This window comes from Topomyia yanbarensis, chromosome 3, assembly GCF_030247195.1.
Source record: "Topomyia yanbarensis strain Yona2022 chromosome 3, ASM3024719v1, whole genome shotgun sequence".
Taxonomy (NCBI): Eukaryota; Metazoa; Arthropoda; class Insecta; order Diptera; family Culicidae; genus Topomyia; species Topomyia yanbarensis.
Window position 1 is genome coordinate 290,922,443 of NC_080672.1, and position 72,089 is coordinate 290,994,531.

The following is a 72,089-nucleotide window of genomic DNA, read 5'->3' on the forward strand; positions in this document are numbered from 1 at the left end:
TTCACCCCCCTCGTTGTCCCCGTAAAAAATTAAAAAAAAATCAAAAGCGATGTTAGTTAGATGAAACTGGTAAGATTGTCGTGACATCAGGTCAACCCCTATTCCCCTTTAAAAAAGCTACGTAGCATGACATGACTCCCTACCCCCTGTCGTCACACATCATCACAAAATACAAAACTCCCCCCTCCCCCATATAATGCTACGTCATTTATGGATGGTCCCTAATTTTAGTTTTGGAATGGCGGGTAAAACCGCAAATCATATTTTTCCAGAGACGTTCTACAAAAAGCTTCATCACCGAGTCATTTGTCAATATTTTTGCATAGAAAAATTACAGCATGTTATTGGAATGATATACTATAATGTACCAAATTTCTGATCAATTCACTTCACGCAAAGCTCTAAAAAATCGCCTAAGAATGAGTTTTTTTTTCACGCTGAAACCCTTACCACTCCCCCTTAATACTGTTTTATCGCAGGTATCAAGTGTTACAAAAAATGTAAATTTTCACATGAATTTTTCTGGATAATTCAATGAAATTTTGTACACTTTTAGATTGATGTTTACACTATTTAATACATGTATATTAACGATCTATTTGTTTTAATAAGAAAGGTTAAAAATATAAAAAGGTGAACCATAAGCCAAACAAATCCAATTTTTTAGCCGAAGCCTTCATAGATGGTTTTGGCGCTCGATTACTAACAGTGAAAACCAGATTAAATTCCGAATTCGACGCAGTCATAGATAAAACTACAAGGGGCAGCCCTATGTGGTTGCACGCACTGTAGACGTAGGACTATACTACTTAATGAAAAATATTTATTTTCTTAGCACATTTAGAGTAATAATAAATCAAATATATTTCTTACGAATAGTTTAAGCACAACCAATTAACATCGAATGTTACATATTGAACCAAACCTTCTTGGTTATCAAGTTATTTCATTTGTAGTAGGCGATCGAATCCAATTAAACTTATTTGAGAAGATCTGAAGAAAGATGACAGAAAACCGTGACCGAACTAATATCTGAAACTTAATCTTTATAGCACAAGATCATCTTTAAAAAATTGTAAAAACTTTTCGATTGTGTGTGGTAATATACCCGGACCGGTGAAGAAAAATCAAATTTTAGACAATATAATGATATTTCATGTATACACCAAGTTTTCTAGTTTTTTTGCCATTATTTTAACTTTCCTAAAGTTCGTATATAAATGTAGCGAATGCAGTGGTCTTAATCATATATCCGTGCTTTCCATCGATCCGCGTATATTTGTTACTAAGAAAGTTTTCGTCTTTGCGCAATGAAAGCACAGATTGCTATCATGCAGGTTACGCATGCATCCGTTATAAAACAGGGGTGCCACATTGAAATCTGTGTTTTGGTCAAAAATATCATTTTACCATCTATGATAACTGAAACAGGAAAAAAATCTGTGATAAATTTCCGAAAAATCTGAAAAATCACAATATTTCCAAAAATCTATCAAATTTTCATCAAAATGCCAAAAAGCTACCATCTGTGAAAAAGAATCTGATAAAAAATTGTGAAAAACATCTCTGACATTATAGAAAATCTGTGAATATAGTAACCCTGCCAACAAATGATATACCTACATTCGCCTCAAACATCGAACCCAAGCGAACAAAGCAAAATGAGTCAATGCTTATAATGATGGGTAGAGCGAAAGAGACAACTAGTACCACGACACTATGTTAACCATGTACGCAGATGGAGCTCGAATGTACAAGCGATGTTGTGTTGGAATAACTGTGTTCGAGATTGTACATAAAAGTGTGCTGGAAACGAGCACAACACAAAAGAAAGCATAGAACTGCATAGCGTACCTCTACAAGCAGTGTAACGGACTTCTCACTCAGCTACACTGGCTGTGAAAACACACAGCGCAGTGATCTGCTCCGCCTGCCATTCAACAGGCAACCAGGGATGCCACATTGAAATCTGTGTTTCGGTCAAAAAAATCTTTTTACCATCTGTTCTGACTGAAATAGGAAAAAAATCTGTGAAAATCTGTGATAAATTTCCCAAAAATCTGTGAAAAATCACAATATCTCCAAACATCTGGAAATCTGTGAAATTTTCATCAAAATGCCAAAAATCTGTCATCTGTGAAAAAGAATCTGTGATAAAAAATTGCGCAAAAAATCTGTGACATTACAGAAAAATCTGTGAATATGGTAACCCTGCAGACAACTGAGCTTGTCCGGCCAAATCCATTCTTTAAATAGTCGATGATGACGTCATTCATAGAAGCGTAGCGCGCTAGATACACAAATCTGTCGTACCGGGCTTGGGAAGCGCTATCTTCTGTGTGTAAATGCGCGATATTTTCACAAGGTTATACATTATTTAAAATTTAAATGCCATATCAAAAATCTTTGGGTTTATCTATTGGAATGTATTCTTAGAAGTATTTCGGGGTGATTTATGCAAAAAATTTGAAAAATTTATCGTGAGATGGCTGAATTATATGCTAAACGCAATAAAATTGGACCACTTTTCGTTACATACCATTTTTGTAGAATTTGCAAAGTGCACCCCCATATCGAAAACAAAGACGTAGTCCTACGTCAAAATAAATTTCAAAATTTCTGAGACTTTTGTTTACACTCATTTTAATTACTGTATATAATATATTAATTACTGTTCATAATAATATAATATTATGTCGACTTCTTGATTAATGCCCAGGCTCTCACTAGAAAAAGAATGAGTTCAATGATCTTTGGTTAGGAATTTCAGTATTCAGAAGAAACCGGAAAGACTTCTTACCGCAAAATTTTAATTTTATTGGAAACTTAACTTCAGTGGCAGATCCAGAGGATGGGTCCTGGCGGTCCGGACCTCTCTCCCGAAATATTCTCCCTTGTTGAGGATTTTTAAACTGGTTTCAATTTTATACTAGTTTCAAACTCAAATGCTTTCAAACCCAAATTTGATCCTCCAAAACTGATTTTAATTAAATAAGGTTACTACGTATTACGAATTGCACAATTTTCATTTCAAAATCGAAATTTCTGATTCCCGCCCCCCAATCGTTTTCTAGATTCACCCTTGCTTGACTTAAGTCTGGTACAAAGCGTACCTAGGGATTCCGCCATAAATCTATATAAGGACGTAGTTATCAGTTTGGAATCCAATTGCCACTACACAAGATTTAGCCCTCTCACTGACAAGTGTTCAATCCTCTCAGGAATCAAACACACACACACACATATGCAAAGGAAAGCAAAATACGCTATTGTCTTGATTGGATTAGATAAAACCGCCTACCCCTCACAAACTGAACGAACTGACTCTAACAATTTGATTCCTTGACACCATTCAACCCAGGACGGACTGCTGCTACCTATTTTATGATCAACAAATTTATAAATTAGATAAAATTAAAAAATCGGAAGATCGTACTCACATGTAACAAATTGTTAGAGCTATTCCCCTTTTACATGGATCCAATCAATTCAACCGGGCTAGGAATAGTATGTTGCGCAGTGTCAATAAAAATGTCTGAAGAAACATCTGATATCATGGCATCACCGGCTGACAATGCCATACTATTGAAAGTTGACGAGATTTCTCTTCTTCAATCTATTCTACACAGCGAATGATGGAGGAATATAACTATGACGCAGAATATTTGTACCCCGATGACGTACAGGAAAACATATTAAACTCAGAATATTTGAACCACTATAACATTAATGAAAACACATTGAATTCAGATAACGATGCTGAATTTGAAAACACATTGAACACAACGAGAATACTAAAAAAGAGAAAGCATGTCAGTACTATAAAACTAGAAACCGAACAGTTGTTAAATTTTTACCGTTTATTTACATTTCCAGATTTGTTTTTCTATTCATATGTTCTTTGAAAATCTATATTCCCACGCGTTTCCGACTCTAAACCTTAACAGTCCATAATGTTTTACAAAAACTAGTGTTTACGAAAAAGTTGCATACGTACGTTGTCTACTGGAACACAATGGTTGAATATGTGTGAGAGGCGTCCCACCGTAGTGGAATGCTCAGCAAGGTCACTACATTAGATATGGAAGAATCCGACACTAACTTAGTTAACGGACTAAGCTAATGCCGGATTGACGCTAACTCCAAAAAACGGAGACACACTTTTGGGATTTTCGATTTATTGACACCGGTGTAGTGGATTGCACTGGTTTTGCACTTTCTAGCAGAAGTGTCAATGGTACATACCCAGTTTTGTGCACTTTTGCTAGAAAGTGCAAAAACGGTGCAGTTTCAGTGCACTCCACTACACCGGTGTCAATCAATCGAAAACCCCATTTGTGTTCCTGAGCAAACCCCTAGTCAAGCGTGATGTCCCGCAAGAGAAAAGGCACTTTTTAAGCTGATGAGAACTAATGAAATCGAATCATTTGGTTTGGCTTAGCACGCCAGTGCAAGATGCACTAAGCTATATTTCTCCTTAGTGGAGAAGAATTTTGGTAAAAACTATTTTGTCTCCATTAAGGAGAAAATTGTTTAAACCCACCTTCGCGTGTGAAGAGGTAAGTTACTAAGACCAATAGCTCAACTAAAATCCCAAAACTCAAAAAAATCCATTGGTATCTGAGTATTCCTCGTACCTTAACGGTTATTTGAATGAATAATATTTTTTCCTGAATTCGTTTTTCCTAAACAATCCATGTTTTGAGCTCTATAAATTTTATTAAAAAATTCTCATTCACAAAAAATTTTTTGCATGAAAAAGGAATCATTAAGAAACGAGAAAAATTTATTACGATCAATTGAAAAAAATTTGAATAAAATCGGTTGAATGGTTTTTCGGGAATCGCGATCACGGAAAAACCATTTTTGGAAAAACGACATTTTGAGATAATCGAGTTTAATATTTCAAGTTACCACTGCTCTTTGTAGACGAAGCGCACTCGGAAGCGCTGTAACTTTCGATCTATTCCTCGGATCTCTAAAAAATGAGAAAATATTTTCAAAGAGTCCTTCTTTCAGATAAAGTAATAAAAAAGCCTAACCCCTTAATGGAGAGAGGATAGTTTTTACCGAAATTGTTCTCCACTAAGGAGTAATATAGCAAAGCTCATTATGATAGCCGATAGCTTGGTGTCGATTGATTGCATACGGCACGGCTTGATTCTATCAGGAGGGGAAAAAATGATCGCATGGTTGTTCGCTCTAGAATACCTATCCGTCTTTCAATTTCATTGCTTTCGTTTCTCTTAGTCTTAAATTTGCCGAAAATAGCCTACAAAGTCGATACAGTACATATATCTAAATTTATTTAATAAAATGAAAATAAAACAAATGTTTTATGAATAACGCTTGTCCATTTTTGTCTCATATTCATTGGTCTATTTACTAAAAGTTAGGAATTTTTGGAAAACAGTGCATTAAACGGTGATGTTTGAAATCTACTATTCCCCCACTCATAGTTACCTGTTCTACAATTCTGACTGAATTATTTTTAAACACTTTGAGGGGTTTTCTTACTTCACATATCTATGATTGATAACCAAATCAAACCCAAAAGCGTCATTTCCATAACTCTTTATAATCTTTCAATCTACAAAAGAGTTTATGCTGGATTATGTATAAGACTGGTAAACAAGGTCATGTACTCCTACGCCGCGTTTGCAGGTCTGAATTAATTCAAACATATAAGTCGGTAAAATCGGAAATGACCGCTTTCACCTAGATTACACTCGGAGAACAGGTTGCTCGTAAAGCGACTCAAAAACACATACCCACATTATACACTTATAAGCAGAATGAAAAGGGCGAAAAAGTGAAAAACTCGTTTACCAGAAATTGCAAACCATAACAGGAAAAGTATAGTTCTAGGACCACTTTTTTCACTCTCACACCTGCCGTTGTTAAAAAGTCGGCGACTTGCTTGGTACTTTTTCCACGTTCCGTTTCCCTTCTAGCAGAGCCTGGCCGTGGTTCGTTTTTATGGACAAAGTTTATAATTTGCTTAAATCCTGTGTTGTCATTGCATTTAATCTGGTGGGAGATGCAGGTTTCAAGACCGGCAGTCCTTCGCGCGTTCTTATGTCGAGGTGTGTGAGTGCCGGAAGTTTTCCCAGGGTGAGTGTGAAGCAAGCATGAATGCATGTAATTTTCTTTTCACATTTTCATATTCACGCTTTGTAATGTCTCCACGTTTCGGAGGAAAATCGGCTGGCTGGTAAAAGGCAGCCAAGCTACGCGGAAATGGGGATGGGGAATTTCCTACAGTTAGTTGGATCATGGTTGTTGCATCGCGCGTGGAATAATGGAAAATAAAGGGGACAACGATAATGCTCATTTTTTTTTTCTTTTCTTCGACCTCGGTGGAGATGTGCGGAGGAGACTAACGTGATTTTAACGATCGCATCCCGGTCCTTCATTTCACTGGATCCTGGACCAATGTTTCCGGTGTATATGCATGGTACGATTGCAGCAGACGAAATTACACGATGCAGATGTCTTTTGGTTTATTTTGTATGTTCCCTTTATATACAAGTGCTGCGTAACTAATTTTACACCAATGCGGGATAACTTTTATCGGATAGACTAATTTCGCTGCCGTTACAAATAATTTGATAGTAGATTGGCTAGCGTACTCTATATATTTGGAATTCTTGCGAGGATAATTAATACCAGAAGATAGGCCACATCCTTTATAGATACTATGTTAGTCTGACAAAAATTCTACATTTAACCGTATGTAGGTGTAAAAATAATTCTTGGGAACCAGATGAATTCATGCGATTCACTTTCACGAGTTCTAAGATTCCGTATCATTTGGCAGCTTGGAAAACCAAATTGAATTTCAAAGATTGAAATCTGAAAAGATGCCTGGAAACACTGTCGGACACATAACGACTAACTAAAGGGTGCATGGAACCAAATTGTATCACAAGAAAAGGTCCGTCGAATTCACTTGCTCAACCGATCGTTTTTAAACTTTCAGGCAATAAATATAACATATTACTGAACTTTTTCCGATATGAGGTTCCGTAGTCGGATTCACAAAGATCACTTGAAAATAACTCAGCGCGCTGAATAGTTGTGATAGGGGACTTGTGGGTAAAATGAACAGGTAGCCAAACCAAAGAAATGTTAGTTAAATTTAGAACAAACTTCACAGAAACGTGACCTGCCAAGTATTCAAAGGATATTGAAATAATTTCTTTTGATAAAAAGCTGTCGAATGTGAAATAAATATGATGAAAACCAAAATCGGCATTCATGTTTGTCGCTGATGTTAAATTCGGCATGTAGAATATAAGGTCTTCTGTGGTGAAATTTTAATTTTAGTGTGAAAATGGTGTTACATGACAGTAGTTGAACCTCTTGCAGATATTTCACAGCAATAAGTAGGGATCAGGATAAATCGGCTCAATCGGAATGGCTGTTAGAAAATAAAATGTCTTAGGGGGTAAAATGAACAGGTTGTAGTGGGGGTAATATGAACCATCTTGCTGCTCCAAGTACCAAGCCTCAAAATTAATTGCTAAGTTCAAGTTGCTATATCTTCACTGTTCACCAACAGATCCTTAAATTTTAAACACCTATGGATAACCCCAAGTATGTAGATGTGTTTCCATGTCACAGAATTGTAAATTGGTTAGTATTACATGAAAATTTAATTTTTCCGTGACAAGTTTTTTTGCCTACAAAATGCCCTGTGTGTATGCAATGCTCATGAGCCGCTGGGACATCAGCATTGCTCGGAAATTGCTTTTCAACGCTAAGCATTGCATACATACAGAACATTTTGCAGGTCACTAGAAGGTGTTCATTTTACCACCAGCACATGTTCATTTTACCCACACGCTATAAACATGTCTCTTTTTTGGACATGTTTTGAAATCAAGATGTAGTATTTCAATCACTTATTAGTTAGAAAATAATGACTTTGCTTAAGGTTCATTTTACCACCAGTTCCCCTAATTGAGTTTGCAGAGACCTTGGGTAAGCCTTGGTCAGCATGCCGCAGTGGTGTTCGAAAAATGTAGTTGGTTTTCCTAAATCACAAGGCGGTTTCTATAGAAACGCTTTTGTTTGGCGACACGTTTGTGGATTTCTCCAATAATGGCGGTGTTCGGACGAAGCCTAGGACCGATTTTCTTCTCTTATCCAACTTGTAGAAATTAACAGGGCGTGCTCGGGGTCATCAACTGCACCTACCCTGATCAATTGGTCAGCCTACTCATATACTGATATACTGGAATATCCGGGCACTCAGACAAGGTAGATTGTGTTGATAATGATAATGTTAACTAAGGACCTTGATTGTAGCCTGACTATCGGAGTAAAAGTTTATAACTTTGCCAGACAAACTCAGTTGAAGGTCTGATTGTACCCCGCACATAATCGCAAAGATTTCTGCTTGGAATGCAGTACAGTATCTACCTAGCGAGTAAGATTGTTCCATTTTCATTTCACGACAGTAGACACCAGCACTAGCACGTCCCTCCATCAGAGAGCCGTCAGTGGAGAAATCAACTTGAATTTATTGTTGTCTTTCCAGATAGCCCGACAACCACTCATCTCGAGAAGGAATCTTCACATGTAATGTACTGTAAGGAAAGCTACATGCGTTGTTATATGGCTGGGAGCACGAACAACTAGTTCCCATGTAACCATGTTAAATGCGGACATCGACATTTGACGTCTACTCGTCCCATTTCTAAAATATCCACATTGATTGGGTTTTAGAGAATTTCGCTAAACATGGAATTTTACATGGCGACCAGTGGCATTTGATCGTCAAGTACATTTAAAAAAAAAATACCCGTGTTGTTGAAGTGCGGGCTGCAAGAGAATCTTCCAAGTCATTTCGTAGAATCATGTGATTTGCTAAATATGTCCAAAAATGCATTAATTGTGAAGATAGTGTAAGAAGAAGCCGTGAAACTTCACACGTGGAATTTCACACGTGGAATTTCGCAGTGGAATTACGCGCGTGGAATTTGGCACTTGGAATTTCGCTCGTGGAATTTTTCATACAGAATTTCGCACGTAGAATTTTGCACTTGAAATTTTGCAGGTTGATTTCGGCAAGTTGAATTTCGCACGTGGAATTTTGCACGTGGAGTTTCACACTTGCAACTAAGCATGAGAAATTTCGCACGGAATCTCGCCCGGAATTTCGAATGGAATTTCGCAGTGAAATTCCGCACGGGAAGCTTCGCGCGCGGAATTTTGCACGTGGAATTTCGCTCGTGGAATTTCGCGCCTGGTGAAAATTTGCACGTGGATTGTCGCTTGTGGAATTTTGCGCGCGGAAATTCGATCGCTGAGCTTTGTACGTGAAATTTCGCACGTGGAATTCCGCTCGAGGAATTTCGCACGTGGAATTTCGCTAGTGGAATTTCGCACCTGGTAAAAATTTGCACGTGGATTGTCGCTTGTGGAATTTCGTGCGTGGAAATTCGATCGTGGAGCTTTGCACGAGAAATTTCACACGGGGGATTTTGCACATAGAATTCGGCTCGTGGAATTTTTCACACGGAAAAAAAGCTATACTCCGACCCAACGCCGCGGTTGTTTACTTTAAATTTTGTACAATACGACCGAGTTTTTGTGAAGTTCAAATTTCGCACTTGGACTTTTGCACGGAGTTTCGCGATGAATTTTGCGCGGAATTTTGCGCAGAATTTCGCAAGGAATTTAGCACAGTCTACTTTTTACCTCTGCCGCAGTCAGACCAACAATTTCGCACGCGTGATTTTGCACGTGGAATTTCGTACGGAATTTTGCGCGGAATTTAGCTCGCGGGATAGTGCAAGTGGAATCTTGCGCGGCGAATTTTGCACGTGGAATTTCGTAAGTGGATCTTCGCGTTGCACGTAAAATTATGCACAAAGAAATTCGCACGTAGAATTTTGCACGTGCAGTTTTGCACCTGGAATTTCGCACGCGCAATTTTGCAACTGGAATTCTGCACGTAGAAATTCTCTCGCGATACCGCGAAATTCCGCGTGCTGTATTCTATGTGCGAAAATCCACGTGCGAAATTCCGCGCTCAAAATTTTACGTGCGATATTCCACGAGCAAAATTCCGCTCGCAAAGATCCATGTGCGAAATTCCTTGTGTAAGATTTCACGTGTGAAATTCCACTGGCACTATCCCACGTGCGAAATTCTACGAGCTAAATTCCGCGAGATATTCCGTACGAAATTCCACGTGCCAAAATACAAGTGCGAAATTCCACACCTACCCAGTTAATCTCAGCCGGAAATGAACTGGAATTCTGGCTGGTTCCAGTTCGTATTCCGGCTCCAATGACATAACTGATTCTAGTTAGAACCGGTTGTGTCACTGGAGCCCGTGTACGAACTGGAACCAGCCAGAATTCTAGTTCATTTCCGGCTGAACTTTACTGAGTAATTTTTAGGAATTCCACAAAGATCCGCCTGAAAATAATTAAAATCCTAATCGACCATTTTGGATTCCTATGAAACTTTACACATTTTGTCGGCATGGAAGACTAATCGTTTTCCACAATCAGTAAGATTATTTTGACTCAAGAGAATTTTTTTAAAAGGGCGTAAACATTTCTACGTGAATTAATTTCAATTTTTTTTGTTCGATTACTGTATATTATACAGCAAAACTTTCTGAGGACGAGCTTGAGAGAATGAATATTTAGGTGCGAAAAAAATATACACTGAAAAAAATTTGTGTCAGTTTTCACAAAAACAAAAATTTGTGATTAAAATTTAAATTGTAAAAAACCCATTTTTTCAAATTTTTTTATATTTTGTCAATCAAGAGAAAAGAAACATTTTGAATATGATTGTATGGTGGAGAACTTATCGGTAAAAAAGTTTTTCTAACAATAACTTTATACATGTTTTTAAATTTCATGCTCATTGACATACAAAACTGTAATTTTATTACAGAATATAATTCTAACTCTCATTTTAAATAAAAATGCATTTAACAAAAATCTTCCAAAATGCGATAGTTTTCGAGGGGTGTACCCCATTAGGCATAAATAAGTTAGGCATACGGACGTTTGGCATAATGGACGTTAGGCATAATATACCTTAGGCATAATGGACGTTTGGCATAACGGACGATTGGCATAATGGACGTTAGGCATAAATCATCATGTTGAAGTATCCTTTACGAAAATAACTTTTTGGTGGTGACAGCATCGGGTGGTAAGAGCGCAAATGTTTTTGATGTTGTAGACTTACTCTAGAAGCTGATAGAACTCGATCAACATTTTATTCTATTGTAAATACCTAAAAAAAGCTTAACTCAAATAAAAGATGTAGAACGAATGCACATCGAATGAACGAATAAACAAATTGCATATCTCTAAAATAGACTAATACTCTTGTTTAAAATCGGTCTATTTTGTATTATGGTATGAGTAACGCACATCGACTCCTTCATGCCCATGATTTTTGTAAACAATATTTTTAAAATGCCAAAACTTTTGATTTAGGCAGTATTTACTCAAAAAACAAAGAAGACCAGTAACTGATACTATTAGAACTTAGAACTGAAGTTATTTCTATTAGTCTGATATAACTCTGCTGAAGCAGTACTACCAGAGATATTTACAGTTAGCGTTGATAAATAAAATTTTGATATATCTTAATTTTTTTCCATTATTGTTGAAAACTGATAAAACGCATCAGTTTGGACCGTCTTCGACTATCTTTTCCTAGCACATAGAATATTGAAAATAGGAGAATTGTGTTGAGCACCGGAAGGTAAATATTGAGCAGCTTCCAGCACTGCGAAAGCAGCATCTTTCAATACGGGGTTTTCGTGTTTCTTGAACTCTATGAACACTACAAAAAATTGGGCATGTAAGGGTTAATTTAGATTAGTTCTTCATGCATGCAAGATGAAATTGTCCAAGAAGAAAATATATAACCTTGAAGAACAGCTCATGAAAGAAAGAATGGTGCATTTTATTATTCATTCAACGAATATACGAATATTTCTGGTTCTATATTGATTGTCTCTCATATTCTTAAGCACAATGATCGTATTCTCGAGGCCATCACAAACAGAACTACGGAATACGAAATCTCTTTGATATGAGAGAAAGTTTAATCCTGTACTGCGACGAGTTGCTGAAAAGAAAAATCACAAACGTAGAATCCGTTGCCTTATGTTGATCCTGTACATGACACTGCCAGCTTCCATAGGATCCAAAACTTAATGTCTGTTCATTATTTTTTTATAAATATTTGGATGCAACTTTATTAGTAATAAATCTAAGAGGCTTGAAATGTGCTTGTACCAAAACTGTTCACTTAAATGAAGGGATATTTTCTTCATCTCGTCTATAGAAAAAATAGAAAAAAACTACACTAGCAAGGGTTAAATATCTCGCATGGTATTTTTCATTTTGGAGTCTCTCGCTAAAGTTATGCGAAGGTATGGAGCAAAGCGTCCTTTTTTTCTACTCTGAAAAAAACAAGCGAAATCTCTATAGAAACGAAAGCCTTGCGATTATGTTTATATTTTTGTGAATTATGCCAATCATCCATTATGCCTAACGCCCATTATGCCTAACGTCCATTATGCCTAACGTACTTATGCCTAACGTATGTATGCCAAACGTCGCGCACCCGTTTTCGAGATATTTGGAATTTCGTTCCAACAAAAACAGTTAATTCGTGTGATTGCACTTTTTAAAAGTTATTCGCGTTACCCAATTATAAAATGTCAAACATCTATTGTTTATCGCTTTAATGTTGTAAAAGAAACTTTTTCAGAGTATTTGGATCATGGAGAAGCTTACAATATAAAAATTTTCCTAACAACTTTTGACATATTTATATAATTCTTACTATTTGCAGTCAAAAATAAATTTTCTTTTTGAATATGATTCTAAACACTATTTTAAATCAAAATGCTAATAACAAAAATTTTCTGAAATGTAGTAGTTCTCGAGATTCAGGCATTGCATTTATCGCTCATATGAGTAAATGCGTCCGGATAATTTGCTACTGCGACAATAAAAACTCACATTTTCACACGAAAAGTTATTGGCACTCACACAACTTCTCCGGTTAAATACAACGTGTTATTTCTCCGGATAAAGAAAACCACTGGAGAAAGTTACAGGAAATGTTATGGGCCGTTTGAAAAACTTATTATTGTTAATGGAGAAACGCGAATACTTCTGAAAAGGTCGTAAGAAAACAAAACAGTTGTGTTGCTAAAACGAAATTTGAAATAAATAGCATTTTGATTTAAAATAGCGTTTAAAATCATATTAAAAAAGAAAATTGTATTTTTTAATGCAAATAGTATCAATTCAAAAAAATATGTCAAAACTTGTTGTTAGGGAAACTTTTTTATTGAAAGCTTCTTCATGATCCAAATACACTGAAAAAGTTTCTTTTACGTCTTTAAAACGATAAACATTAGATTTTTGACATTTTATGATCGGGTAACGCGAATAATATTTAAAAAGGGCATAATCACACGAAACTGTTTTGTTGGAACAAAATTCCAAATATCTCGATAACTATCGCATTTTGGAAGATTTTTGTTGAATACATTTTTATTTAAAATAAGACTAAGAATTATATTCTGTAATAAAATTACAGTTTTGTCAATTAGTATGAAATTTATAAACATGTATAAAGTTATTGTTAGAAAAACTTTTTTACTGATAAGCTCTCCATCATACAATCACATTCAAAATATTTCTTTTCTCTTTATGTTTTCGTTTCTAAAATATAAATAATTAGAAAAAATGGGTTTTTTGCAATTTATATTTTTGACACAACTTTTAGTTTTTGTGAAAAATGACACAAATTTTTTTCAGTGTATATTTTTTTCGCACATAAATGTTCATTCCCTGAAACTCGTTCTCAGAAAGTTTTTCTGTATAAAATACAGTAATCGAACAACAAAAATTGAAATTAATGCACGTACAAATGCTTACGCCCTTTTGAAAAATTGCTCTTGTATCAAAATATTGCAATTGTCAGAGAAAATATTGGAGATTCATAAACCGAACGCAACTTCAAAGTTTCTTTCGAATCGACGATGGTCATATTTTGTGGTCGGCCGGTTTCTCATGGAATCCCTCTCTTCAAAGTATTTTTCGGCAATGCAGTCACAAACTAATTGCTTTGATTGTTTGTTATCTTCGCCAACGTTTCGACCCATGGGTTGGGTCTTCTTCAGGGCCTATTTTATTAAGTGACATTGATAAAACGGCATATAAACATAACAACACGAAAATCCTACTCACTCGACAAAAATTAACAGTCACATAACGTTTGGTGTACGGGTACCTGTCAGTTTTAGGAGGGTAAACATCTGATATTTTGGCTACGGGAAATAAAATTATGTGGATGTATAATGTGGCACGGGTGGTAGGTTTATCGAAAAAATACTACTGGTCGCGATCTACACTTACTGTATCTACTCATCGAGTTCGTACGAAATTACTTTGAGATAGGGGTTTATCACTCGATCAGTGTGTTTTGCGAACGTACACTAAGTATGACACAGCATGTAACGGTTTGTCCGGAATTTCATTTCAAAGAGAATTTTGACAGTTGGCTTTTAAGCCGTAATTATATGTTTGTCGAGAAATATTCACTTTTATTTATATCTTTGGCTTCATTTGGTCTATAAACAATCGATGAGATGCATTTTTAAGGAAATGAGAAGGGTAATCTAGAAAAAGTAGTTATTTTTGGTAACAGTGTTGCCAAATATGCTATGTTTCCAGTGTGAAATTTAAACGGTATTTTTCTCACAATTCGTGTATTTTTGTTTTGAAAATGATTAAGCCATTGTGTTTTTCAGATAGCTTTACACGTAGAAACAACTTATACATCAAGATAACTTGAACCAATCCCCAAACACAGAAATTTGAAGCACATTTCTCACTGTATCTCAGTAACCAAGCAGAATATCAAATTTCTGAAAAAACGCCTCTTTGTAGAGATGTTTTAAACAAGTGATGTGGCAAATCTAGCTCAATTTACCCCAAAATGGCGTTTGTCATAAAATACCACAACAGCGACGACATGGCATAGCTTCGATACAGTCCAACCTTAATCATTCTACCCATTTTATGAATAACTTTCTTTCGACGTTTTTTGATTCATAATTATTTTAATTTTATTTGTTTTATTATTTTTTTCTTTTTTTGTGTTTTTAACGATATTCAATTATCAAGGGACTGGAAAATGAAGTATATTTTTCAATATTAAGAGCCATGGTACTCTAGGGAGAGCAAGGAGTTGAAGAAAGAAAGTTTTAGAAAAGTGTGGAAAGGGTCATATGAGCAAGCTTAGAGTTTACCGGCGACTTAACCCTTTGTCTGCTACCTTTCTATAATTTATTCAGTTTATTCGAAGTGTTATTCATGCAGGACTCGAAACTGTGTTTATCTCACATCTTGTTGCTTGCCAACTTCGCGTGAGCTCGACAAACTAATGAATGATACAACCGTGATATGTGAAAAAAATTGTATCATCTCACTGATAGGTGGATTAAATCGGTTTTTTAAGTTATACGTTTAACATATAAGATGTGCTGCAGATAATTGTTTTGATTTGTTAGAGGTATAATTAAGTCCAAAGAATTGTAATGTCATCGAATGTAATGTGAAATATTGTTTAATATGTACATTCGAAAAGATAATGAGGTTTCTACGCGCATTTCGAAGGTGTTTTAACACGAATTTCAAAATGCACTTTTCCCCATTCTGTTTCATGTAGACCATGTCGGTCAGATGAAAATAATAATAATTATATTGGACCACAGAGTAACTGCCCTTGGAATGGTACAGCAGTGATTCTCAACTTGGGGTCCGCGGACCCATAGGGAGCCGTGAAGTCGTTTCTGGGGTTCCGCGAAGAATTTTTTTTCCGAGAGGATATTGAAATTTTAAGCTTTGTTCCCTAACAGACTGAAAATAATATATTAATAGCTTACAAAATCGATGTTCAACCGTGGGGAAACCCCGCAATAACCCAGGGTGATTTATAAGAAGTCCGTGATATGAAAAAGGTTGAGAACCGATGATTTACAGCTTTAGCTAAAGCAAGTTTGCATCAAAAACCTCTTTTATCTTTTCACCAGAGATTTCAATTCGTTCAATTCATTTTCTTCCCGCAAGAAACAATTTTTCAAGTCGTTTGCTGTTCAACAGAAGTTCAAGGAAAATCCCTTTTGTCGCTGCATGCATGCACGTAAAATAATATTTAGTCAATTGCCAGCATCTGGGGGGCAACCTCTTTGAGCACCTAGAGAATGAAAAAGTTGACAAAAAGATAAAATGGTAAAAAATAAAACGGCGCGTGACACATGCAAAAAACAGGTCGTAAAAAAAGATTTTCCAACTTGGCCCGTGGGGAGATAAGCCTTGCCAGAATTGCTGCAGTGTCAGCGTTCCACACTATGTCTGTGGCAAATAAAATCTACGTAGTGTGTGCATAGTTTTTTTTTAAAGGTTCGAGATTGTGATCTAAAACTGCTTTGCAGTTACATATATATCGGTCATCGTTGCGAATTATTCTAAAATTCTGCTACTGCTTTGGATTTCGATTCCGACTGGGTGGAGCTGAATTGAACATTTGTGCATCATTGTTTTCGCCCTGTAGGATAGAATAAAACGCCCCAATAAAACGAACAGAGCATAAATAAAAATAACAAGTTGCAGAGTGCCATAAAATTTGATAAGATGATTTAGCACGGCCATAAAAGGAGAGTGATTCGGATGATGGACGTTTGAAGGCGTGAAGAGTTCCGGGATCGGGCTCAGCTGCAGTGTCTTCTCGGTCTAGGTAGTATGTCGCCGTTGTGTGTTAAGGATGTTTTAGCAGCAGCGCCCATCAGTCGCCACATTTCGTGCCTATTGGCCTGTGAAACGGTGTCCTGCTCAAAATTGTGATAAAACTCAGAAACTTGAGCAAGATTTCGCCAGATTATCGAACAGAGTCTATTACATTGCTATGCAGGCCTCCGTCATAATATTCCAGTTCTGGCTCTAGATATCTGCATATTTTCTATACACCTGACATTTGGAGGAAAGTGAAATGCCATACGGCGAGAATAGTTTTTATAGTTAAAAATTACAAATGTTTACGATTTGTCTACCTCACTGGACAAAAATGACTAAAAATCGTATTTTTATAGCGATTGTCTCTTCGGAATCGAAGAATAAGCAAATCGTATTAAAAAACTCGTATTGATATAAAGAATTGATTCAAAATGGAGTTCCAGAAGCGAGTTGAATTCTAGTTCATTTGCACCATATGTATGTGTTAGCCTTTCTCTCATAGAATGGTTATGAAATTGCTCAAATGACCAACTTTCCAACCATAGCCCGGAGCGCCAGGTCTCATATTCCATTCGACTTAGTTCGCCGAGATCGAAAAATGTCAAATGTGTGTATGTTTGTACGCATGTACGTATGTGAGCGTAAGTATGTATATGTCAACAAATTGTCCACATCGGTTTCTTCGAGATGACTGAACCGATTTTTACAAACTACGATCTAAATGAAAGGTACAATGTTTCCATCAACTGCTATTGATTTTTATTTTGATGTGACTCCTGGTTCCGGAGTTACGAGTTGAGGAGCACGGTCACATAAAAATCTAGTTATAAACTGTCTAAATCGATTTCTCGGAATTTCCTGAACCGATTTTCGCAAACTTCGTCTTAAATGAAAGGTATCTGCAGTTATTTCATTTATGTGAATACGATTAACATTTCCTTAAGGGGTTGTATACAAAGAACTCAAAAAAACCAAAAAAAAATTGTAGAATATTTTAAAAGTACATACTTTTGAAATTATCTGTGAGAAATTTTATCCAGATCGGAGCACAAGATTTCAAATTACAGCTGTTTGCAGCACGCTGGATCTTCCACGAATGAAGTTGACACAAAAATTTAAACACAATTATCTCGGAATGAAGTTTTTTGAAAAGTACCGTTGCGGTGAACGTGATGTATTAAGAACTATTCATCCGATTTTCATTTTTTTTGTTGAATTTTTTGTATTTATATTTTCGTGGACTTGAACGGTTTCTTTTTCATAAAAAAAATCGATTCTTTGCAATGAATTTTTGTTTAAAACATTGAGCACCACAAAACTCAATTTTTTGGTCAACATGTTTTTCTTGTAACAAGAATTTTTTTTTTTGGGAAACTGATTCGTTCAAATACACCACAATACATTTTTCTTCAATAATCTGTTTAGGTTTTCAATTTCGGTTGAGCGGTTCGGCTTGGAGAGCGTTCACCGAAAAAACACGATTCGGGGGATGGGCCATAACTCCGACAAGCTTGAATATTTTGTTTAATTCAATTTGTTTCTATCTATCTTCGATAGTGCTACCAACGAACTGTCTTTCACTTTTTCAAATAAAATTTGCATAAAGCACTTTTAAAAAATCACGAACTTAACTCACTTTTTCGCCACAACTTTATATATAAGCCCTTAATTACATGTTGATAAGTAGGATCACGCAGAAAATCGCGATTTGAACGGAACCTGCAATGAATGTAAAAAGATGAAAATTGTCAAAGGTCAATCGTGAGCTCAATAGACGTTTCTTGTCAAAAAATTTTATTTGCTGAAATGCTTCCTTTTTTATTCTTGAGTCGAAATTTCATATTGCCGCGAGTTTTAAGTGCCTCTAACTATTGAAAAAATAAAAAAATCTGCGTACTGCTCATTTCACCCCATATTCTGATGATCTATCTTGCCTCATTACCCCATTTTTTACACCATTTGGATGAATTTCAAGTGGGGAATGAAAAAAAGATGCCAGATCTCCAAATTTATCAGCAAATCTGCAGATTTTTCAATTACACTGCAGATTTTTTGCGGACTTCAGATATTTCGTAATACAAGGCCTTTATTATTAAATTTCATCAATAGTCCTCCCTCAAGTATCTTGCAGAAGTTTGCAAACATTTCAGATTTATACTGCATGCTATTGCATAAATCGATCTGGCAACCGCGATACCATCAATAATTCATTCAAAAAAAGGTGAAAATTGTTCTTTATCGTGAGCCCAATTGCTTGTATTTGTAAATCTAGATCACTTTTAACCACATTGTCTATTAGGGTGATCTGAGAAGAGATTCCGCACATTTTTAAAAGTCGATCCTGCTTCAAAATAAACCAATCAATATTCGATGAAATCATTTTTATTAATTGCAACAAATTTCTAAAATACTGTGGTTTTTGTCATGAAAAAAAATCATCGCTATTTTTTTGGAAAATTCTTTCACGAAGTCTTTACTTTATAATCCGAAACAGACCCCGAATGCGACTACTTTTTATTTATACCTGAATTTTCAAATGACTTTTCCGTCCACGAACTATCTGAATACGAAATTACCACAGCACTAAAAAACTTAGACGCATAAAAATGACCAGGACCGGACGGAATAGCACCAATATTTTTTAAAAATCTAGCAGAAGAATTCACTCTACCATTACTACATATTTTCAACAAGTCACTGAAAAATGGAACATACCCAGAGATATGGAAATCATTCCTTTTAGTGCCAATTTTTGAATCAGGCGCTAAATCGGACATCCGAAACCATCGTGGGATTGCCATTATCTCATGCATTCCAAAATTATTCGAAGAACTAGTAAACGACAAACTATTTCAGCAAACGAAACATCAAATAACAAGCAAGAAGCATGACTTTTATAAAGACCGCTCAACAACATCAAACCTTGTAGAATTTGTAACATTTACTATAAATGCAATGGACAATGGCAACCATGTGGAAATGCTCTACACAGACTTTAGTAAAGCATTCGACCGTATTGACATACCTTTATTACTCTTCAAACTGCAAAAATATGGCATGCAAATGAACTCTTGAAATGGCTCGAATCATATTTAACGAAACGCGAACAAACAGTTCGCTTTCAGAATTTACTCTAGGAACCAATACCTGTCACCCCAGGGTTCCCATTTAAGCCCTCTTCTTTTTATTTTATACGTAATTGACATTACCTTTATACTCAAACATCTTAAAGTGCTTATATTGGCAGACGACATGGAACTTTTCATGGAAATAAGAAATGTCTGACATCGAAATATTTCAAAACGAAATCAATCTATTCCACACGTGTGTAGCAAAAGTCTACTTCAACTTAACGTAAAGAAATGCTACTCAATAACCTTCAGCAGAAAAACTTCAAATGTTCCCATAGACATGCACTTAGGCAACCAACTTGTAGAAAAATTCAAAATTGTACGAGATTTAGGCGTAATCTTAGACTCCAAGCTCACATTTGTGGAACATTACAATACAATAATAAATAAAGTAAATGTACGAAGAACGTATCGAATCAGTCCAAAAACAATTTCTTTTGTACGCACTTCGTAAACTAAACTGGACGATATTTCCTCTTCTATAGTATAAAGCACATTGCATGTATATTAACATACAAACATTCAAAGAACGCCGCGAATTTGCCATGCTTTGCTTTATCAACCACTTTGTTGCTCAACGTGTATTATTACTTTCACAAATAAAATTTTATGTACCTAGCCGTCAACTAAGAACTCGTAATTTATTCCAAGAACAGTCTTTTAGGACAAACTATGCTAAAATAGTCCCGCCAATAGAATGATGCGTCATTATAATGAAAATTGTGAAATAATTGACCTTTCCATGTCTAGAAAACAAATTAAATTTGATCTTAACCGTAGCAATTATGTAAATTATGTAAATATTGTAATACCATTCTATGTCGTCTGCATATGATTGACAAAACACGAATAAATAAATTTAAAAAAAATACGATTCGCCTCCGGCTTAGTACGATCGAAAAACTTTCTTTTGAAAAACGCAGCAATGTACGTAGTTTAGAGTGATTCCAGGCCATATTGACAAGCGCAAGAGAGGTATCAAGCACCCAAAACCAACAGAAAGCAACATCTGCGAGGATGTTGATAACAATGACGACGGGTACCAAGACAGTTTTAATGATGATGACCTTGACATGAAAGACACAAGAGAGTTGAATGGCCTCCGTGACGCAGTAGATAAGCAGACAAACATTTCCCAACCGCGAATGTAGCTCTCCGCGCGCAATAGAAAGTTGCGTGTAGGATAGTCAGGCCCGATGAGAGGGGGGGCAGTTAGTGCAATTACCCTGGGGCCGGGTCGTAGTTGGGGGCCCGCGTTTTTACACGAAAGATAGGCGAACACGTCCGGTATTCATAGAAGAGCAATAAAAATTGCAATAGTAATTTCTTTGTAATTATTAACCTTAATAAATAGTTATATGATGAAAGCGTAAAAAATGAAAATTTTGTTTGATAGTTGACATTTATTAAAACAAACGTTCTCACTGGTACTTTATGTACAAGTTTATAAAACGAGTTTTATTGCTTGAACCGACGGAATTCACTGCAAAATATTGAGAAGCAAATGCAAAGTATTTTCGAAGGAAGCGTCAAACAGAAATGCGAGGGCACGGACAAACGCATCCATCCTCTTCTACGTTCGCTTCTTTGTCGATGTGCCGGTTTTTGGCTTGGAGACACTGGACGTGATTGCTGCTGAGTAGGGTGTCCCAAAATGACATCATGTTAAAAAAGTCATCGGGCTCACTTCTTAAATGAAAGGTTAGGGTATTGGGACCACTTTCTTCTTCGGAGTGAGTTTGCTAAAACGCTTCCTACTGGTGGCGACTTTAGATTTTTTGAAAAATGGGCCGATTTTGGATAAAATTTCAAATTTATGCCTGTTGAAGTGGTCCTGAACTGTCTTAGATTTTTTTTCAGCATTTTTTATTTTTCTGGAGATCCAAACGGAGAAGTTTGGTTAGTTAGTTTGTACAAATTTGGAATTATAAGAGCGGCAGGGCCATTAAAACTTAATAAAAAGTGAAATTTTTGGTGTTTTTTAGTATTTTTTCTTCAAAACTGGGTATCTACAAAATTTTAAAAGTACAGAAAACACTGGGGGCCAATGGGGTATAAGTTATTTACGTTTTTGTTAAATAACCTTTTGACATTTTATGATATTCATCAAAAATAACACTGTTCTACAAAATAAAACAACTTAAGTGGGCTTAGTCCGCATATTATTTTTCGGAAAACAGAAGGAAAATGATGAAAAATGATGTTTTTCGCTTGTCTCTAGTACATCAGTATCGGTTTTTATGAGAATATGACGATTTTTTTAAAAAATATTTTCTATACTAATAGCCACCTAGCGGGTTTGAAAATCACTAAAATTAAATAAATATGACGTGTTAATGGCAAGTTATGGCGTATATTTGAAGGCTGAATTGATTAACGTACTTACATTTTGTATATAAAGTCTTATTTTCATGTTAGGAACTTTGAAGTGGAGAAAAATGCAGAAGAGTGAGGTGAGTGTTGAAAAACTGATATTTACTGTTTAGATCACATAATTCCGAAATAGTCAAATTTGAGGCAAATATCCTCGAAAAAGTTTTACAACAGAATACAGCGCATCTTCTGACACAATCGTTTTGTTGAAGATGCCTCCTAGAAGTAATTATGGAGAATTAACTCTTCAAAAAATAATAAGAGACTTGGCGTCATTAGCAAAGTTATTATTTTTATAATTTAAGTTACAAAAAAATCATCAGATGCTCATTAAACCTCGTCCTGACATACTAAAGATGTACAGAAAACGTCATGTTTCATGATTTTCCTTCTATTTTTCGAAAAACAATGTGTGGTTAAAGCACATTTGAACTGATTTACTTTTTGGAACAGCATTATTTTTGATAAATTGCTAAAAATGTCAAAAGGTTATTAGCCATAGCTATACACTTTCTTCAGCAAAATTACGCCCCTGAATTTGGCTCAACTATATAAAGTGTTTTCTGTACTTTTAAAATTTTGTAGATACCCAGTTTTGAAGAAAAAATACTGAAAAGGACCAAAAATTTCACTTTTTACTAAGTTTTAATGGCCCTGCCGCTCTTATAATTCCAAATTTGTACAAACTAACTAACCAAACTTCTCCGTTTGGATCTTCAGAAAAATAAAAAATGCTGAAAAAAAATCTAAGACAGTTCAGGACCACTTCAACAGGCATAAATTTGAAATTTTATCCAAAATCGGCCCATTTTTCAAAAAATCTAAAGTCGCCACCAGTAGGAAGCGTTTTAGCAAACTCACTCCGAAGAAGAAAGTGGTCCCAATACCCTAACCTTTCATTTAAGAAGTGAGCCGGATGACTTTTTTAACATGATGTCATTTTGGGACACCCTACTGCTGAGTGAATATTTGTTCCTGTCAGATCTGTAGATATTGATTTTGAAGCCGTTTGTGGTTTGGTATAAGATAACGGTATGCTGTTTACGGTTATAGTAGGTGGGCTTTTCTAAGCTGATTTTGCACAAAGTTTTTCATTGTGCAGTGTCTTTTTGTAGAATTCACGCATAGGAATCTACCATGGTTGCATAACCAGTATTGTCTGATGAAACGTCTCATTTTCGGTTGATCCGCATAAAATGGTTGCGTATGAAAAAGTTGGTTTGTATGAAAGCATTATCACCACAATAACAACGTTAGGGACACCCGGAAAAAATGCGAAGTTACAGCTCTTATGGACGCCACTTCTCCGTATCTTGATATACATTTGTTAATCACGATGTCAGGGGCGTGTGGAGAAAATTCTTGTAAGCACATCTCTCTACAGCCCTGCGGAGATGATGTTGTTAACGTGGCAGCCTTCGTTGGTGTTCTGCACGTTGTTCCGCGAAACAAACGACTGTGCTTCTTAATGTTTGTTATGGTGCATTTGCAGGGCGTTAACTTCTCCCAGATTGAGCACAATCTGCACATTTCGTAATTGTTTCACTTCCCGAGTAGCTAGTCTTACAGGACATTTCCAAAAACCAATAGCAACACAATTCGTCTGCATCCGTTTTTTGCCGTGTGTCTATAGCGGAACGATTTTTAGTTTCTACTCTGGACGAGATGAGAAGGTAGACTGACCTTAATTAACCGGTGATTAAAATGAATATATTTTGTATTTTTGTAGTTCTATAGCACGTTCAAGGAATTTTTCTTCTAAAAGTGCATTGTGTTGAGATAGAACGGTGATTTTGGGCCTCGCCAAAGACGCGTGTCTATAAGAACCTAATTATAATGTGTGAAATAAAGAAATCAAATCAGTTCAGTTCATCCAACAGCAGCAATACTCGGTTGCCCACTGTGCTCGCAGTTGTTTAAGTTGTTGCGACTTATTATAGCGTTCTGTGTCTATATTGCTGTCGGGTCCTACATATTCTCACAGTATCTCAAAACCAGCTCCTACGTTAGACATATCACATTGTTTATTAAATAAACCTGTATCAAATCTACGATTAGAAACGAATTTTTTGGATTCAATATGAGATAATCTTATGTAAAATGAAAACCTTTTTGATTTCATAATTTTAAACGAGAATTTCGAACAGCATCTGCTAGCTTCTCATTTTGCTTACAACAAAAGCTAAAAACTGCTCCATTGCTACCAGCAAATAAATCAATCTGTGTGTCGCTTTGTCTGCACAGTAGAAGCAAAATGTAGGGTTCCAACCCACTATGTCGAAAAAAATGAGTGACGATTACAAGCAGAAAGTGGCCTATTGTAGTCAAACTGTATTCCTGTTTACTTTTCGAGACGTTCCTTAAGATTGTTAGACTTATCGTGCTGATTATGTTCCAGACCATCAATCAATCAGAAAACGGAATATATCCGCTCACTGTTAAAATAAAAATTTTAAAACCTTCCGGGGGTTGAAAGTATTATTCCAGCTATTGTATCACCTGCAGATCGTTCAGCATCCTTCCGGGGTGCAGAATGCTCTGTTGAAAAAAAATCCAATGACCTCGTCTGGGATTGAACCCAGGCCTACTAGAAGGAGTGGCGGTCACGCTTATCACTCAATCACCGGCGCCGTCCAAATATACGTATGCGTTCTAATAGTTACCGAAACTCGTATGCCTTCATTTAATAAATGATGATGCAATAAACTTAAAATTAAAATGCCAATTCTGCACGATTTTTCGAAAAAATGCAATTGCAAATATAATCCACAATAGACGTTTGCGTAATTTGAACCAAACATTTAGGTAGAGTTTGGAATAAACCAAGTATACATGGAAATCTTCTCACAGATCAGCGATCAAACGCGTATACCAAATTGAGACAAGGTTTTCGACTGCGGATCGAATCCCATTTCTATAGGCACTAGATCGTCAATTTAAACAGTCAGCATGTCGAACGAAAGAAGAGAGGAAGGGTGAGTACGTTATTGAAAGTTATTTTTTTTCTTTTGCTGTGTCGATAAAGAAGGGAAGAGTTTTTTAAAAAAACACGGCTCTATGTTAACATTGCTGACAGCCATTAAGGTGCTTCTGAACTAGATCTATTCTGGCACACTGATTCGCCTTTTTCATCAGTAAGTGCTCTTTAATGATCCCTATAGAACTATGAAGCCGGAAAGAATATGTTTAGTATGTGAGTGTAGAACATGTCTAAAGCCATTAAACAATGCTTCGTCGTCTCTTGGGTATATTCCTTACCCCTAACCTTACAACTTCTCCAATCCTTCCCATCAGAGAAATCACGAAAAGACGATTCATGGCAAGGCACAAATCTCCGATCAACATGGGGAATGTACCATTTGAGCTAGATGCTACTGATTCCTGATTCCTGGGCACCCACAAATTGAAAAACTCGTAGCTATGGCAATTTTATCCGATTTGGATACAACGGAATAAGAAGCTATCGAAATTCACATGTCTGGCACGCTATCTGTGGACGTGGAAATATGTGTCAACCGGGGACCAGTAGAAATCATGGACTCACTTACTGAACTAGAGGGCTTAGGTTTGAAACGGTCCGGCAGTAATGCAAGCCTTGGGGCCCGATGACGCTCTCGACGGCCCTGAGGATAATCAATAAATCCTTAAATAGGCCTGGTTGCGCTGAGATATGATATTGCTCTCGTAATCCTAAGATGAACTCTTATCTCAGATGAAACTACTTCAAAAACAATACCTACGCAAAAGGTTTGAACCGATTTGAGCGAAACGCGGTACTAGGGTAGTGTGGATAGAGGTCTTAAAATGGCTTGGTCGATCTGGTAATAATTTATAACTTCGTATATTTCACAATTCATTCGCCTTGCGTTAACTAGTCATAATAATACATCAAAACCCTATGCTATATTTCTCAACACAGGTAAAAAATTTAGTGAAAACTAGTTTTTCTCCACTAATGAGAAAATTGTTTAAAATAGCATTTGCTCGTTAAGGGCACAAACCTACAATAAAATAAGGTATGGGATTTGCGTTTCGGCCTCGTCTCATCAGAATCCGACACTAACTTAGTGACAGGACTAAACTAGCGCCTGATTTCGCGTAGAGTGACAGAATAAAAGTGGCCCAATTGCAACATTTAGTGCATTAGAACACATTTTGATATGTTTAAAATAATTGGTTACTTGTTTCAACACACTTTTATCCCTTTTTCAACTTACCTCGGTGGAAGAAGAGTTGAAAAAAGTGAACACTGTTACAAAAATCAATATATTGATGCTTTATTATAGATTTTTACGGAAAATCCAACCGTGGGCGCTGGGATCAATCACTCTATTAGCACAGATTCGGGTAATAAATCTTGCCTGAACCGCACACTTCACAGCTTCGTTCAAGCATTTCCCCTACAAACGTGGGTACTTCATAATCCGCTTTAACGCCCGGACGGCAATAAAAATCGATCACCATCCACTTTCTGAACATCGCCATATGAGTCCTGAAGCTTGCCGAGTATCAACGGCAACCCGTATACAATAAAAATCGAGACACAACGCGCGCGTTCCATCGATAAGCACGTGCTGGTCAGTGTTCCCCTTCACCGTTGATCGAATCCAATATCCACTTGTTTGAATGCTACCGAAGCATTTAGGCAGTATTTGCTGATGGTAGCAGAATGCGACTTTCCTTTGGCTTACAAACGATGGTTCCGGCTTGCCCGACAAGCGCAGTACAGGAGTGAAAATCTGCTGACCATCGATGGATTCTTACATTGCCAGCAGAGGGCGTACGGATCTGAGCAATAAGTGCATAAAAACGGTCTTTACCGTCCGGCTGTGGCGGCCGTCCAGTGCTTCCAGCTACTTTCACCATGATCCCTTGCCTGGTGCGACCGGATCAGATTAGATGATGGAACCCTTGCCCGGCGGTGAAGATGTATCCTGGGATATATCGAATAAAAATCGTGGCAGGAAATAAGCACATGTAATTTATGGTCATAAACAAACTCGACCCACAGGATGCGGGTTGTATGCCGAAACGAAACTCACTTCGTAAGCTGCTGCGGCATTCTCTGGAGGAGATGAAAAATTGCCCATTTGCAAAGTGAAGCGATTAAATCGTTGTATGTGGGGATGTGTTTCTGCGTGACTTTAGTAAGGGGTGGTGTAGATGCCAAAGGTCGGTACTGGTCGAAAGCTATAAGTAATGGAATAATGGACGCAAAAAGATTCGACATTCTCCAGTCTCCCCTTTTTCGTCGTTCTTTTGAACTGTCGTTATCCTGCATTGAATGATAAATCATTTTTATCTCGTATTATTTCATTACTTCCACATACACGCTCACGAGCGGACATTTCCTGCGGCGTGATTTTTGCGATCCTGTAGTAATCAAGCGAAAGAAGCGAACAAATCTAACCAAAAAAACTACTTTCCTGACAGTCAGCACAAAAGTAGAAACCAGCTGTGCACTTTTATGCCCTGGGAGCAGATAACTACGCACTATTGTTGTTCGATTATAGTATATAAGCTAGACGCATAACTAACGAGTTTTGTAAAGTCGAGCAATCAATAGAATATAGGAAGTTCATCAGTGTTTGAAATTAAGTATTGAGTTAAGAATAAAATTTTAAAAGTTCTGTTTGATTGCATTGTAATTTTTTAATTTCCAAGAAATAGCACTATGAGAAATACGTTTAGGGGAATGATAGCTTCCCATTAGGGCACCGCAATTTTTTTTTATTCTCGAAGGCCCCCCCCTCTCATATTGTGACAAATGTCAAAGTAAGCTCAGATGCCAACTTTCACATCATTTGGACAATTCTAGGCCCCCGCCCACTTCGCTTGAAATTTTTTGAAAAAAATATCGAGGAAATATATATTAAATGCTATAATGTAGCAATAAGTAGCAATCAGAAAATTACAATTCATACCTCTTTGAAAAGGAAATAATCTTAGTATTTGAATATCCTTGTTTCTAGAGAAATACGGGAAAGTTGGGTACTTGGTCATTTTGGCCCACAAATCCCCTATTTTTAATGATTTTTTTGCTCCGTGATGCAAATCATGCATATTTTATAGTTTTTCTAATGTGAAAAAATCTCAGAAATCGGTCGGAGCCTTTTTGACCTTTATCCAAATACAAGAAGTTGGGGTTATAGGGCCTTTTGTCATTCATATTAAATTTAATCATTTCCTCGTGCATATATCTCTATTATTCTTCACTCAATTTTAATAAACTATTCCTTGTTGAATAGAACAGCAATTTCAATTTCGCAACGATTTTCTAAATCATAAAAAATTACGTTTTCTAACTTTGAAAGAAACGAGCCCGTCGATAGAAATTAATGTTGCCGATTCATTCGTTCTACGGCTTTCGTAGCGTTCGGTTGTTACGAATGTTCCATTTACCGGTGAAAATTTAAAAGTTTTGCCTAGTTTCCATTGTCGATCCAATACATTAGCGCGTGTGAATGCATTGATAGCAACGACAAAAGATAAGTATCTAACAATTGTATAGTCCCCATATTCCAACTAGCCCGTTTTATTACACCCTAATTGGCTTTTGTTGTTTCCGCATGGTGCATTGAACCCACGTGGGGTTGTCCTAAATGGGACAACTGGATCATCCTCCTGGAACCGCCATGAATGGTGATTTTAGCAAGATAGCCCCCACTGTTAAAATTAAACCTACCCGTGTAAAAGTTTACCCTCCCAATTCGACGGGACCATTCTCAGTCTTTTTACGACCCAAAGCAAAACCTCGAAATATTCTTCGCATTTCTCGGGACCTGACGGCCAATTATTCGGCAGTGTCCGAAATCCGAAAAGTCCGACATAGCCGATTGCGCGTCGCAGTCAGTAGCTTGAAACAAGTAAACGCGATTGTCTCGGACCCGCTTTTCACGCTTGAATATTTTGTGTATATTTCTTCTAGAAATGTGGACACAGACGGCGTGGTGAACGTAGCGGGACTCGCTTGCTACGATATTTTGAAGGACGGGGTTAGTTGCCTTAATAATCTGTTAAAATTTTGGATTGCGAACAGTTGGGCTCAGTCGTTAACAAAGATGGCAAGAAGGTTTACACCAAGACGGACTCGTTTCATGTAACCTTCGCCGGGTCTGCTCTCCCAAGTCACGTCATGCTGGCGAACCTTCGTCTACCTGTCCGCCTGTTTGTACCGCGTGTCATGCACTGCCTTAAATGAAAACAGCTCGGCTATGCACTATCACATTGTAGCAATAAGGCAAGGTGCGCTCAGGAGTGCTCAAAGCGCACTTTTGCAGAAATGTTAAAGAGTGCACCGCCACCAATCCTTTCAGAAAACCCTTATGCTCGCTTGTTTCTTGTCGAGGCAGATCCTGATGACCCACACGAAGGAACATCCTTTGTCGTTCCGGAGGAGTCAAGGAAGGGGAGAAATCTTTCCTCCGCTAGACTGTCTCGTAAGGGATCCAAGATGTCCTCAACAGCAGTTGCGCAATCTTCAGCAAATCAAATCAATGAAAGTGCTTTTTTAAAACCGAAGCAAGTAGCTCCTAGACTGGAAATTTGAATTCCTATAAGGAGTATCGGGCGCTTTCAGGGACACCAAATACCCCAAGTGTCCCCTTTTTGCAAACAAATACTCAGCACAGTATTGGACTGATAAAATTCTCTGAAATCGTGGACTTGATTTTTACAACTTTCAACGTCACTGATCCTCTTAAAAGCATTCTGATAACCTTTCTCCCTGTAGTGAGAACATTTTTAAAGCAGTTGGTTGCTAAATGGATCCTTCTTGCAGCGATCGTATCCCTCGATGGCTAAGTCATCGAACGAGGTCCCGGATCTGATCACTGTTCTACAGTGGCATTGTAGAAGTATTCTCCCGAAAATCGATTCATTCAAAATTCTAATAAATAACCTGAAATGGGAAACATTTCTATTAAGTGAAACATGGCTTACCTCAGAAATAGACCTCAACTTCCACAACTTTAATATCATTCACTTGGATCGAAAAGAGTACAAGTTTTTGGCTGGCTTGATTCTGGATACCGCGATTCAAGTATAGACGAAATGAGTACCGAGGGCGAACACCCAAAGTCATTCTCCCAACCCGTGGTAGGACAAAGACTGCTCAGACGCATACGCGGAGAAGGCCGCCGCGTATAAGGCCTTCCGTGACGACGGGCTACCCGCTAGTTATCGACAATACGCGACGTTGGCAACGTGAATGAAAAGTTTGATGAAAGTCAAGAAACGCGGTTACTGGCGCCGCTTCGTTGATGGATTAACGCGAGAAAATCAATGAGCACTCTTTGGGGCACAGCCCGACGTATGCGAAACCAAAACAGCACCAACGAGAGCGTGGAATATTCAAACCGTTGGATATCCGATATCCAAGAAGGTTTGTCCGGACTCCGCACTGTCACAGAAGATCTACCGCGCCTCGTCCCCTCATGATAACACGAACGAAATACCGTTTTCGATGGTGGAGCTCTCACTTGCTCTCTTATCATGTAACAATAAAGCCACAGGGCCAGACAGAATCAAATTTAACCTGTTAAAGAATCTGCCAGACTATGCATGACTCTGCCAAAAGACGCTTGTTGAACTTATTTTATAAGTATCTTATTGTCCCACATGATTGGAGACAAGTGAGGGTCATCGCCATCCAAAAACCAGGAAAACCAGCCTCCGATCACAACTCGTATCGTATTGCTATCCTGTATCCGGAAGTTATTTGAGAAAATGATCTTGTTTCGTCTCAACAATTGGGTCGAAGAAAAAGGCCTACTGTCAGATACACAATTTGGCTTCCGCAAAGGCAAAGGGACGAACGATTGCCTTGCGTTGCTATCAACAGAAATTCAAATGGCCTATGCTAGCAAAGAGCAAATGGCATCAGTTTTCTTGGATATTAAGGGGGCTTTTGATTCAGTTTCTATCAACATTCTCTCTGAGAAGCTGCACCAGCATGGTCTTTCGCCGATTTTAAACAACTTTTTGCTAAACCTGTCATCTGAAAAGCACATGCACTTTTCGCATGGCGATTTAACAACATTGCGATTTAACTACATGGGTCTTCCCCAGGACTCATGTCTAAGTCCCCTACTCTACAATTTTTACGTGAATGACATTGACGATTGTCTTGCCAATTCAACACGCTAAGGCAATTTGCAGACGACGGGGTGGTCTCTGTGCTACCGATTTGAAAGATGCTTTGACCAGTTTGTCTGCTTGGGCTCTCCAGCTGGGTATCGAGTTTTCCAAGGAGATAACTGAGCTAGTTGTTTTTTTTAGGAAACGTGAGCCGGCGCAACTTCAGCTTCTATTAATGGGTGCAACGATCAATCAGGTCTTCACATTCAAATATCTCGGGGTCTGGTTCGACTCTAAAGGTACCTGGGGATGCCACATTAGGTATCTGAAACAGAAATACTAACAAAGGATCACTTTTCTCCGGACAATAACTGGAACATGGTGGGGTTCTCCTTCCAGGAGACCTGATCAGGTTATACCAAACAACGATATTGCCGGTGATGGAGTACGGGTGTATCTAGTTCCGCACCGATGCGAACGTATACTTCATCAAACTGGAGAGAATCAAATATCGTTGTTTGCGTATTACTTTGGGTTGCATGGACTCGACTCATACGATGAGTTTAGAAGTGCTGTCGAGTGTCCTTCCGCTGAAAACTCGGTTCTGGGAGCTCTCCTATCGATTGCTCATTCGATGTGACATTTTGAACCCGTTGGTAGTTGAAAATTTCAAAAGGCTTGTTGAGCTTCATTCTCAGACCCGATTTGTGTCCTTGTACTTCGACTACATGGCACAGAACATTAATCTTCGTACAATCTCAACCGTATCCACCTCCTTGATACTTCTGATTTAACTGTATTCTTCGACACATCCATGAAAGAAGAAATTTGTGAAGTCCCGGACCACATACGCAAGCAAGTGATCTTGAAATTATTTTATAATAAATTCCGAGAAGTCACCTGTTGCAAAATGTTCTACACTGACGGATCAAGTCTTGATGGGTCGACTGGCTTCGGTATCTTCAATGAAAATATTACCGTTTCCTTCAAGCTCAATGATCCAGCTTCATGTGGGTCGAGATTTCATTCGTGTGATGCCTCGGCTCATGTCTAACCACTACAGGCTAGATGCGCATCTGCGGCATATTGGGCTTGTGGAGAGTAGTCTGTGCGCTTGTGGCGAGGTCATGTGCTGAGTATTGTGACGCCAGATCGCAGTTGAAAGATTTGCTTCGGGTCCGAGGGAGACCACCCAACAGTGTTCCGAAATTTCAAAATCAGTTACCTATTTCTGCTTGCATTTACCGAAACCGACATTCAAATTCAACGCCTCCCGCATTCATTCACTTTCCAACCGACTGAAGTTTCATGCAGAATCGAACGCTTGAGTGCAGAGGAAATATAAATTTATTCACCAACCAAAGCATTCATTTACTATTATGTGGACAATTTGATGGCAGAAGTTAGCATCTTCTACATTTTCAAGCATAAGTGAACTGCGTCATCTATATCTGAGGCACGTTTGCTCAACAATTCCTCTCAGAGCTGGCATAGAAACAAAATTCAGTTTGCTTCTTAAACCGAACATGTCCGTACTTGAATGCGCTGCGTCGGGAGAACGAATGACGAGGGAAACGAACCAAACATTTCATTCGTCACAGCGGGTATGAAGTGAATTTCGTTTTTTCAAGTTCACGCAGGGATATCAATTTTTTTAAGCTCTGCCACCCAATATTCCAATCCGGGATATACAAATTTAGCTCCCTTATTTTTTTCTCGTTCTCAGATGCCCCGTAAATTGCCTTGCGGTTCTGACCCATACCAGAATACCAATAAGTGCCGTATTTATCCTCACCACAGTGTCAAACGTCACCTGCATTAGAAACGAGAGCGACCTGACCCGCGGATCTGAGGATGACAATTTGCCCACCCTGTTCATTATGTTTTGGCAGTCCAAAACGGTAATTGATGTCACCGATCTTCCGTCTGTAACAAAGCCACAAGTTTTCAAGGTACAATGATACCCTCTAACAAAATCATCGAAATTAAAAACAAACCATATTCTAAACATATTTAGTAGGTATCTATCGGCAATGATTATTTCGTCGTTTAATGTACCCTTTGTAAACATAAATTTAAATTGAAAATGACACAACTCTCCTGCTTCGTTTTAATCTGCTCAAACAATCCCTCGTATACTAATGATTTTAATCAACTTCAACTGAAGTAATCAGTTTTTTGGAAATCGTGAATATTTTTGTCCAATAATTTCTTTAAAAGTGCGAGAGTTTTGTTGTTAGCTATTTAATTTTGACAGTTTTCCTGGAAAAGTTCCATAAAAGTCAGCTACAATTATGTTTTCCTTCGAGACGTCACAATATCGGGCCATAAAATTACCTGCAAATATGGAATTTACACAATTTTTCGAACGTTATTTCTCATTTCGATACAGGGTGAAGTGCCTATTTTCACCATACTAAGGAGGGCGCCTCACTGATTCATTAATTACTCGGCCTACAAACAATGGAATGCGTACAAATTGGCATCAACAGCTTTGTTTCGTTGTTAAGTACCAATATAATAACATACATGCGCTGAAAACAGTGAAATTCTCGTGTTTGAGCGCAACGAAAACACGAATCGAGTGCCCCTATTGTTGCGCTACCATTTGACTCAATGCGTTAAACAAAGATGGCAGACACTGCTCTAACCAACGGCTTCGAATGGGTAGCGTAATAATAGAAACATAGCGATAATGGGCTCATCACCCCATGTATTTTGGTGATCAAAGTTACCCTCAAAACAACGAATGAAAATTTATATCAATGTAATTTTATTTTTATAGTAAAACGAAATAACATACCCAACAATTTCAACATTTCGAATCTATGGGTGCCAGTACTTGTTTTAAAAACGCAAACTGTTACGTTTACTTGAGATGATCAATGTTCCCCCATTTTACAGTACCTCTACACAAGACGCCCCTCTTAAAAGCACTAGAAAAATTCCTGTTTTTAATTTTAGATAAATAAAAAATAAAAAAAACCTTATGACCTCTAATCAAACCATCTCTCTCGGCCCTGTCTACAGCACATAACTCTAGTCCCTGTTTATTTTCTAAACAGATCTAAGGTTGGCTCTTCGAGGACCCTGTACTGCTTTGATCGAGATCCGAAATTTAATAAATGGAAGCGAATGATTGAACCAAACGTCAATTTTTATTTCATTTTTTTCACCGTATTCAAACAAAATATCATAAAACTATGACAAACGTTTGTATCTCCCGATGGGGCTCACTAGGTCGAAAGAGCTGCACTCCGTTCCCATCTCTGTAATCTGAGTAGGCAAGCCTTCCGATACATTTCATTCCAACTCGTTCGGCAATCCTCGCCGAAAAGAAACTCGAGCAATCCGCACTTGCCAGGGGATATCCGAGGGATTTCGCTCGTTTGAATTGTTCCTCGAACAGCTTGGTTCCTATTGCATGTCCCCTGTAATCCGGATGAACGGCAACAATCTCGATGTCGTAGCATTTTGGGACGTTGAACCGCTTCAAAATGTTCACGGATTGCTGCAGGTGAGCTAGAAGCTTCAAGCTATCACGCCATTTTTGGGTTCTTGCCTGGTCAGCCGCTTGCAATAAGTCTTCGACGTAGCCGGGATAGGTTGGGTTGGCAATGGAGACACCTACCAGACGGTTTGCCTGGTGACGATCTACAGCTTTCACCGCCATCCCCTGGAGCAGGAATGAAACGGAGAATTCCACATCATCTTCTGCTGGGCTGCTGTCGTAGATGTACGAATTGTTCATCGGCTCATCGTGGTAGTAGAACTTTAGGACAAACTCCAACACTGAGTTGTAATCGTCTGGGTTTGCGACATGAAACTCAATAAAATCGCTTTGGATAGATTTTGCCATCCGCAGCAGTACGGTTTCGTACAAATGTGTACGCGGTGTAGTCTTAAACTGGTCTGATAGCTTACCGCGAAGCGACAATCACACAATAACAATCAACATCGAATGCTTTATCTTGCAATGGTGGAAATTATATTTTTACCTTTTATTATTCAGTTGTTGGGCCAGACGAGTGTCAATATCTGCATCGACGCTACTCACCCACATCAATCATCGATGAGGAGCGTGATCAGTGAAGCAGCATAGTGGACGTAAACCAGTTTATATCCTCTTGAAGTACGATTTCAATCCAGTATGAATTTCATCTGCTGGTTTGAAAATACGCTCTCCCTTCTCAGTTCGGTAGTCGGCAAAATCAATCTCATGAACACACTCGAATCCAAGTTTCTCCATTATTTTAGCCGTGTAAATGCTTGAGCAATCCACGTAAACTCCTTCAAAACCACGTTCCTTTGCAATCTGGATCTGGCTTCTGATCAGGCCAGTGGCAATGGACTTACCGCGGAAATCCGTGTGCACCGCTACCAGTTGAATCTCATAAACAGCATTTATTCCATACCTTTCCCGAATGTTGGAACCATTCTGCACAAAAGCCAAAAACCTCATAATATCAGAAAATTTTCGGTCGCTTGAGCGATCAGCTGTTTCACGCAATGCCACCGCGTCATCCTCGTCACCGATGTAGCCCAGCGATAATCCCACCATCTGTCCATCATCGGTAACTGCTTTAACACCGAGACCGACATCCAAAAATTTGATGCTAAAATCGACATCCTCAGTGGCGGGTTCCTTACCGTAAATGTAGGCCAGGTTGGTGGGTTCGAAAGCGTAGAAGTAGTTCAGCATAAATTCGCGAACTTCTGCGGAATTCTCCGGCGTAGCGGGTTCAAAAACAATACCGGTCATGTTCGAACGGCTTGCGAAAACTAATGGCGTATGTTTATTCCTCAAACGTACGGAAAGGTGTGAATACACTGAAGTCTTTTTTTATGCGGTTTTTTTTTATGCGGATTTTTTTTATGCGACTTTTTTTATGCGGATTTTCAAAGTTGTGCGGTTTTTTTTTATGCGGATTTTCAAAGTTATGCGGTTTTTTTTTTATGCGGATTCTCAAAGTTATGCGGTTTTTTTTATGCGGATTTTCAAAGTTATGCGGTTTTTTTTATGCGGATTTTTTTTATGCGGTACGTATCCCCCGCATAAAAAAAAACTTCAGTGTATAATCAGTGCCGAGAAATATGAACTTATATTTATCTTATCGTTGTGCGCATGTGCGTTCTAAGACATTGATGCCCTTGGAGCTAACGCTTGTGATCTAGAGTGTAACATTGCGAAATAGTTCGAATGGAAAATACGGGTGTGTATCAGGAAACAGAACGTAATGGCTCAGATGGCATGCTCTTAACGTTTTTCGAGGCGCATGCCTTGCTTTACAATGTTGCTAGTGGGAAGCGAAGTAGGAAGAGTTTAGTTTAGAATTGTGGTTAGTAACGGCACAAAAACAAAAGAATAACAGAAGCACCTTCGCTCCTGAAAGAAGGATAGAGAGCCACTCACTATTTCATTAATTGCTCGGCCTGCAATCGATGGAATGCTTATACATTGGGATCAGAATCTTTGCTTCGTTCTTAAGAACCAACACAATAACACAAATCTAAACCAACATGTGAAAAAGGCGTAAGTGCAAATGAGAGTCTCTTTGTTTACTTTCTCTTCCGTCATTAGTCGGCCGCTTTACCCTTGCTGTTTAGCTGTTAGCATAATACGCTAGGCGAAATCAAATTCTTTTGTTATATACTGAAAAAATGTTGGGAAGTTTTATGATTAAGCCATAATAATCGAACGAGAAAGTATCAACAGTCAACCTTCGTTCGAACCGGTCATAAATCTTGAGAACTCCTGGTTTACCTAGAGTTTTTCAACAGCAACAGTCTTTCTCAAGGCTACCTGTATTTTCGCTCGATCAGTCTTTCTCAAGACTACCTATATTTTTTCGACGATTAGTCTCTCTCTCTCTCTCTCTCTCTCTCTCTCTCTCTCTCTCTCTCTCTCAAGACTACCTACTTTTTCTACTCAATCAGTCTTTTTCAAGACTAAAACATTTTCAAGAACAATTCAGCCTAAAGAAATATTTAATTCTTCCAACATGCCTGGGTCCTCCCAGAAAGGCCGTGTGCCAAAAATTAAAGCTAAACGGAACAGGGTATCTTCTCCACCCGAAAATTCAATTGACTGCAGCAACTCATTCGATGTTTTATCCGAATGTGAAGCTGATGAAATTTCCAAATTTCCTCGCATTGCGCATAATGCCAATGAGAAGAAAACGCAAACACCTCTGCCTATAACAGTGATGATCTCCGACTTCAAAGCCTTTCCAACTGAGCTTTCGACGTTCCTTCCGGACGTGAAAGTCTCTTTTCAGATTGGCCGAAGAGGAGAATGTCGAGTTACAGCGGAAGAATTGATTGGCCACAAACGACTACTCCAGTATCTTACGGAGAAGTTATACAAATTTTATTCATATGATTTCAAGACAGATAGACCATTCAATGCTGTCTTGAAAGGGCTACCACAAGGTCAAAGTTTGGATGAAATATCCAACGAATTGAAAATTTTACTTGGCTTTTCTCCTTCGCAAGTTATTCTTATGAAGAGAAAGGCTAGCGGCGATAACACGCCAGTACGCTCTGGAACTATCCAGGAGCTTTATTTAATTCATTTTAATCGTAATCAGATTAGTAATTTTAAAGTATTTGAAAAAGCACGTTTTATGTTCCACGTGTGAATAAAGTGGTAACATTATAGACGACATGGGGGCAGAATTCAAAATCTGACCTAGTGTCATAGATGTCAAGGCTTTGGGCACGGTACAAAAAATTGTCATTTGGATTCCAAATGTATGATCTGTGGTGATAAATCGCACACGAAAGATACTTGTCCGGTGAAAAAACCCACAAAAAGTTTCAAATGCGCTAATTGTAGCGAAAATCATAAATCTAATTTCTGGGGTTGTCCTGTTCGAGAAAAAATTACAAATTCTCGTTTTAGGCAACAAAAACAACAAATAAAAATGTACCTACTTCTTCAGGTACACTTCAAGAAAACACGTCCAAACGTGTTAATCCGATTCAAAATAGATTAACAACTTCTTCTACCTCCGTCGGTTAATCGCAGGATCAAATATTCACCAAGGTGGGTATCGAAGTTGAAACTGATCTTGGTATCATTTTTGTTGCTGCAGCCTATTTACCTTTTCAGTGCACTGACGAGCAAATTAATTTCTTGAAAGGAGACTTAGAAAAACTTACAAGAAATCGGTCGAAATTCTTCATAATCGGTGATTTTAACGCCAAACTAAAAACTTTCTAAGGTTCTTAAGAAACCTCAAAAACCAATTCCAGCTTTGAAGGAAGGTGACCACATACTTCTTACAAACGAAGAAAAAGCTCAACAACTTGCTCAGCAGTTTGAAAGCGTCCATAATTTTAATCTCAACGTTGTGAGTCCTATTGAAACCGAAGTTTTACAAAAATATGAAAACGTTTCAAACTATGATGAAATCAAATCCATCATGAAAAAGTTAAAAAATATGAAAGCTCCAGGTTATGATGGAATTTTCAACATTCTTCTTAAAAACCTTCCCGAAATCACCATGAGATACTTGGTCAAAATATTCAACAAATGTTTTGAATTAGTATACTTCCCTGAAAGATGGAAAAATGCCAAGGTTATTCCTATTTTGAGGCCAGACAAAAACCCAGCAGAAGCATCTAGCTATCGACCAATTAGTTTAATCTCTTCTATTAGTAAATTATTTGAAAAAATCATCGTAACTATGATGTCACATATCAATGGGAATTCTATTTTTCTTCCTGAGCAGTTTGGATTTCGTATTGGACATTCAACTACTCATTAACTTGTGAGAGTAACTAACATGATAAAGGCAAATATCTCAGAGGGCTATTCCACTGGAGTTGCTCTTCTAGACATCGAAAAAGGTTTTGACAGTGTTTGGCACAATTAATTGCCAAAATGTGCTATTTCAATTTTCCAATTTACATAATAAAGATAATTAAAAATTATCTTACTAACCGTACCCTACAGGTTTCTTGTCAGAATGGTGAATCTAATAAGCTACCCGTTAAAGCAGGCATCCCTCAAGGATCAAGCGTCGCACCAATCCTATACAATATTTTTAACTCTGATCTTCCAAATCTAACTACAGGCTGTAAAAAGTCACTTTTCTGTGATGGTACTACCATCTCAGCCACTGGTAGGAGTCTTCGTATTATCTGCAGTCGACTGCAACGAAGCTTGAATATTTTCAATGATTACCTGAAAAAAAGGAAAATTTCCACTAATGCGGCAAAAACACAATTGATTGTGTTTCCGCATAAGCCAAGAGCTGCTTCTCTTAAACCAACTAATAACCATGTTATTAAATTTAATGGTTTGAATTTAACGTGGTCAGATCAAGTTAAATACTTGGGTTTGATTTACAATAGAAACTCACTTTTAAGGATCACATTGAAGGAATCCAATCAAAATGCAACAAATATATATACTAAATTAGAAATGTAATGCGAACAAAACAATATAATCAAATAGAAAGTAATATACATAAAACAGAGCAGTGTCTGCCATCTTAGCCCAACGCATTGAGTCAAATGGTAGTGCAATAATAGGGGCATTCGATTTGAGCTTTTGTTGCGCTCAAACACGAGAATTTCACTGTTTTCAGCACATTTCGCTGTTGTGCTATCTTATGACAAGCGCCATTTTGCACATTTCGAGAAAAACGATTTTAAAGTTTGAGATTGAATATCATGAAACTTATAAATGGTAGAAACAATTCAGAGAAGACAATTTATGCTTCTTCCTATTCTGCGCCTCTCTCAAATATTACGAAGATCGATTGACTATGTTGCGAGTTTTCACTAAAAATATAAACAAAAGTCGCACTCACACTTGTCATAGGTGTGATTGATGAAAAAAATTGTATGACGTGTCGTAATCGTGCATGGAAAATTTTCCAAATAGAAAAATCACCAATTATGAACTTTTATTCTTATCTTTGGCTTCATTTGGTCTATAAACAATCGGTTAGATGCATTTTGAAGGAAATTAGTCAGGGAATCTAGAAAAAATTGTTATTTTTAGTTACAGTTTTGCCAAATAGGCAATATTTCCAGTTTAAAGCTAAAACAGCGTTTTTCGCCCAATACATGTATTTTTGTATTGAAAATTATTATGCCATTGTGTTCCTCGACATTTTTACACATAAAAGCAACTAAAATTTTATTATAACTTGAGCCAATCCCAAGATATAATGATTTGAAGCAAAAAACTCAGAATTTCTAATCACTTTTTTCGCTATATTTTAGTAACCAAGCAAAATTTCAAAATTCTGGAAACACCATCTTGTAGAGATTTGTTAGACGAGTAATGTGGCATATCTAACTCAGTTTACCCCAAAATGGCGTTTGTCATAAGTCATAAGATAGCACAACAGCGACGATTTGTGTTATTATATTGGCTCTTAACAACGAAGCAAAGCTGTTGTCAATTTTTAGGCATTTCATTGATTGTAGGCCGAGAAATTATTGAATTAGGAAGGCACCCTGCTTAGTATGGTGAAAATAGGCACTTTACTCTAAGATTTGTAATTGCAAGTATGTTCGTGTCTCAAAAGCAGTCCAGTGACACTTTCAATGGCCACTGGCTTTTCGATAAATTTAAACACTTATTCTGGTAGTTTGACTAATTCCTTTGTCATGTTATTGTTTTGTGTAGTACTCATAAACCCATATCTCCAGAACGAGAATACCGAACGAAACAATTCGCAAGTGATAAGGATTGGTGGAAAGAGACTGCATTGTAATCGACTGAATGTACCGCTTCTGTTCCATCGACAATAATATAATTGCCAACATAACCTTCACACATGACATTCTCTTCTCTATATACTTCAATGCAAATGTATACTATTTACAGGTGGCCTTATACCTTTATATGCTTTCGAAATTATCTCAGAGCTCCAGACCAAAGTTAATTAATTTACCAGCTGCTTGGATGTTCCAGATTTTCCGGAGAGTCATTAAGGGGCCAATTTTCCAGTTATAACTACGAATTTATGCCAATGCAACAGATATTCTCGAAAAAACTTCAGAGCTCTAGAACTAGATTTATGAATTGACCAATTATACTGATGTTCCGGATTTCCGAATGTTTTTCACGTGGAATCTAGGGTCAATAGTTGATTCACAAAGCTAATATCATTTTAGATGAGATTTTATATAAACTTTCATGCTTATTACAAATTTTTGGGATCAGTTTCATTGATTGACCACATTGCCACTTGTTCAACATTATGAGATATACAATTATTTCGACGGAATCAGCATTGGAATCGTAATCCGGAACGTCCAAGATCGGTTGTATCATGTACGGATTTGGTATATATATTCTTATTTTTGTTTGGTTTGTGTTTATTATTAGTAGTTTGCCATTAAACCTTTGATTTATCATGACTGTTCTGCATACATCTACAATCTTAGGAAAAATGAAAATTGCATTTGACGTAAACAACGTAGCGACGCATTTTTCTGCCTGATAATAGGATTTTACATGTTCTAATATGTAAAATTAAATATTGTAACTCTTGTGGTGTAAAATTCAGACTGAATGACCTAGAAAAAGCCGAACAACTCACATTTTTACACGTAATTAAATGTAAATTTATGTGAATAGGGACGCTCCCTTTATGTGCATCTGGCAAGACGTAAAGTTACAAGACTTTTTTTGCTGTGTATGTATGCCAAAGATGACCCCATTCGGCACCGATTCCCACTAGCCAACCTAATCAAAACAGTAATATTTACCATGAACTGAAAATTGAACTCTCCTGAACATGCTCTAACACTTTATTCGTTACAAAAAGTTAACACCTAAAGAAGGTTAATGTATATGTGAGATATGACTCACGGCAATTATATTGTTCTGATCGAAATTGAAGAAATATTCTTGAAGCAGACGTTTTACGCACAGATGGATGAATATCTTCGTAAAGGTTACGCCTACAAAGCCACGGCAAAAGAGTTGGCTGAAACAGAGTTACGGCGGGTAGGCTTGTCAGGAGATCCGGGCCTTTTAATAAAACTGAATTTAGGAATACGCCTTGAACAGAAGCGGCTGCATCCCATACAAAACGTACCTTGCCCGGCTTTTTTGCGTTCAACACCATATTTAAGGGCAGATACCATACCTTTCCTTCCTCTGTTTCAGCCAACTCTTTTGCCGTGGCTTTGTGGGCGTAACCTTTACGAAGATATTCATCCATCTGTTTGCGGACAACCTGCTGCAGCTCCAGATCTTTCGAAAGCTTCTTTTCCAAGTTCTGCATACGTTTAACTGCCATCGGAAAGCTGTTCGGTAGTTGCGGGTAGTTGGCTCTCCACAAAAGCCCAGTTTCAAATCGATTACCAATTCGTACGGTGGTTTGCTCCAGCAGTTCCCGGGCTCTTCGATCTTCTGCCGACTCAGGAAGAACCGTAACACTTACTCCCGATTCGTCTAGCGTATAATGTGTTCGAAGCAGATCGTGCAGGTTTTGATCCGACATAGGTTTAGCGACATGATGACCAGCGAATCCTACAGAAGTCTCACTATCATCTTGCGGCCCATATACTGTCCAACCCAGCTGGGTCCTTACTGCGATTGGTTCACCAGGCTGACCGATGCGCGATTCTATCGGGGCATATACATGAAGATGTTTCAATCCGATAAGAATTCTTGGAGCACCGTGCAAATAGTCAGCCACTGGTAATCCGTTTAGATGCTTGTAACGCGCGGCAACGTCCGCAAAGCACATCTTCTGTTCTGGTAACTGCAGTTGTTCAACGGTGTGTACATTTCGCAAAACAAACTGATCGACGGACTCTCTTGCAGAAATCGCGACGTGAATTAAAGCCTAGATTCACGTTCTAAACGTGACATACCTGCTGTCCATTTAACGAGGATCGGCTGTACTGTGCCACTAAGCCCAATTTGATCCGCAATTTGTTCTTCCATTAAAGAGTATGATGACCCTTCATCGAGGAAGGCGATTACATCTATACGCATCTTTCCGTTGTGCAGTGTTACAGGAACCATTCGAAAAATAACAGGTTGTTTGGTTTGCATGTCGTGAACATTACAGTCCGCCAATCTTAACGTAGTAGCAGTTCTTGTAGGATGAAGCAACTGATGATGACGTTCCCGACAACCACCTACACCACAGTGACCCTTGAAACGGCATCGTGTTTGACCATGTTCGTTTAAACATAACTGACATAGCTTCCGTTTTTCCACCTCGCGCATCCTACCATCCCACGACATTTTTCGAAATTCATCACAGAACCGAATTCGATGGTCGGCTCGATCGCATATTCGGCATGGTTTACGATTTGTACCTTCCTCTCTGCAAGTCAGATGTTCGTTATGCTGTCCATGCTGAATTTGAGGCTGATCAACAACACCAACGTGCGAGTGCAAGTATGCTTCTTGTTCTTTCAGCTTCCCTCTCTTATCCTTTCGCTCTCTTCCGCATCTGTCTTGTTGCTCTCTAGGTGGTTCTACGAATAGCGTAACCTCGCTTGCTTCAGAGACGATTTCCGAAAGAAAGTTTGAAAACGTCGCTAAGTCTACCACCTGCTGCTGTCTTTTAAAGCGTACCCATTCTAGCTTTGTACTTGATGGTAGCTTATCCACCAGTTCTTGCACCAGCATAGGGTTGATGAGGTGATCTCGAAGTTCCGCTGCGATCAAATGATCGCAGAGCTGTTGCACTGCCATGCCGAATGAGATGAATGTAGATAACCGATCAATTCGTGGTGACTCAGCTTTTCTTGCTTTCAGCAACAACGAGTGAAGAAGCTGCTCCGGCCTGCCATGGTTGTCTCAATGTTTCAATGACTTGCGGAACCGTTTCGGGAAGTAACAGTCGACTTCTAACAGCCTCTAGCGCTGGGCCCTTCAAGCATTCTTGTAATCTGCCGAGATTGTCGAGGTTCGAGTAGTTGCAGGCCCTATTGCCGTTGTGAAAGCTGCTCAAAAACAAAGGCCACTCTTCAGGTTTCCCCGTGAATACAGGAAGTTTTTGAAAAGGCCCTTTCCGTGCAGCTAATTGTGCCTTTGACAAGTCTCGTTCTGGTTGCTGCATGTGCATCCGGTATTCGTCGTAGTCTGAATCACCGGACTGCTCGGACTCCTGGTGTCGAGATGAATTTTGGTGGCTTCCCGAAGTACGAATAATTGATTTTCCTACTGAATGGTTTTGAATACGATTTCTCTCGTCAACTTGTCGCTGGTGTACCTTTTCTGTGGTGCCCTGCTGCTCAGTAGCTTTGGGTGTGGAGCTTTTGGGAAATGCACCCCGGCGATCCGCAGAATCCCTTCTGTCCTGCTTTTGGTCACTGGTGATTTGAGCTTGACCCTTCCACTTGTCTATGCGTACCTCGCTTTGCATTTGGCCCTTATCGATACTTGTTCCACCAACTGCACCTTCCTCTGAATCATCTTCATATTCCTTCAACATTAGACTTCGCTTCTCTCGAAATTCCTCTTCAACCACTTTCCTCATTTCCAACATTTCTCGTTCCAACTCCAGCTGTATCTTGCGCTTTTCACGTTCCATGTCCAACTGGGACCGGAGAATCCGTCGTTGTTCTTCCCGGAACCTCTCTAGCTCCTGCTTATGGGACAATTTCCCCTGATCCGGTTTCGAAATAATTGGCGTAGGCTCGTTGTCCCTGGATTCCGACTGAGTACAGTCTCCACAACTCCAGGACCGGTCTTTTATCTCCTCGGTTACTCCTGCACACTTAAAGTGGTACCAGCGCTTACACATCTCGCAGAACACCATTCCCTCGTCATCGTGATCCGGCTTATCACAAGCGGCACAATTGTAACCTGTCCTTTCGAGGTTATGTTCTTCATCACCGGCACGCATTATTAAATTTTTGAGTTTTGTTCTGATCAAAATTGAAGAAATATTCTTGAAGCAGACGTTTTACGCACAGCTCAAAACTGTAATTTATTTTACGCCCAAGAATACGCAGAGCAATACCCGGATGCAGCGAAGGCCATAATTGACAAACACTATGTCGATGATTATTACGATAGTGTGGATACGGTTCAGGAGGCGGTGAAAAGAGCTGAAGAAGTGAGATTCATTCATTCCAAAGCCGGATTTCAAATTAGGAATTGGGTCTCAAATAGCGTAGAATTCCTAGAGCGTATCGGTGAGCAATGCGATACCCATGTGGTTCATTTCAACTGCGGCAAATCTGGTGGTATAGAGCAAGTTCTGGGGATTTCCTGGGACCCCGTCGAAGATGTGTTTGTGTTCAGCTCCAAATTACGAGACAATCTACAGCCATTCTTTTTAGGATTGCGTCGTCCAACGAAACGCGAAGTTTTAAGTTGCGTAATGAGCTTTTTCGACCCTCTCGGCATGCTCGCTCCGTACACTATTCACGGGAAGATGATCATCCAAGATCTGTGGCGACAAGGTTGTTCGTGGGATGAAAAAATAGACGATGCGTGTGCAGACAAATGGCAACGATGGACTGCGGTGATGGAAGAAGTGGCGATGATCAAAATTCCTCGCTGCTATTTTTCAGAGACTACGAACGAAGATTTTGAATCTCTTCAGCTTCATGTATTCACGGATGCGAGTGAAAATGCGTATGGGTGCGTTGCCTATTTTCGGATAGTAGTTCAAGGCATACCGCGGTGTGCACTAGTAGCAGCTAAATCAAAAGTAGCGCCGTTGAAGCATCTCTCCATCCCTCGATTGGAACTTCAAGCTGCGGTGCTGGGTTCTAGGCTGGCGAACACCGTACTAGAAACGCATTCTCTACCAGTAAAGCGACGGTTTATATGGACGGATTCTCAGATCGTGCTTTCTTGGATCCGTTCCGACCATAAAAGGTACTCTCAGTTCGTAGCATTTCGTATTGGAGAAATTCTCAGCCAAACAGCACTAAGAGAATGGCGTTGGGTGCTAACGAGAAGCAACATCGCCGATGTGTTAACCAAGTGGGGTAGTGGACCTCCTTCGCCTTGTAGTGGAGAATGGGTTGTCGGACCAGATTTGCTGCATACACGGGAGGAAAATTGGCCAAAAACTGAGCTCCCGCCAACGAATGTGCCGGAAGAACTGAAAGCTATCCATTTATTCCACGAAATTAGTTTCCAGGAACCGCTAATTGACACAAGTCGGTTTTCTCGATGGAACATACTGGTGCGTTGTATAGCATGCGTCTATCGCTTTCTGTCGAACTGCCAAAGAAAGATCAAAGGACTTCCAATAGAAACGGTTCCCGCATCAGACAAATTAGAGAAACTGTCAAAAATTCGTGTATCATATATCGTAATACCACTGAAACTCGAAGAGTATCGTCGAGCGGAAAATTACTTGTGGCGAATTGCACAACGTGAAGGGTTCGGAGATGAAGTTAAAATTTTACTCAAAAATCGCGGACTTCCACGTGAAAAATGGCATCCTATCGACCAAGGTAGTTCCCTCTACAAGCGATCACCACTACTGGATGAAGATGGGGTGATACGGATGGAAGGAAGAGCGGCTTATGCTGATTTCATACCCTTCGAGCTACGTTTTCCAGTCGTGCTGCCGAAGGCACATAACATTACTACAAAATTGCTACAACATTACCATCAGAAATTTGGTCATGCGAACCGAGAGACTGTTGTGAATGAAGTTCGTCAGCGGTTTTTCATTCCGAAGCTAAGGGCTGCCGTGTGGCATGCAGAGAAGGAGTGCTATTGGTGCAAAGTTCGAAAGTGTCGCCCTTCTATCCCTAGAATGGCACCTTTACCCGAGCAGCGTTTAACGCCACACCGGAGACCGTTCAGCCATGTTGGTCTGGACTACTTTGGACCGCTTGTCGTTACAGTAGGACGTAGATCGGAAAAACGTTGGGTGGCTTTGTTTACTTGCCTGGTGACGAGGGCTATACACTTGGAAGTCGCTCACAGCCTCACCAGCCAAGCGTGTATGATGGCAATACGACGATTTATCTGTCGCAGAGGTGCGCCACTGGAAGTGTTTTCGGACAATGGCACTAAATTTCAAGCTGCTAATAAAGAGCTCAAAATGGAAGCTAAGCGTATCGACGTGGAATGTGGAAACGCCTTTACGGATGCTAGAACACGCTGGAATTTTAATCCACCAGCGGCACCCCACATGGGTGGCAGTTGGGAGCGCATGGTTAGATCTGCAAAGAATGCTCTCAAGGCAATTCACGATGGACGGAAATTAAACGACGAGATCTTGCTGACGGTACTGGCGGAAGCGGAGGACATGGTGAATTCCCGACCGTTGACGTATCTTCCCCAGGAATCGGCCGAGAACGAATCTTTGACGCCAAACCACTTCCTGCGAGGCTTTCCATCGGGCGAGCGTGAAGAAGCTAACATCCTGACGGATTCGGCGGAAGCGTTAAGGGATGATTACAAGAGATCGCAAAGGCTAGCTGATATGCTGTGGCAGAGGTGGCTAAAGGAGTATGTTCCGCTGATTAATCATCGTACTAAGTGGTTCGAGGATAAGGAACCCATTAACGAAGGGGAGCTTGTGTTCATCGTTGACGGCGACAACAGACGGACCTGGGTTCGAGGTATTGTGGAGCGTATCATCCGTGGCCAAGATGGAAGAGTTCGCCAAGCGATGGTTAGAACTTCTAGGGGCATCTTTAGACGACCAGTTGCCAAGCTGGCTGTGATGGAGATTAAAGGTAAATCTGGTGAAGGCTATGGCCGTGGACCAGAGTTACGGTCGGGGGAATTGTTAGCACCACTGGGCATATCGATGGCCCCTGGCGGAAAGTGAACCTACGGGAAAAACTGATGGTACATATGAATGGCAACACGGTATACTAAGTGTCAGTGAAGAAGAGGGAAAAACAAAATAAAATTAAAACGAGGGGGATTGATCTACATGTGCCGTAGGAAAAAGTTTAATTAAAACTAATTTAATCATTTTCGGATTATTATATTGGATTATCGAGTCGTGAGTAGAAATTAACTGTTTAATTATAAACATTTGATGATGTGGTACATTTAGGTGAAGGATACTTGGGAAATATATTGTTCGGATCGGACATTGGAAAGGAAGAAAATTATTAAATGTAGGAGAGGTAAATTATATATATTAATTGAACTAAATCTAATTAAAAAATAAATTACAGTTTTGAGCTGTGCGTAAAACGTCTGCTTCAAGAATATTTCTTCAATTTCGATCAGAACAATATGTTTTGCCTATGCGATTATTAGCGCAACAAACAAACGTTTCGTGGAATTTTTTATTGCAAATATTTTCAAAAATCTACATCACAACTTTTCAGTTTTGCCCGCCAGGATGACAACCAAATTGCGCGCCCATTCAATTTTCATCCGTGCGAGTGGGAAATGTTTTGACGTTTATTTCTTTCTTTTTTATTTTCATTATTGAGGCTTTAATCTTAGGGTCATTCGTCTCTTTTCGGGTTAGAGCAGTCTTTTTTTTTGGAAAAATCTCTAACCCTACGTGCGGGTTGGTAATCGAACCCAGGTGAACTGCGTACAAGGCAATCGATTTACCAACTACGCTCTGCCCATCCCCTTGACGTTTATTTCGTTCTTACCTGATACGGGACTTGCCGATAGATGATTTATTCTTCTTTTTTTCTGTTCATTCTATCGTTCGTCTCGTATAGCCTCTCTTTTTGACTCACATAGTTTAAATGGACTGGCTGAATTGACAGTACCTCCTGGTTGCATTTGACGTTCGATTTTTTGCTATCTGCATGTCCCGTCTCAGGCTCTTACTCGAGTGTTTATAGCGTCCCTAACACGTTCAATATTTTTGTCAATACTAGAGGGAATTGACAGAAGTATTGTACGTGTACTGGAAAAATAATATATTGACGATGTGCATTTCAAATGGGATTGACGTATTGAAGCAATTTCGTCAATACTGTGTTTTGACAAAATATTGAACGTGTAAGGGCCGCTTAACATTCCATTCATAAATTACATAACACTTTTAGGGGGGTACGACAAACTGTGATCTGTTGTGTCATAAGGGAGAGGATGAATAAGCAAAAACGTTACATAACATGTTTTTACAGAAGAAATTTTTTTAAGGCATTTGTTACGTAATAAGAGATGGGGGATAGAGAAATTTGTGACAATTTGTTACAAGGGTGAAGTGAGAAGTCAAGTTTTGCGTTACGTAATTTATGAATGCTCCTCTGATTGCAGTTGAAAACTGTAAAATCCGACCATCGACAATCGTATTTTCTTGTTCTAAACAAAATAATCACGTCTGGGGAAGTGCGCATTATTTATACAATGATGCGCTATAATGTGCACTATTTCCGACATGTTGGATTAGCACTGAACAAGAGAAAAAACGATTGTGGTTGGCTGAATTTTCCAATTTTCAACTAAAACGATAATAGCAACAACTCGACGAAATGCTAGCTTTTCTCAAAATATACATTGTGGTGCACAGAACGCACACAAGATAAGACTTTACTGTATTCCACTTTCCGGCCTAGTCCATAACACGTTTTCGAGCAGTGCTGTACTTATTTGAGACAGCTCAACAGCTGATAGTTATTTACGCATGGTGCAGGTAGAATGAGAGGTTACGCGAAACGAAAGATGATATGAACAGGAAAAATAGGTCTCAGGTGCGTACCGTCCAAAGCAACAATGAACAGTATTGAGCTTCGCGTGGCCCGGGCCGACGAATTGGACCGGGTAAGAGAAATTCTGCGGACAATCTACTATCCGGAGGAAGGCATCACCATCTCGTACGTCCATGGGAAAGAACCCACGTTGGATGACGAGCGGTTTTCGCTTTCGTTTGTGCAACAAGGATCGGTTGTTCTGGCGGAGGACAAAACATCTGGCACTGTGGTCGGTATATCGGTAGCTGGCCCGATTGAACCAGATGATCCGGATTCGATGATACAGGAAGCTGCTACTACTGACACGAAGAAGTGGTCGGATATCTTGAAGTTGTTGGCTCTTCTGGAACGAACGGCGAATGTATGTGGACGGTTCGGCTTACCCAAGGCTTACCATGTGCACATTTTGGGTGTTAATCCAGCCTACAGAGGTCAAGCCATTGGGACCAGATTGATGCAGTTTCAGGTAGATCTCGCCACAAAAAAAGGTTTCGGCGCCATTAGTGCTGACTTTACAAGTGTTTATTCAGCTAGAATTGCCGATCAGCTGGGGATGGAGTTCATTAGTCAGGTGTCATTGGACGATTATCGTGACGAAAATGGTGAGAAGCCATTCGAACCAAAAGATATTCATCGATTGATAAAGACGTATGCCAAAGTGCTCTGATAGATCTTATTGCTTTGATAATAGACCAGTCAGTAATTGTTGCCATGCTAAGCAGAAGTGAGGCCTATTATTTTGTTCATAGATAAGACTACAATGAAAATTATCTCTGTAACCAAGCAAAAATTGTGCTCTTCCTAAAATTTTATATCACATTCCTTCCTGCTACAATATTTAGATAGCGATAACATATTGTATCTGCAATGCCGGTTGTGCATCGTTTGAACAATCCCCTTTAATCACCAACGATTCTGTGTATATACATTTTTCCGGATTACCATCATACTAAGAAGGAAGCCTAATTGAAAATTAGCTAATCCCGTTTCAACGCGGTGATATTATGCCCACAGATGTAAAACGGCGGGCAGCGATTTGTACGATCCACTTTTACGCATTACATTATGTTCGAAACATATGGTTTTGCTCGGGAAATAGTCGACATTCAAAAGCAACAGCAACATAACCACCGACAGAAGGATAAAGTGGCAAACCGAGTCGCATGGAAATAGCAATTTTGTGATCCCTTTACGGTAATAACATTCATCCGTGTGCGAATGAACTTGCACGTGTGTATCTGTGTGAGTCGGTTAGTAAGTGGTTACCATGAATGCAGAACGAAGAGTTTTGGGACGGCGCGAGGATGAGACGACATGCTATGAAATAAGATATGAGATTATTGTCTTGTTATCTGCTATTGTGACTGCTCTGGAATTGTAGTTATTGTTAGTCACCGGGGAAGCTTTTTTTCGTAAGCGCTGGGTTCAAAATGAAGTATTTTAAGAGCACTACCGTTTTCAACAATCCTCCAAAACAGAACGGCAGCGGGATGATCAGAAGGAAAGTGAGGCATTTGAGGGGAACGTCACTTCTGAATAATTCAGAATAGTTCAGTTTTACCTTTCGTATTTTTTCCAGTATTTTTTTAGAAAATTTAGACAATTTTCTAACAAATCGAGTATCGCTAACAAATTCGAAGAAATTACAACAAGTCTATCCAATATCAATCAAATTTTGCTTGAATTCGGATCGATTTGATGTATCTGGCAGCTGCCGCATTTGGAATTTTTCCATAATTCTGGTTACAAAATTTGAATTTTTTTTTGATTTGTTCCTGCAGTTATGCTGCTCGAATTTTTTTTTTGATTCCATCGAGCACTTGTGATCGAGCAATTATTTTTTTTCATGACTCACGCACATTTCAAACCATCCTCGGTCATTCCAAACCATTCTCAAGCAATGTTTGAAATATGAATCCATTCCGAATTAACCCTCGGTGTACTTCTCGACCGATCACTCAACTTTAAAGCGCACTGCAAAATGACAAAGAGAGCTTGCAAATTCTGTAGATGACCGGAGGAGGTTGAGAACTTGTTTCAAAACCGTCCAATCAAGCTATGCTGGATTCCGCGTCACGCTCGCATTCGCGGTAACGAAGAAGCGGACCGCCTCGTAGGAGAACGCAGGGAAAATGTTCCGTTGGGAATATTACATTACATTACATTACATTACATTACATTACATTACATTACATTACATTACATTACATTACATTACATTACATTACATTACATTACATTACATTACATTACATTACATTACATTACATTACATTACATTACATTACATTACATTACATTACATTACATTACATTACATTACATTACATTACATTACATTACATTACATTACATTACATTACATTACATTACATTACATTACATTACATTACATTACATTACATTACATTACATTACATTACATTACATTACATTACATTACATTACATTACATTACATTACATTACATTACATTACATTACATTACATTACATTACATTACATTACATTACATTACATTACATTACATTACATTACATTACATTACATTACATTACATTACATTACATTACATTACATTACATTACATTACATTACATTACATTACATTACATTACATTACATTACATTACATTACATTACATTACATTACATTACATTACATTACATTACATTACATTACATTACATTACATTACATTACATTACATTACATTACATTACATTACATTACATTACATTACATTACATTACATTACATTACATTACATTACATTACATTACATTACATTACATTACATTACATTACATTACATTACATTACATTACATTACATTACATTACATTACATTACATTACATTACATTACATTACGTTACATTACATTACATTACGTTACATTACATTACATTACATTACATTACATTACATTACATTACATTACATTACAATACATTACATTACATTACATTACATTCCTCATAACTCGTATTATATATGTTCTACAATTCTTCTGAACATACGATTGGGCTAAATCTATCCATTATTTCACAAAAATGTGTAGTTCGAAGAAATCGAGTACTGATACACAATCATCCACTGCTAGGCCCCATGCAAAACTGACTCAGACATCACTTCGTTAAAGGTTAAATAACTTCTTTTAAGCGGAGCGTCTGGTGTAAAGTAGAAAAACTGTAGTAAGAGAACAGCGGAGAAAAACAGCATTTTTGGCAACGTATGCCCCGGCATTGTATGGCAACACGTCCAATGTTATAAGGATAGGCAATGTTCGATTGGATTCGTTTTTTGACAGCTAAACGCGAATCCAATCGATCCAAAATGGAGTCTCCGCAGTTCTCTTTCTAGAGTTTTTCTAGTGTAAAGTGCTCAAACCGAAGGTTATTTTTGTTTACGATTTTGAATGCAAGGTAACAATGGATCTTTTTGTGTAATGTTCAGATTTTTTTTAATACATTCATTGTTTACGAAAAATATAATATTTTCAGTCACGCAGAGCGTTTCAAGAGTTGACGTCCAATAAAGTTCAAGTCGAGAAGCGCCGCGTTGAACACGATAACTCTCAATAAAATTGTCTGGTACGGAAAATTCAGTAAGTTTTGTGAAGCTTAGACTAGTAACTAGCCGATGAACCATAAAAAAAGAAAAAAAGTTCGCTTTTCGGAAAATGGTTTCATGAAAACCGAAAAATGTCATATTTTATTGTAAAATTCGCTCATTTCCATTTAAAATAATAGAGGGAAAATTTTTTATTCAGTTTTCTGTAGCTCATCAACAGGCTACACATATTGTGCTTTATCATAAAAAAATCAAGTCAATATGTTGATTAGTTTTTAAGTTATTGTGTTCGCCAATTTGAAAAACACGGATTCGAGGAAAACCATATTTAAGGGTGCCCCATATCAAATTGCATCACGGAAAAAACGCTGTAGAAAATGACCCATTGGGTATTTTCTCTTAGAAATTTGGGTAGAAATCATATTTTTTTTCGTGGACCCCAGCAACGAATTCACGGCCCCCTAGGGGTCCGCAGACGCCAGGTTGAGCATCACTGTTATAGACAATTCAATTATTTTTCTCATTTTCACTCACAGTAATAATACGACGCATACAATGCCACCTAGTGGCGATCATGCGAACTAGTGGGTTTTCTCCATGTACCCGAGCAAAGTCCAACATCAAAATTACAGCAAATAGACAACATATTTTGATATCAAGCATCAAATTGAAATCTTATTATTAACTTTTTCAGATATGACATCATATTTTGATCTCATTTTGATGTGCTTACATTTAAAAAAAAATGTTTGTTTCTATTTCTTTGATAAACATCAAATTGATTACTTATTTTGTTTTAAATGAAATATTTCACCATCTCAATGAGTTTTCAATTTGCTTTCACTGATAGCATAAATAGTTTTCTGTTTGATGTCATAGTGTAATGTTTCTGCTTTCGATTTTGATCTTTTAAACGTTAAAACGACCAAAATGATAACAACCTGAGCAATCATTCCCTACTACATCATAACATCAAGTTTAGTTCTCAATTTGTTATCAGACTCTGCTCGGGTAATCTGTCGAAAAATCCCATACAAACTTCATGCACGTTGGTCCGGTAGCTAGACTTGTTCGATTTGCTTCAAATTTGGTGCAAGCGCTTCTGGTGGCAATAGGAATTGACTCAGTGTTGGGTCGATTGAGTTTTCAAAAATTCATTACTTTTCTGGGCAATCTAATATCGCCTTTATGGGTTCGCTCTGTTCATAATCTAATCAGTACTTTGGTAGTGTTTGAGCGAGATAAAGAGATCAAGTTAGGAATTTTGAACATCTCTAACAGTATTCAATACTTATTACTTATTGCTCTCACTGCACTGCAGTGTATCTAAATCTATATGTAAAACACGATCAATAATGAGCGAAAAGGCTTTTTTGACTGATTCGTATCTACTTGCTCAACGGTCAGCCTTTAATAACCACCGAACATATCAGACAGTTCGAAATATACTACTGCACAGTACAGAACTAATGGTTTTCACAACACAAATAAATTAGTGTTCGCGTTCATTTGCGTGTTCGAACAATTCGCGTGTTTCATTGCAAGTGCCCGAGAATCCCGGGTCTTACGCGCGAACATTTTGGTCCTTCGAGCCGGATGCTATCAGCAAAGGTTCACGGGTACTTGTAAAATGGTGACGCAAAAAGTCAGTTCGCGAAAATCGCGCGCGTCTCATCGAACAAAAGGAGAACTCCATTTTTGACGCTAACCAACGCCATCGCATACTGAACTGTAGCGTCATAACAGCTTCATCACGCCACCAGTGTAACTCAAGAAGAAGGTCGCGGCCGTTTGACATCACAGATGAAGAATTTTGGAGAATGTTTCGGATAACAATTTTGTGGAAGTCAGTGTCTAATAAGATGAGCGGCGAATTAAGAGTGCTACAGAAACGGGAACGCCAGCTTCTGGGAATGCTGGACTCAGTCGAGCGGTTTCTAAGAAGGAGCTCTGACGAACGCGATGAGTGTGAAATCATAGTACGGTTGCAAATGCTAGAAGATGCTGCCAAGGAGTTTTTCACGGTTCGAGGGAAGATTGAGCTTATTTTGGAAGATGCAGAGAAGGAGAAACAGGCAAACAGTGATCCGGATATGAAGAAGGAAGGTCTGGATCATTTAGACGACGAAAACTTTCATATTATGCAAGAATTCGATGATCGCTTCTGCCATCTAAAAGCGAGACTGTTGCAGTTGCAATCCTAAGGCGACATAGTGCGATCTACCGACGGTTCTCTTCATGACTCGCATCGTGCTGATGGATTATGTAAAGTAAAACTACCTGAAATTCGCCTTCCAACGTTCAGAGGGGTCATTCGAGAATGGGTTGCTTTTCGAGACACCTTCAAAGTTTAATCCATGATAATTCGCAGTTAACAGATACAGATAAGTTCACATACCTCCGAGCTTCACTGGCAGATGAGGCTCTGCAGGAAATAAATTCCAGCGATTTGTCTGCTGCTAACTACATTGTTGCATGGATGACCCTAGAGATGCGCTACGAAAATAAAAAGTTGATTGTAAAGACTCATCTCGATGCTCTGTTCAATTTGGAGCCACTGAAACGAGAAACATACGACGGACTGAATCATATTTTAAGTGTGATACGTCTCCCAACCTTTGAACGGAACGGATCGTTATATTTCACAGTGGTGTTCGGTGTGTAAATTTCAGTGATTCGAGGTCATCCTTTGTTCGTTCGTTAGCTGCCATTCTGCTGGTGCCGGCAGTAAATCCAGTACATTGTTTTCGCTGGTGCGGAACAATCGACGTTCTTTGCAGATAAGTTTTGCTTTATTTTTTTTCCTCGTTTGCTTTCTTTCCTTTTCCCTACTTTTACTCTACCTTGTAATCAAATAATAAGACACATTCCCGTTTATATAACGCTCTGCCATCGTGCTTAAATGGCCGAGGGCGAAATACCATCTGATGTAATCATGCAAGTCCCTGATCCCCCTAATACTCGCATTGCTACCCGTATAAAGCAGTACCCAGAAGGTTCCTCTGGGCCATGGGTGGTATATTTTCGGACCGGAGAGAAACCGGTTAATATATTAAAACTTTCTCGAGATCTGACTGCTAATTACCCGGCCGTAACTCAGATAACACGTGTTCGGGCAAACAAGATACGTGTTCTAGTGAGTGATCTCGGCCAGGCAAACGCGATTGCTTGCTGTGAGCGCTTTACGCGGGAATTTAAAGCGTACGTGCCTTGTGTGGCCTGTGAAATCGATGGGGTAGTGTCCGAACCGGGCCTGAAATGCGAAGAACTGTTGGAGCACGGGGTTGGCTGCTTTAAGGACCCCTCCCTTGAACAGATTAAGATCTTGGAATGCAAACAATTGTATACCGCAAACACCGAGGGAGGTAAGACTACCTACTCTCTATCAGGCTCGATTCGGGTGACATTCGCCGGGTCCTCTCTTCCCAACTACATCCTCCTTGACAAGGTTCGCCTACCAGTTCGCCTGTTCGTACCGCGGGTCATGAACTGCAGCAATTGCAAGCAGTTGGGCCACACAGCCACATATTGTGGAAATAAGAAACGATGCGGCAAATGCGAAGGAGAGCATGAGGATGACTCTTGCGACAAAGAAACTGAAAAGTGTATTTGCTGCGGGGGCCCTTCACATGCTCTTAAATCATGTCCTGCGTACAAGCAGCGCGGGGATAAAATTAAGCGCTCCCTTAAGGAACGCTCAAGGCGTTTTTATGCAGAAATGCTAAAGAATGCTTCGCCATCTGTCCTGTCCGAAAATTCCTATGCGGGTTTGGCTAACGTTGAGCAAGAATCTGACGACCCACAAGAGGGAACATCTTTGGTTAACCCAGGGGAGTCCAGGAAGAGGAAAAATCAAGCTTCCCCTAGATTGCCTCGTAAGGGTGCCAAGGTGTCGTCCACTCAGAGTGCGCCAACTACAATCAATAAATCCAACGGAAGTGATGCACTAAAGCCGAAGCAATTTGCTCCAGGACTTGGAAATTTTAATTCTAACAAGGAGTATCCACCACTTCCAGGGACACCAAAAACCCCAAGTGTTCCCTTTTTTCAAACAAATACTCAGTCCAGTAGCGGACTAATGAAATTTTCTGACATAGTGGACTTAATTTTCACAGCTTTCAATGTTACTGATTCTCTTAAAAGCATTCTGATACATTTTCTCCCTATGGTGCAAACATTTTTGAAACAGTTGACTGCTAAATGGCCCCTCCTTGCAGCGATCGTATCCTTCGATGGCTAAGTCATCAAACGAGGTCACTGATTCGATCACTGTCCTACAGTGGAATTGCAGAAGTATCCTCCCGAAAATCGATTCCTTCAAATTCTTACTAACCAGTTTAAAATGTGATGTTTTCGCATTATGTGAAACTTGGTTAACTTCCGATATAAATCTCAACTTCCACGACTTTAATATAATCCGTCTGGATCGAGAAAACCCTTATGGAGGAGTACTTTTGGGGATCAAAAAGTGCTATTCTTTCAACCGAATTAACCTCCCTTCAACACCAGGCATTGAAATTGTCGCTTGTCAAGTTCTAATCAAAGGTAAAGACCTTTGCATTGCTTCCATCTACATTCCTCCTAGAGCCTCGGTAGGGCACCGAACGCTTTGTAATATCACGGAATCCTTACCGGCACCGCGGCTAGTTCTGGGAGACTTTAACTCGCACGGTACGGTATGGGGCTGTCTTCATGATGATAATAGATCAACATTAATCCAAGATCTTAGCGATAATTTCAACATGACCATCTTAAACACGGGAGAAATGACGCGGATTCCTACACCACCAGCACGCGCAAGCGTGTTGGATTTATCGCTTTGCTCGACATCGCTACAGTTAGATTGCATGTGGAAGGTGATCCCTGATCCCCACGGTAGCGATCATTTGCCTATCGTGATTTCAATTGCTAACGGTTCAAGACCATCGGGAATCATTCGTTCTCGAGCTCTCCATCGAGACAGAGGTTGTTTTTTCTAGTCCGTAGTGCTGTGTGAGGCGATAAAGAATAGTTTTAATCCGCATTCAAGGTTATTTTGCCAGTTCGGTTCGGTCCTCAGTCTTTTGTTCGCGTGTGAGGATTAAACAATAGCCAGCTGTATAAGCTGGATCGGTTCGTCGTTGGACACCAGTTTAAAGCTAAGTGGTTTTTGTCTTTTGTAACACATTTATTGCTTTCTTCCGTCTGCGCGGGCGCTGACCCCGTGCGTTGACGTTTTCTATGGTTCCCTCCCCGGATGGTCAAATGGAAGTTGAATCGGGTTCAACTTCTAAGGCTCCCCCCGGCCCAAATGCTATCCAGAACTCTCAACTGGTCCATTTGTGGTCTTCTTTCGGCCCAAGACTAAATCACTGAATCTTCTTCAGATTTCTAGAGACCTGACGGAACGGTTCTCGGCTGTGACCGAAATTTCAAAGGTCCGCTCGGACAAGATAAGGGTGTTGCTAGCCAACTCAAAGCAGGCAAACGATATTGCTTGCTGTGAGCACTTTACGCGGGATTATAACGTGTATATTCCGGCTGTAAGAGTACAATCCGAAGGCGTCGTAACCGATGAGAGTTTGACGTGCGAGGATCTGCTGAAGTACGGGGTTGGCCGATTCAGAGACCGCTTACTTCAGCCAGTTAAAATACTTGAGTGCAAACGTTTGCACTCAGTAGTAGTTGCGGGGGATGGTTCAAAAACGTACCCCCAATCAAACTCTTATCGGGTGACCTTCGCTGGTACCGCTTTGCCAAATTTCGTCCTCTTGCACAAGGTTCGTCTGCCTGTGCGTCTGTTTGTGCCGCGGGTCATGAATTGCACAAAGTGTAAACAACTGGGTCACACAGCCACCCATTGTAGCAATAAGGCCCGCTGTGGAAAATGCGGGGAGAATCATCTAGATGATTCGTGCAGTAGGCAAGCCGAAAAGTGTCCTTACTGTGCGGAGAGTCTGCATGATATCTCGGCATGTCCCGCGTACAAACTACGCGGGGATAAACTGAAACGTTCCCTTGCGGGACGATCCAAACATTCTTTCGCAGAAATGTTAAAGAATGCTACGCCACCATCCTCAGCAAACATCTATACTCACTTGCCTCCTGACGAGGGCGAGGCTGGTAACCCACAAGAGGGAACATCTACTAGGGTGCCTAGAATTTATAGGAAGAGGAGGAACACTTCCTCTCGTAAAGTTCCTTGTAAAGGCCAGAAGGTGTCCCTTGAGGGGGCTCCGAAAGTCACATCTATTGGAAGTGTTGCAACCAAACCGAAGCAATTAGCTCCTGGTCTCGGAGGATTAAGCTCAGAGAAGGAGTTCCCAGCACTTCCAGGAACATCAAAAATCCCAAGTGTTCCTTTGTTTCAGTTCGAGAGTAATCACAGCACTGGAATTATAAAACTCTCGGACATAGTGGACTGGATAATAAAAACTTTCAATATTACTGATCCTATTAAAAGTCTTATGTTAGCTTTTCTCCCTACAGTGAGAACATTTTTGAAGCAGTTGACTGCTAAATGGCCCCTCCTCTCAGCGATTGTATCCTTCGATGGCTAACTCATCGAACGAGGTCACGGATTTGATCACTGTTCTACAGTGGAATTGCAGAAGTATCATCCCGAAAATCGATTCCTTCAAAATTTTAATAAATAATTTGAGTTGCGATGCATTTGCATTATGTGAAACTTGGTTAACTTCCGACATAGAACTCAACTTCCACGACTTTAATATTATTCGCCTGGATCGAGACACCCCCTATGGAGGAGTGCTTTTGGGGATCAAAAAGTGCTATTCCTTCTACAGAATTAACCTTCCCTCGACAACAGGTATTGAAGTTGTCGCTTGTCAAGTAACAACCAAAGGCAAAAGCCTTTGCATAGCTTCCATATATATTCCCCCCAACACCGCGGTTGGGCACCGACGGCTACAAGACATCTTAGAATCCCTGCCAGCACCGCGACTAGTTTTAGGAGACTTTAACTCTCACGGTACAGCATGGGGTTGCCTCTATGATGATATCCGGTCTTCCTTAATTCAGGATCTTTGCGATAACTTCAATTTGACAATTTTAAACACGGGTGAAATGACACGGATTCCTGCTCCTCCAGCGCGCCCGAGCGCCTTAGACTTGTCCCTTTGCTCAACATCGCTGCGGTTAAATTGCACGTGGAAGGTAATTCCTGATCCCCACGGCAGCGACCATCTGCCGATTGTAGTCTCAATCAATAACGGTTCAAGGCCATTGAAATCAATCAATATTTCGTATGACCTCACACGAAATATCGATTGGAAGAGCTATGCTGCCGCGATATCCGACAACATCGAATCTACCCAAGAACTTCCTCCGGAGGAAGAGTACAGCTTTTTGGCTGGCTTGATTCTCGACAGCGCGAATCAAGCTCAGACTAGGCCAGTACCCGGCGCGAACATACAAAAACGTTCTCCCAATCCCTGGTGGGATAAAGAGTGCTCAGACGTGTACGCAGAGAAGGCCGCCGCGTTTAAGACCTTCCGGAACGACGGGTTACCCGCCAGTTTTCGACAGTACGCGACGTTAGACAAGCGAATGAAGAGTTTGATGAAAGCCAAAAAACGCGATTATTGGCGCCGGTTCGTCGACGGATTAACGAGAGAAACATCGATGAGCACTCTTTGGGGAACAGCCCGACGTATGCGAAATCGAAACAGTACTAATGAGAGCGTGGAATATTCAAACCGTTGGATATTCGATTTCGCCAAGAAGGTTTGTCCGGATTCCGCCCCGGCACAGAAGATTTACCGCGCCGCGTCTCCTCACGATAGCGCGAACGAAACACCTTTTTCGATGGTAGAGTTCTCACTTGCTCTCTTGTCGTGTAACAATAAAGCTCCGGGGCCAGACAGAATCAAATTCAACTTGTTGAAGAATCTGCCTGACTCTGCCAAGAGACGCTTGTTGAACTTATTTAATAAGTTTCTCGAGGCTAACATTGTCCCACTCGATTGGAGACAAGTGAAGGTCATCGCCATCCAAAAACCAGGAAAACCAGCCTCCGACCACAATTCGTACCGTCCGATCGCAATGCTATCCTGTATCCGGAAGTTGTTCGAGAAAATGATCCTATCCCGCCTCGACAATTGGGTCGAAGCAAATGGCTTACTGTCAGATACACAATTTGGCTTTCGCAAAGGCAAAGGGACGAACGATTGTCTTGCGTTGCTCTCAACTGAAATTCAAATGGCCTATGCTAGCAAAGAGCAGATGGCATCAGTGTTCCTAGATATTAAGGGGGCTTTTGATTCAGTTTCGATCAACATTCTTTCAGAGAAGCTGCACCAGCATGGTCTTTCAGCGACTTTAAACAACTTTTTACTAAACTTGTTGTCGGAAAAGCACATGCATTTTTCGCATGGTGACTTATCGACATCACGATTTAGCTACATGGGCCTTCCCCAGGGCTCATGTCTAAGCCCCCTTTTATACAATTTCTATGTCAACGACATTGATGAATGTCTTGACAATTCCTGCACGTTAAGGCAACTTGCAGACGATGGCGTGGTGTCTGTTACGGGACCCAAAGCTGTCGATCTACAAGGACCATTACAGAATACCCTGGACAATTTGTCTGCTTGGGCTATTAAGCTGGGTATCGAATTCTCCATGGAGAAAACTGAGCTAGTTGTATTTTCAAGGAAGCGTGAACCAGCACAACTACAGCTTCTATTAATGGGTCAAACTATCGCTCAGGTCTTCACAGTAAAATATCTAGGGGTCTGGTTCGACTCGAAAGGTACTTGGGGATGCCATATTCGGTATCTGAAACAGAAATGCCAACAAAGGATCAACTTTCTTCGTACAATAACCGGAACATGGTGGGGTGCCCACCCAGGAGACCTAATTAGGTTGTATCAAACAACGATACTGTCGGTAATGGAATACGGATGCTTCTGCTTTCGCTCCGCCGCGAACATACATTTGATCAAACTCGAAAGAATTCAGTATCGTTGTTTGCGTATCGCCTTAGGGTGCATGCAGTCGACCCATACGATGAGTCTCGAAGTGCTGTCGGGCGTTCTCCCGTTGAAAAATCGATTTTGGGAACTCTCATATCGATTGCTCATTCGATGCGATATCTTGAACCCGGTCGTGATTGAAAATTTCGAAAGGCTTGTTGAGCTCAATTCTCAGACCCGTTTCATGTCCCTGTACTTTGACTACATGGCGCAGAATATTAACCCTTCTTCTTACAATCCCAACCGTGTGCATTTCATAAATACTTCTGAATCTACTGTTTTCTTCGACACATCCATGAAAGACGAGATTAGTGGAATTCCGGACCACATACGCCCACAAGTGGTTCCAAACATTTTTTATAATAAATTCCGAGAAGTCGACTGTTCTAAGATGTTTTATACTGACGGATCAAACCTCGAAGGATCCACTGGCTTCGGTATTTTCAATCAAAAGTTCACCGCCTCCTACAAACTCAGTGACCCTGCTTCAGTTTACGCCGCAGAACTAGCTGCCATTCAGTATACCCTTGGAGTCATTGAAACATTACCCGCAGACCATTACTTCATCGTTTCGGATAGCCTCAGTTCCATTGACGCTATTCGCTCGATGAAACAAGGCAAGCACTCCTCGTATTTTTTGGGGAAAATACGGGAGCTACTGAGTGCTTTATCTGACAACTCTTTCCAGATTACCTTGGTATGGGTCCCTTCTCATTGCTCCATTCCGGGCAATGAGAAGGCAGACTCCTTAGCTAAGGTGGGTGCCTTAGAAGGAGACGTTTACGAAAGACCAATTTGCTTCAGCGAATTTTTCAGTATTACTCATCAGAGAACCCTCGAAAGTTGGCAAACTTCGTGGAGCAGTGGAGAGCTGGGAAGGTGGCTACATTCGATAATCCCTAAGGTATCGACGAAACCTTGGTTCAAGGGGATGGATGTGGGTCGTGACTTCATTCGTGTGATGTCCCGACTCATGGCAAACCATTACACGCTGGATGCACATCTCCGGCGTATTGGGCTCGTGGATAGTGGTATCTGCGCTTGTGGCGACGGCTATCACGACATCGAGCACATTGTCTGGGCGTGCACCGAGTACAGTTCCGCTAGGTCTCGGCTAATGGATACCCTGCGGGCCCGAGGAAGACCAACCAACGTCCCGGTTCGAGATGTGCTGGCAAGCCGCGACGTTCTCTATATGTCCCTTATTCACCTTTGTGAAAACCATCAATATACAAGTCTAACTGCCCCTTGTTATCTCCTTATCATTCTCAGAACGCTCTTTCACCTGTATCAAACCATCTGTATCGAATGAGCCAACAAACACGGGACCTACGGCACGAACATAACACGCTTAACTCGAAATGTAGCCGATCCACATCTGAGCCGTACTACGAAATCGTCTGGAAAAACCCCTGCCATCTTGAGGAGGACCACCCGGCGTCCCAGTACATGATTCCCCTGATGAAGGCCACCCGAGTTTGTAATCCATCCGTTGATCTCACGATGCCTGAAACTGAAATAATTTTCTCTCACTGCCATCTTTGTCTACCCTCCCTCTTATACCCAGAAGTAACACCCCTACCCCCCCCCCCCCAATATCATCACGAAGCATTTAGCTCTTCTTGTCTCTTCTAGTTTTAACTATTATATTATATAATCTCGTTGAAATTGCCCAACTCTACTACCCACAAAAATAACTATAATTACGAATCTTTACAAAATTCAATCATGCCCTCTAGTTATGCCTAGTTTTAAGTTAGTCGTAAAAAATTGTCCCCCTTAATTAAACATTATTTGCTCCAATAATCTCACTGATAAAAATGTCAAACCATATTGCCACAAAAACTAAATGACCCCCCTAATCTTACGAAAACAATATTATCCCCTTGTGTAGATATATAAGATAGCTATAAAATCGCATTAGTTTCATTTTAAAAAAAATCAATATGTAATCCCCTAGTTTTAAGCAATTTAAAATGTAAAACAAAACAAAATTGGCACCTTTAAGCTAACGCAACGTGCCTTATCAAATAAACGATTTGAATAAAAAAAAAAAGACCATCGGAAACAATCAATGTCTCATATGACCTCACACGGAACATTGATTGGAAGAGTTACGCGACCGCGATATCCGTTAAAATCGAATCCACTCAAGAACTTCCTCCGGAGGAAGAGTACAGGTTTTTGGCTGGCTTGATTCTCGACAGTGCGAATCAAGCTCAGACTAAACCAGTACCCAGCGCGAATACCCATGGACGGTCTCCCACCCTGTGGTGGGATAAAGAGTGGTCAGAGCTGTACGCGGAAAAGTCCACTGCATATAAGGCCTTCCGGGAAGACGGGTTACCCGCTAGCTATCAACAGTACGCGTCGTTAGAAAGGCGAATGAAGAGTCTAATGAAAGCCAAAAAACGCAGTTATTGGCGCCGGTTCGTCGACGGGTTAACGAGAGAAACAGCGATGAGCACTCTTTGGGGTACGGCTCGACGTATGCGTAACCGTAATAGTACCAACGAGAACGTGGAATATTCAAACCGTTGGATATTCGCTTTCGCCAAGAAGATCTGTCCGGACTCTGTCCCGGTACAGAAAACGTGCCGCGCCGCGTCTCCTCACGATACCGCGAACGAAACACCGTTTTCGATGGTGGAGTTCTCACTTGCTCTCTTATCGTGCAACAATAACGCCCCAGGGTTAGACAGAATCAAATTCAACTTGCTGAAGAATCTGCCTGACACTGCAAAAAGGCGCTTGTTGAATTTATTTAACAAGTTTCTTGAGGGTAACATTGTCCCTTATGAATGGAGGCAAGTGAAGGTCATCGCCATCCAAAAACCAGGAAAACCAGCCTCCGACCACAACTCGTATCGGCCGATTGCAATGCTGTCCTATATTCGGAAGTTGTTCGAGAAAATGATCTTGTTTCGCCTCGACAATTGGGTTGAAGCAAATGGCTTACTGTCAGATACACAATTTGGCTTCCGCAAAGGCAAAGGGACGAACGATTGCCTTGCGTTGCTTTCTACAGAAATCCAAATGGCCTATGCTAACAAAGAGCAGATGGCATCAGTCTTCTTGGATATTAAGGGGGCTTTTGACTCAGTTTCTATCAACATTCTGTCAGAGAAGCTGCACCAGCATGGTCTTTCGCCAATTTTAAATAACTTTTTGCTAAACCTGTTGTCTGAAAAGCACATCCACTTTTCGCATGGCGATTTAACAACATCGCGATTTAGCTACATGGGTCTTCCCCAGGGCTCATGTCTAAGTCCCCTGCTCTACAATTTCTACGTGAATGACATTGACGATTGTCTTGCCAATTCATGCACGCTAAGGCAACTTGCAGACGACGGGGTGGTCTCTGTTACAGGGCCCAAAGCTGCCGACTTGCAAGGACCATTACAAAATACCTTGAACAATTTGTCTGCTTGGGCTCTTCAGCTGGGTATTGAGTTCTCCACGGAGAAAACTGAGTTGGTTGTTTTTTCTAGGAAGCGTGAGCCGGCGCAACTCCAGCTTTTATTAATGGGTGCAACGTTCAACCAGGTTTTCACATTTAAATATCTCGGGGTCTGGTTCGACTCTAAAGGTACCTGGGGATGTCACATTAGGTATCTGAAACAGAAATGCCAACAAAGGATCAATTTTCTCCGAACAATAACTGGAACATGGTGGGGTGCTCACCCAGGAGACCTGATCAGGTTGTACCAAACAACGATATTGTCGGTGATGGAGTACGGGTGTTTCTGTTTCCGATCCGCTGCGAACATACACTTCATCAAACTGGAGAGAATCCAGTATCGTTGCTTGCGCATTGCCTTGGGTTGCATGCACTCGACCCATACGATGAGTCTCGAAGTGCTGGCGGGCGTTCTTCCGCTAAAAAATCGATTTTGGAAACTCTCATATCGATTGCTCATCCGATGCGACATTCTGAACCCGTTGGTAATTCAAAATTTCGAGAGGCTCGTCGAGCTTAATTCTCAAACCCGTTTTATGTCCTTGTACTTCGACTACATGGCACAGAGCATCAATCCTTCTTCGTACAATCCCAACCGTGTCCGTTTCCTAGATACTTCTGATTCTACTGTATTCTTCGACACATCCATGAAGGAAGAGATTCGTGGAATCCCGGAGCATATACGCCCGCAGGTGATCCCCAATATATTTTATAATAAATTCCGAGAAGTCGACTGTGACAAAATGTTCTACACTGACGGATCAAATCTCGATGGGTCCACTGGCTTCGGTATCTTCAACAATACTATCACCGCTTCATTCAAGCTCAATGATCCCGCTTCAGTTTACGTCGCAGAGTTAGCTGCAATTCAGTACACCCTTGGGATCATCGACACTCTGCCCACAGATCACTACTTCATCGTTTCGGACAGCCTCAGCTCTATCGAGGCTCTTCGAGCGGTGAAGCCTAAAAAGCAACTCCCGTATTTTCTGGGGATGATACAGGAGTCCTTGTGTACGTTATCTGAAAAATCTTATCAGATTACCTTTGTTTGGGTCCCCTCTCATTGTTCTATTCCGGGCAATGAAAAGGCCGACTCATTAGCAAAGGTGGGCGCATTAAATGGTGACATATACGAAAGACCAATCTGCTTCAACGAATTTTTTAGTATTTGTCGTCAGAGGACGCTCAACAGTTGGCAAACCTCGTGGAGCAACGGGGAACTTGGACGATGGCTACATTCGATTATCCCAAAGGTATCAACGAAGCCTTGGTTCGGGGGGATGGATGTGGGTCGGGATTTTATTCGCGTAATGTCCCGACTTATGTCCAATCACTACACCATGGATGCGCATTTGCGGCGTATTGGGCTTGCGGAGAGTAGTCTGTGCGCTTGTGACGAGGGCTATCACGACATCGAACACGTTGTCTGGGTATGCGCCGGGTATTGTGACGCCAGGTCTCAGTTAAAGGAATCCCTTCGGGCCCGAGGTAGACCACCCAATGTACCAGTCCGAGATATGCTGGCAACTCGTGATTTCCCCTATATGTCCCTTATTTATACATTCATAAAAACGATAAATATCCCAATTTAGCCCCTCTCTTTTATTTCTCGTTTTTAGAGTTTCCTACTGCCTTGTGGAACCGATCAGCTCCAGAGTGCCACTATGTAACCGCTGTCGCCCTTACCACTACGCCTGCATAGAAGGAAACTGAAGCGAGAGCGACTCGAGGTCCGATGACTTTTGAAGGATTCCCCGCGGGTCCGAAGAATACCATCCGCCAATCCGGCACTCGACGACTTACTAGACTGAGGCGCAAATTTATTTCGATGATCCCCCTCCCCCCCCCCCCCTTCGAGCGAAAGTTGCAAGTTTTGCTCTTCTTTCCCTGTCTCTCCCCTGTCCTTGATACAACTGCTGCTACACTGATGCGGAAATAAGCCACCCTCTGAATATCTTGACCAAGCATAAGTTTTAGTTAAAACATTCAAATTAGTATTCTGTATTCCTAGTTTTAAGATAGCTATAATTTTTACTCTTTATTGAAACTCTTGTCCTCCTTTTTGTAAATAGAATTGAATCCCTAGTTTTAAAATTTCTGTGAAACTTCTCATAAATATTTGTTCCCCCTTTTGTGTACTAAACTATATTGTTAGTTTTAAGATAACCGTAAAATATTTCGTAAAATACTATTACTTCCTCTCTTGTATATCAAAGTGAATCCTATTTCTAGTCTTAAGATAGCTGTAACCTTTTTTTTCCTTTGTAAAAAAAATATTTCAACATTGTAACCTCCTAGTTTTAAGATATCCAAAAATGTAAAAACATAAGCATTTGGAACCGCCAAGCTAACGCATTTGTGCCTATCAAATAAACGAAATGAATAAAAAAAAATATTTTAAGTGAGTTTGAGAAGAACGTTCAGATGCTTGAAAAGATAGGAGAGAATCCAACTGAATGGAGCACAATTTTGGCGTATATGGTATGTTCTAAATTAGACTCATCCACGCTACGGCAGTGGGAGACTCATCACAACAATAAATCGGTTCCACATTATGAAGATGTTATTAGGTTTCTGCGCAGTTATTGTTCAGTATTACAATCAGTTGCCCCATCAAAAACAACGGTGCCAGAACAACGACAATTCAAGCCATCAGTCTGCAATACCATCGTTAGGACATCCAACACTTGTCCATTTTGCTGTGATACGTGGCACTCTGCCTTTCAATGTGTTAAGTTCCAGAAGATGAAGATCCCTGAAAGAATCGAAGCCGTGACACGGAGTAGATTGTGCCGTAATTGTCTTCGGCCCGGACACTACGCTCAGCATTGCGAACGAGGAGTTTGTCATCACTGCCAACAGAGACATCATTCAATGCTGCACACTGACCACCAGAGATCCTGCGCTCCACATTCACAGTTAAGTCCCCAGATCGAAGAATCACCCATGCAACCGGCGCAAACAACACCACCTAATCAATATCAAGAAGAACACACTCAACAAGCGCACGCATCCATCAACACCAACTTGCATCCAAACATACAGTCCACTGCAACTAACATTACCAGTCAGAGTTACGTCGCACTACCGAAACAACCCACACAGAATGTTCTTTTGTCAACTGCTCTTATAAGAGTCACAGATCGATACGATGCTAGCTCGAGCTTTGCTAGATTCATGCTCTCAGCACTGCTTCATGTCAACTGATTTCACAACAAAGCTGAAATTTAGAGAATCCCCGACATTCTTGGCCGTCCATGGAATCGGAGCATCCCGTTGTGTGTCCACGAGACTAGTGTCTGCTGAAGTTGGTGCAAGATGTCCTACAATTTCAACATTCGAGAAGGAGATGCAGTTCTATGTCCTGCTGAAGCTAACCTTACCTCTACCAAGCAGTATCATCGATTCATCCAGATGGTGCCTACCAAACTCCGAATGTCTCGCTGACCCTGGATTTAATGAACCTGGTCCAATCGACGTGATCATTGGAGCTGCTTATTATTTGGAGCTGTTATCCAACGGAAAATTCAAGGCAACTGATGATGGTCCTATTCTACAAGAAACAGTGTTTGGTTGGATTGTTGCTGGTCGATATAATGAAGGCCAACCCGTTGCTCAAGCTACTGTTCACTTATGTTATACTGCAAATCCTCAAGAGCAACAAACTAGTGTTTCGAATTTTGAAGACAGTTCTTCCATCCGTATAATAGGTTCACCCCATATTGGCTGCCGCTACAGCTCACTCGAGAATAAACAGTCGATAAGCGAAACCTGTCACAAGTTTAGCAAGCATCGGAATAAACAACACATGAGGTACATCACTGACAATCAGATGAAGATGCAGAATACGCGAAAAATGGATCCGGATAAAACGTACCAAACACAAAATTTAACCCGGCATATCACAGTTTTCGAATCTTTCGCTGTCCTCGATCAATATTCCTCACTAAATCCTATAAAACGTTTGGTATATTTTCGAGACTCATTCATTCATGACAGTAACGAAGGTTGAAATAGCGCTATTCGATCTACGAGCCTCTTCGAAGTCATCCCCAAAAGGCATGGCCAGCTCTTTTGGTGATAACAGCAAGGTAGAGGTTCCACCGTTGTCATCGTAGCAGTGGTGCAAATTTTCATTTTCAGATGCCAACTTTCAGTTCAATCAAACCCAACCATGATTCAAATTCAAAGCCTCCCTCAATCATTCACTTTCAAGTTGGCGGGATTTTCATAACTGAATCGTACGTCTTCATTTCAAATTGATGCTTTTTCATTCACCAACCAAAGCTGTCATCTGCTCTGTAGAGTCCAGTTTAGGTTAAATGTCGTCATGTTTTGCGTTTTCAAGCTTACATGGACAGTAAGAACTATGTTCAAAGTAGTTTTGCTTGAAAAACCTAGTCAATACCCCAGTAAAGATATATTCACAGGGTCAATGAAATTGAAAATGAATGGAAAATGATTGAGCAGGTCGGCTGTTTGAATGAATAACGGAAACGAACAACTGCGAATTGAACATAGTAGGGCATGATTTGAGAATTTTTCCTCCTTCAAGTTCAAAACAAACTGTTGAAAATTTGCAGCTCTGCATCGTAGTTCAGCTGCTCTCATCGATATACCAGCGGTATGATTAATTCAGAAGAAACATACAGCGTCATCATACGTCAGAGACATCGCACCGTTCCAATATATCAGCTCAGCAAATGGAAACCAATCCAATTGGTACACATCTATGACAAACCTGAAAGATACACCCACAGAGGCCCGATGAAGATGAAAATTAATCACAACCAACCGTCAATTTAACCGCCAGCAAGCAGTCCAGAAATCCTATCACGATTAAGTGTTGGATCAGCTAACTACAAAAGGGAAATGACAGCAGCCAGTTGAATATATCATCGAATGACCAGTATATATAAACCAAAACTAAGCCAAGGTCAACGGAGCCAATATATGTAGGGGAATTATGGTTAAAACCGACACCTTAAGCTTAACACTTTTTCTAAGTTGCCACAAAACCAATAAAATTATAATTTTTATGCAGAATTCTTCTTCAGAAAATTCTTAACAAGACTTAATTTTTTCAGCGCTTCAAAAAATTAAATTCATTAAAAAATATTGGTTGTAAAACTTGGCAAACAAAGTGACTTTTTGTAAGCACTGCGGGTAAAACCGACACCCCATAGGGGTAAGATCGACACCCCCTTTAATTTATTTTCTCTCCACTTTTTTAAAATCTTTATCTTTATTAAAAATGAGATATATGCGTGATTAATAAAGTGTGAGTATGTATGATGCAAATATGTGCTTTTTATTGTTTCATCGTGTAGTGAGGGGAAGAAAGTTCGAAAGTGTAGTACTATAAATAAGAGTATTTTATGCTATAGGATTATTTATTGATATGAGTATTTCCAAATAATCCTTGCGCACATCATTGCAACCTCCAGTGTCATTTTATTTCGTAAGAGAAGATTTTCAAGCGTTCTACGTTCTGCTAATTGGATTCATTCACTTATAAGTGACACACACACACTTCTTAGTAGAACTATCTTTTTCAGATTTGATTTTTCGGACTCTGATATCAACGATCTATTGGGGTATACTTAATATCATTGTCTCATTGTGATTTAATTCGTCTATGACAAACCAAGAGAACACTAGAAATTCGGTTTGATGACCTTTTTGCAGAAATAGCAAAAGCTTTGTTAGAATCAGATAAGCAAAAATTCCAATTTTTGATTTTTAAAGAGACTTACAAGAAATAAACACAATAAAAGTATTTCTGTGTATTTCTGCTAATACTACACACTAAACCAGCAAAAAGTTGTTCAGTAATTTCTTTTGACGACATGAACAGTAAAGTGATATTTTTACGGAGCTATCAGCAAGTTGTTTGAAAAATTGCGGTAAAGTTTTCACTTTTTAGCGATTTTCAGTAATTTTTCGAATAATTTGCTGAAACCCGCAATATTTTTCACTGAATTTATCAGCACTTCTGTTTTTTTCGGTACATAAACATTATCCAGTAAAATATTGACTGATTGTTCGGCAAAATTGTACCAACATTACCGAACCTCGTCAAAAACTTACAAAAC

The 72,089-nt window shown here is 39.6% G+C and overlaps 5 protein-coding genes across 5 annotated transcripts; 2 read left to right on the forward strand and 3 right to left on the reverse strand.

Moving 5' to 3' along the window:
- Positions 1-34,526: 34,526 nt before the first annotated feature.
- LOC131692046 (arylalkylamine N-acetyltransferase-like 2) lies at positions 34,527-35,247 on the reverse strand. Its single transcript, XM_058978881.1, has one exon. The coding sequence runs from the start codon at positions 35,244-35,246 to the stop codon at positions 34,581-34,583; it is 666 nt and encodes a 221-aa protein (XP_058834864.1). The 5' UTR covers position 35,247; the 3' UTR covers positions 34,527-34,580.
- Positions 35,248-35,504: 257 nt separating this feature from the next.
- Positions 35,505-36,190, reverse strand: LOC131692047 (arylalkylamine N-acetyltransferase 1-like). The gene has a single exon (XM_058978882.1). It carries the CDS (start codon positions 36,147-36,149, stop codon positions 35,505-35,507), a length of 645 nt encoding a protein of 214 aa, XP_058834865.1. The 5' UTR covers positions 36,150-36,190.
- Positions 36,191-36,964: 774 nt separating this feature from the next.
- Positions 36,965-44,075, reverse strand: LOC131687982 (uncharacterized). The gene is made up of 3 exons (XM_058972090.1): positions 43,241-44,075; positions 42,457-43,181; positions 36,965-36,994 (listed from the first exon to the last, which is right to left on the reverse strand). The coding sequence occupies exons 1-3, from the start codon at positions 44,073-44,075 to the stop codon at positions 36,965-36,967; spliced, it is 1,590 nt and encodes a 529-aa protein (XP_058828073.1).
- Positions 44,076-45,711: 1,636 nt separating this feature from the next.
- Positions 45,712-48,553, forward strand: LOC131687983 (uncharacterized). Its single transcript, XM_058972091.1, has 3 exons — positions 45,712-48,315; positions 48,370-48,442; positions 48,494-48,553. The coding sequence occupies exon 1, from the start codon at positions 45,712-45,714 to the stop codon at positions 48,133-48,135; it is 2,424 nt and encodes an 807-aa protein (XP_058828074.1). The 3' UTR covers positions 48,136-48,315; positions 48,370-48,442; positions 48,494-48,553.
- Positions 48,554-49,887: 1,334 nt separating this feature from the next.
- On the forward strand, positions 49,888-50,771 carry LOC131689787 (arylalkylamine N-acetyltransferase-like 2). Its single transcript, XM_058975078.1, has one exon. It carries the CDS (start codon positions 50,004-50,006, stop codon positions 50,646-50,648), a length of 645 nt encoding a protein of 214 aa, XP_058831061.1. The 5' UTR covers positions 49,888-50,003; the 3' UTR covers positions 50,649-50,771.
- Positions 50,772-72,089: the final 21,318 nt, after the last annotated feature.

What these genes read in the sequence shown, in the direction of transcription:
- LOC131692046 (XM_058978881.1), bottom strand. Translation starts at nt 35,246, where the DNA reads ATGGCAAAATCTATCCAAAGCGATTTTATTGAGTTTCATGTCGCAAAC.
- LOC131687983 (XM_058972091.1), top strand. Translation starts at nt 45,712, where the DNA reads ATGAGCTTTTTCGACCCTCTCGGCATGCTCGCTCCGTACACTATTCAC.
- LOC131692047 (XM_058978882.1), bottom strand. Translation starts at nt 36,149, where the DNA reads ATGACCGGTATTGTTTTTGAACCCGCTACGCCGGAGAATTCCGCAGAA.
- LOC131687982 (XM_058972090.1), bottom strand. Translation starts at nt 44,075, where the DNA reads ATGGCAGTGCAACAGCTCTGCGATCATTTGATCGCAGCGGAACTTCGA. An exon ending in CCTCGTTAAATGGACAGCAG is followed by an intron (nt 43,182 to 43,240) that starts GTATGTCACGTT and finishes TTTCTGCAAGAG; the next exon opens with AGTCCGTCGATCAGTTTGTT. An exon ending in ACGCAAAAAAGCCGGGCAAG is followed by an intron (nt 36,995 to 42,456) that starts GTACGTTTTGTA and finishes TTATGCTAACAG; the next exon opens with CTAAACAGCAAGGGTAAAGC.
- LOC131689787 (XM_058975078.1), top strand. Translation starts at nt 50,004, where the DNA reads ATGAACAGTATTGAGCTTCGCGTGGCCCGGGCCGACGAATTGGACCGG.